The following is a 60,948-nucleotide window of genomic DNA, read 5'->3' on the forward strand; positions in this document are numbered from 1 at the left end:
TCCGACCACCTAGTATTCCCTTGCCAGGAAAGCATGCCACTGCAGGAGATGTAAAATGCAAAAAGGCCAAAACACTACCCTTCATAGGCAAGTCAAAAGCAGTCGTAGTATAAGAAAGTACGGACTCAGCAGAAGTGCAGCAAGAGAAGGCAGTATGTATAACACTTTTGAAGGGTCTTCGTTCAAAGGCACTTTCCCACAAAACCAATGCGACACTCCATTGAAAATTCCTATTGAAGACCTCTCGTTCCGTGCCCGCACCATAGAGGGTTTCAGCATGAGGGGGGAGGGACAAGCAGTGTGAGCGTTGCTACACCTTTCTAGCATCCAGACTTTTCCACCCGGTGGCACATAGCAACTTGACAAACCGCTAGGTTACGCTAGCTCTAATAATCAGTGAACTTTACCCTGCAGCGAACTGCGTATGAAAATCACCTACCCAATCGATCCTAAACCAATTTTTAATCAAGTATGGCCAGTGTACTAGAAATGCAAGAAGCACAGCTTAGCCGGTTGCGTTGTGCTTGCATCTGCACGTTAAACCTCCAGGTATGGCTGCCTTGTTTGTTTTCGCTATCTCGGTTACCTGGGTGCAGCGTACTAAAAGCAGGCTTTTTGTTCGAAACAATCAGCCGCAGCCCTATACTCAAGACAAAGACGCTGGCCATTCACACTATCTTTCCACAAATTGGCCCTGGGCTAGTCAGAAAATTTAGAGCCATTAAATTCCACATGCCCTTACCCCATCAGGCTTTCCCTTAAACCCCCCTGAGTTTGGTTGTAGCAGTTTGACTCACATAGAATCTCTCCAAAACCACGAGAAGCGATCTCTGTTAGTTTTCTTGTCAAAATGTTATCACTCACACCAGTGACTGTGACTTCTCTGCTGCTGAATATTTCGCCACTACTTCGGTTCAAGGTAACACAAAGGTTATACTTGCCAAGAATGGGTATTCTCACTCTACCGCTTCATTCAGTATAATCAAAATATCGCAATAATTTAATCAGGGAAAACCTGTGTAATTCGATCTAGCCGCAGCCAGCAACTAGGACGAACATGATAGCAACAAGGGCTACTGTGCTGCTTCATTGCTTGCTTCTTGTATATTGCTGCTCAAGCTGGAGACAAGCAAGAAGTGGAATAGGCCCCTGTAAAACTGGAGGTCCGGTTGATGGGTAATCAGATTTACATCTAGCCACCACAAACACAGCCGAAAAAGGAGGAAGACATGACTCTAATTAGCTTGTCTTACTAATTCCCAAACTTCATTAAGCGCCACCATTTTGCACCCTTCTCCTATTTATATCCATTCTGATTCATACAAGTTCCTGCACATTTTAGTGTGCCTCCCTACAGAGCACCCCGCGAGCACACATGTGTTGTGGTTCACTCGGCTTCACGGTTGATAGGTTCTTTGCGCTGCCTTTTCGATATGCAGACTCTGGAAAGGAACGCAACCAAATAGGAAGCAAAGCTGCATTATTGTCTTTTTGGAAAAGGCTTCCCTGGTGCAAATGGTAAAGCTAGTAAGACACCAATCTGTCTGGCACTGAAGAGCCAAAAAGGTCCCAGAGCATGAATAAATTCCTTGTCAACTTTCTATCGTTATATGACAGACACAGGAGGCATTTCAGCCCTTAAGTTATAAGGAATCGTTCGCTATAGCGGCAGTCGTGATGAAACTCGAAAAGTCACCATGCAGCCTGCGCTCCAAGTAAATGGAACTCTGCATTATCAACACATATTGCTACTTGAACGTTGTTTTCTGGATGCTAGCGTTTATCTGCCATTAAGTTACAAGAGCTCACAATTGTGATCAAAGTGTCTACTATTGCTGCATGTCCATAACACAGCGGATACATTCCGTCCGTTTCAGCAGATCAAATGCCTCATTAATCTGGGAAAACTTCATGCGATGGGTACAATATTTTCCCAATCTGAAAAAACGCACTTCGCATTCAACAGCATATTGAATGACCTCTACAATAGCTAAATGCTCTAATTTATGAAAAAAGGTGCCCATTTAAACAAGAGAGAGGCAGCTTGAATTACGAAGATCAAATGATATGCCTGTTTTTGTGGGTGCTTACTTCAGTTCTCCGTTGATTACTTTCTCTGCAAGCTTGGGAACATCGTCACGAGACCTCCAGCCACCGAAAACAGATCCCTTGAGCTGCCTCCCAACAATGAAGTGATAAGGGCGGGTACTAATCTCTTTGCCTGCCTCACCGATGCTGTGAACGCACAGTCCAGTCTCCCACAAATAAACGCTCACGACCCGATTTTACCCCCAAAAGCAATAGGCATTGACGCGAACAAGGCATAAGCCTCCTTGCTAGCCTAGTATCTTCATTCATTGTCCGACACAGTTCAACCCGATTAAGATTAAAAGTAAACATGCCATTTTCCCTTCCCCTGTAAAGCGTGTGACATGCACTATGAACGCGTAGAAAGGGGCGAGCGAGTTTTGGGAGCAGACAAACCCCACGATGACGGCGAGGCCCCATCCCTTGCAAGTACTCTCAACGGCATTGCGCATGACAGTTGTGTTGCCGGTGCACTCGAAGGCAAAGTCCACGCCGCCTAGAGTCAGTCGTACATCCACCCACAAAGCCAAAATACAGACAGTCCTGCCCTTGACATACACGAGCATTACATGGCATGCTTCTAGTGTGTTTCAAAGCAACGTGTGCATGCTATTCAAGTGCGGAGTTTGTGAAGCTATGTCGTACGGAGCACACTCATGCGTATGTGAACCTCACCATTGGTCATTTCAATAATAACATCTTGAATTGGCTTTTCGTAATTCTTTGGATTTATGAATTTTGTCCCTCCAAAGTCCTTTGCCATGGCCAGTTTGATATCGTTTATGTCCACACAAATGATCTCCTTAGCGCCAGCCAGGTGGGCTCCTTCCACGCAGGCCAGTCCAACACAGCCGAGGCTGTACAACCGCACAATGCATACCCCAAACGATATATTCCTATGCCTAGATCAGAAGCAACTGTGATGTAATTCTCTTGCTTCTATTTTGAGTGAGCAGAGCGCTAAGGGGTAACATAAACGGAAGTCTATGCAGTATAGAGGCGCAGTAATGCAGCGAGTGTCCTATGGAAAATAAAGCAGCCTCCAGTGTTCTCTTAAGAATTAGACACAGGCTAAGAGCATAGTATAGAGGGCACCCCCAAGAATTACATGTAAAAATCACCCGTAGACAGCCACTGTGGAGCCTTTCTCGACCTTCGCTGTATTCATAGCTGCTCCCATGCCAGTCGGCACTCCGCACCCTAACACACACATCTGTTGAGAGAGGTAAACACCAAGACCAAATACATAAATAGAGCTAGGTGTGGGCACATAGTCTTTGCGGATATTTAGGCGGGAAGTACTGAGGGGCACTCGCCCTCGCTTTAATATGCATTTTTCGGTATGCGATAATTGGATACACCTAATCGCCCCTTTAACTGTGAATAGAAGATACGGCAGCAATAATACTTGCAGTACCAGCAAACAAAAAAGAGGATAGCGAGGGGATCATTAACTGACTTGGTCCATGGGGCTATCATCCGGGATAACGGCAACGCACTCCTGAGGCACCACGGTGTATTGTGAGAAGCTGCAGATAGCCAAGAAATCAGACCAAACAAGGACATGAAGCCGTCAGACCTAATCAAAACCGAATACCACGGCAACGGTAGGGAATAGTAATCGCACATGCTGACTGTCATCTAATTTGTCAAATTTTTGTAAGATCTTGCTGGGTAATGTCATATGAGCTCAAAGCCTGTCTTGTATTCGACAGTCTAACCTCTAATAATGAGTTTGAAACATGAAAGCTTCTATGAGGTTGTTTGAAAATGGGATAGATTAGTAAGCAAAGAGAAGTACCAGCATCTTTCACAATATTCTACAGAAGCCAACATGCTTCCAGCGTTACTGAATGTAGTCTGTACCTTGATGTGCCCATAAAGTGGTATATCGATTGTCCGTCTTTGGTGGTAAAACGTGAGGTGTTGTCCAGAGGCATAACACCCTTAACAAAAGCGTCGAGAAATTTGCCGCACATGTTAGTCTTTTTGCACTCATAACCCCGGCAAGTCCTGCACTTTCCCTCCTTTCGATCATCCGGGAAACACTGGGGCTGTGCACATACGCAAAATCTTATATACTGAGTAACAATGCACCAAGCACGATATACGCAATAGCAAATCCGTAGGTAGGTTGAGCTCAGCATCAAGCTTGAGACAAACCGTTTCACACGGACCTCCCAAAGAGGGATGACTTTTTGCCCTGGTTTGCAGGTCGTTACACCTTCGCCGATAGACTCAACCTGCCCGCATGACTCGTGACCCAAAATGCATGGATATACTGCGGTAGGATCGACGCCTCTTTGGGTAATCTGCAACAAGCAACGCAGGCTAAGCAAAAATGTCCAAAGTCCCCTAACCGAGAGTTGAAAGCTGGGGCGTCATCATTCAGTGTGGAGCACAAGGCTTGCTTGCATGGCTGTAGATCGCACAAAGAAGAGGAATACAGCTTACTTCGTCCGTGTGACACGGACAGGCGTAGAGTATCCTGATGCGAACCTCTCCCCTTTTCGGTGGAGCGACATTGACCTCCATAATCTACACTCAGAGCTCAATAGAACACACAGTCAAGTCATTGAAGAGCTAGCTGGACCGTGATAGGACGAAAAAGCAGGTAAACGCGATCAGAAAGCACTTTCTGCTGTTGACGGGTTTGTGTAGCGTTTGGCAGGGGTTGTTTAGGATTACAGATGGTTTGCTTGTCGTGGCGCATAAATGAGTAAAATAACCATAGAAGGAGTTATCTGGGGAAAAGAAGTAGATAAACACACCTCGAAAGGCTGACCCGCGGCCATGACGACTGCCGCTTTGCAGACGATTGTCCTAGGCTCCCCGCTCATTTTTAGTCTGTGTGTGCGTATGTGCTGCAAATGTGACACTACGAGAAATACTGAGGCAAACCGAGCCCTTAATATTCGCCGGAAGGATCAAAGTGAGGAACACGTTGGTGGGTTCAGCGGGGGGCGCGGTAGGACACCCTCGTAGTCATTGGCTCTACCCGGGCGAGCAGAGCACTAACACAGGCTACGACATTGAAATGGAAGAATATACTCGCTGCCTATTCATACTTTGCACTTTTTCAATCGCCTGATAACCCTCAGTTCGGTGTGTCACCATACTTCCGGGGTTCAGGATAATGTAGAGAATGACGCTCAACGCGGTCAGGATATGTGCAAACAGTCCAGGAGCTACTATGTTTTTTCTCATCCAGTATACCACAAGCCATTCATTCGAGTGAGCATCCACTTTGTAATCATTGTTGATAAAGTATTGTAATCCCGGCTTGGCAAATGGCAGAAGGCAATGATGGCATTCGGTTGAACATCTCGAGTCCAGGAGAAGATGCTGAAGCGCTAGGGTCCGAATCAGCCAAGCGTGCAAACTGCGCCAATGATACCAAAATATGAAAAGACTGAAGGAACTACCCATGTTAAGGGGGAATAAGTGGGCGGAACTCAGCATTTAGAAGATAGGCACTCGAAAAAATATCAAAATTGTGGAAGGTATGCACGAGCTTTAAGGGAACCCAACGCATAGGGAATTTGTCTATCCTTTCATAAGGTGAAGAACTCTACTATTGTAGAAAACTGCGGTACAGACCAGATGAAAGAAAATCTTTTTGCCCCAATTCGAGAGCCCTCAAGTTCACGTGAGACAAGATCCCATTAGCAGTGCATTATTGAAATACAATATATAGGATCATCAGTAGTAGTCAGTGCAAGTACATCTGTCAATTGTGCAAGGAAAGGCTTCTTAGATTTTTCCGAGTCCGTAGGATATCTGCAGCGGGATGAACTGCACGTTAGCCTATTCTACTACCCCGGTTACACCTAACTAAGAGTTAATAAATAATTGACTAGCTGGTTTTTCTCTTTGTTATCTCGTTCATAGCAGGTAGCGTTAGCTCTGTGCAACAAGATAAAGTGCTCTATGAGTGTGCTTTAGATGACACTTCCTTATAGTTGTAAAAGCTTGGAACGCTTACTGAGTGGAGCTACGCGTGCATTAACTTCCGCTCTTCCCTCATTTGGGAATCCCTGAGAGGTTCAAGAAGGTCAAGAAAGGAACTCTTTTGGATTGGAGAACACTCAATACCTTTTATCAACTGTGCATTGAATCTGTTTTTAGGCGACGCCCATTGGACCTCCGATGCAGTGCTACAGTCGGTGGCATTGCGTGGTTCCTGTAGCTCTTTCCGGCTCATCCACTAGCTGTAGACACACTAGAAATTCAGCTTCCCCAACGGACCTTGTCGGGGTATTAGCGCCATTTGGAATTTTACCAATCTGATTGTGTTGGCAACAAGTTCGGGGGAAATCATTTGGCGATGAAAGTAAATGAAGGCATAAATGCCTGCATGGTGTTCTAAACGCAGTAGCTCCACAGCTGGTAATAATGCATGATTAAATATGCTGATAAACAGAAGGTTGTACAAGCATTCGAAAAGTCATCACCCGAATGGAGATGTATTTCGCTTCCTCTTCTTGAGGGGAAGCCCCATGAGGGCTCGCTTCAGTATGACGAGTGGAGGCAGGAATACTTTAATAATGGCTCTATTCATGCGGAAAACAAACATTCGCCTATCGAAATAATGCAATGCAAGCCTACATACAAGCCCTAACATGTTTATGCAGATCTCTGTATAACAGCAAGCTCCGATAAAAATAAGGAAGCTGAAGCAAAGAAAACTATTAAGAAATCGAGTGAGATAATGAACAACTGGTCAGCGAAATCCACGACGTAGACGAACACCTGTTTCACCAACGGTTTTTTTAGGTATTGTCAAAGTCCCACGTCAGATGCTCGGAGGATGGGTACGCGGCTGAGGCATTGAACAACCGATGAATGGGCTTCTCACAAATGATGGACTCCTTAAGCTGAGCATCCAGGAGCACATGGGAGCGGCCTCTGCGTCTTTAGCGGAGGAGGAGGAGTCAACTCCAAAGTTAAAACCTGTGGGTGGCGGAGCGGCGTCGACGGCCTAGGCTGCACTCTAATTCGGAGCAGAGGCAAGCACGAAGGAACTCGCTTTCCTAAGCAGTCTCGGGCACCCCTCCAAAGAATACCTGCTTCTATTGTGAAATAATGGGTCGTATTACCCGGAGTTGTAAGCGCATGCAAACAGCCAAGGACCTCTAACAACGGGGCTGGGTCCAGCAGAAGCAGGAAGCTTGGTTAGCAAACAAGGCGCATCAGGGAAACGGCAAGTCCCCCACATGCCCTGCGCCGCATTGTAAGTAGCTACAGACGATACAACCACATATGGCATTGTTGCACACCCCACTGCGCTGCATGTAGTCCCTTTCCCATTGTTCGCTTTTGGTAAAGCGACCAGATTAGCAAGCAATAATTCAGTACTTCGAAAGCCTGTTGCCTGTTAGAAAACAAGAGAACTTCACCAGCGTCTATGTCATCGGCATTGGCGGCTCTAAATTAATAGGACTTCTAATCAGACAGCAGGAATACCGCAGGAGTTGTAGGCCACCCGAAAAGCGTCATTGGTGCGGCACCAGCCCCCGTTGTTCAGGTCGTAGCCTATGCTTTCCATGCCATATCAAGTAGAGGAACAGCGATCCGACCAAAGCCAGTAGTGAAATTTCCAAAAGATGCGAGCCCATAGAACAGTGCAACGCCCTTGATGGTGGGCAAAGATCAAGGCCACACCTTGATAACTCTAGTTTTTCGGAACGCGGATTCCCAGGAACACACTGGTTTCACGAAAATCAAGCACTTTCTTGCCTTCACAGTGCACTGCTTGATCCAGAACAGCTGAAGCGCACGTCGTAGGTACTGTTCGTGCTTTCGAACGATTGAAATCCAAGGCGTCGTCCATGCAGGCAGCTATAATCCCTCCCTCATACGCTTATTCCTTCCGATAAGCTTGAGGCGCGCTACATCTGGGGAAATCGCAAGCACAAACTTCATCGAGGTTTCCTACAGTTTTTGAGTACGACTGGGGAACGCCGTTTTGTGCCTGTCATCAGGCTGAGTGGGCATTTGTAGGAACGTAATCGTCAATTTTCAAGCGGACTGCTAATTCGTGCAATCTGCCTGGCACTTTATTGGTATAAGACGCATTCAAGTTCTGCTTTACGATGGTTTTGCTAGGAGCTTGAAGGAAGCGTACTTGCGCCACCTTTCGTGCTTCGTCGACACTAACACCGACTTTTGCTCGAAAGCACTTATCGATTCCTGCACTTCCTCTTTTTTGACGAACCATCCGGCTCCCGCTCAGTCTTCACGCCATGGGCGATCCCAGCACCGCGGAACACACCTCGGGGCTGACTTGGGAATAGCTGAATACGCCATGCTCGATGACCCCTAGGACAGCCTGCCGCAGCTCGTTACTATTTGGCACATTCGGGAGCAGCTATATTTGCCTATTCTCACTGTTAGTCGGCTAAAATTCCTGTTGAACTCCCTACCAAGAAACGATTTTATCACAAAAGCCGGGATTTGTCTAAAGGCGCCCGTCGGTCCCGGTGCTTTGCCTCCTTTGAACAAACATCTGGCACCCGCTCGGTCATTTACTCATGTAGGAGGGGCCTTCGATACTGCCAACGGTGCTGACCGGAGGATTGGCTTAACAGAGTGCTCTGGACGACCAGCAGATAGCCCGCTTGCTGGCATCTCGTCATTACTGAGCATATTCGCAAACTCCGGCTTGAAATCTGCCCATTTTCGCCGTTTAGAAGCTAAACCGCCTATTAATATCTTTGAAAAAGAAACAGTCGCACAGCCCCCAAGACAAAAATCAGGCGCAGTGGTCTCCTCTTAGTGCTCTGCTGAGCCTTCGCATGGGCTCTGTCTAACCTTGTTGTGCTGTCGACCACTATCCCGCTCTCCCCAGTTATAATAAGCGTTCTTGAGATGACTAAAAGTTGCCTTATTCCTACTGCTTCTCGGCGCGTGAACATTCTTCGCTGAAATCTGTAATTGCATGCGCGCCTTCAAAGGGGCCACCCATGGCATACCTTGCATTATGTCATGGTGAACGTGTCTAATATGGAAGTAATGGACCATGCAGCTACAAGAAACTTTTGAGTTGAAGTTAAGCTCAGCCGCCGTAGCCTTGCCCATCCTTTTCTCCCGCCACCCTTCAACAAGCTTGCTCTTTAGGGGTTCGCTGATGGGTGGAGCGGCAGATTGCACTTCTGCGCCGATTCCTCAGCTAACGCATTTATTTCGCATCCTTAATTGAGTAAAGCTAGCAGTTCTTGATAGTAAATATAGACGTGAATCAACTCAGCGCATTATAAGTCGATGGGGAATCATCTATTGCGGCTCTGTCCCCTGTAGTTGCCTGCAATGCGCCGCAGCCTGCGTGGAGGACTTGCCGTATCCCTAATGCGCCTCCTTTGCTCACCAATCTTCCTGCTTCTACTGGGCCTAGTCCCGTTATCAAGGCTCACTGCTTATTTTGCACGCTCTTGCGATTCCAAATCATAAAACCCAACAATGTACCGCAATATAAGCAAATGCATTCTGTGGAAGCTGTCTTTGGATGAGTAGGAGTGCGAGTGTCTTGTCGCGTCTTCTCCATGTTCATCTTAGGATCTAAGCTAAGGCAGCTGACAAGGCCTCGATATCCATAGACATGGAGTTCAAAGTGGGCTACTCCTTGTCACATAAAGACGTAGGGTTGTGCCCATGTGATCTTAAAACCTCAAGGACTCTATCACTTTTGAAAACCCCACTAATCGCTTGTGTTATCGCCGAGTCGCGTCCTCTGAGCACCTTACGTCGCACTTTAAGTAGACCTGAAAGAAACCACTGATGAAAAAGGATTTCGTCTACGTTGTAGATTTTGCGGGTCAAACCTTTATTTTCCTTGGTATACGGATCTATGAGTAGATTCTTATGCTTCAGCTGTCTCAATTCTCTCAAAGCTGGTTGTGGAACTCATCTCAGCATAAACAGATGGATCGTGGGTTAATGAAGAATTAAATTGTACTTTTTCTATGAAATCAACAGCTTCTTCTAAGTGGTTAAAGTCATCATTGAAGTTCTATAAAAATATGCGGTAACGGGCACTCGCCTTCGCTCATCGCTGGGGTACGAATGGCAAGAGTGGGTAAAAGAAGAAGTCCAGTCGAAGCCGACAGTGGCAGTGCTCTCGCTACAGGCTGCGATACCACGCTGATGAAACTTTAGAGTGCTTGCGCAACGTTAGACCGCCACACTTTCCTGGTCGGCATAACATTACTGGCATATCCATAAATGTTATATGCCATGGCAAAATCTGCTTTCGGCCTGTTGTGAAGTTCCTGCCTTCATTTCAGCATGCAGTTAGGCCTATGATGCCCTAACATGAGCTGCACTTGATCTACCTTCATTACCAGAGGGTTTCCCCCTTGCACTCATGCCAACAAAAATCGCATGGCTGAGTGATAACGTGAATCTGGCACAAGCCCGACAGTTTTTGTAGGGAAACCTTACTTCCCAGTGCATCGGTAGCGTGTGAACGGGGGACGGCTGCATTGAGCCATGCAGTGCTGCTGATTTCAGCTCTCTACTTGAGGTTGCAGTGGGGCACTCAACTTCAGACCTAATACAAACTTGATCGCAACTGATTAAAACTTTTCCGACAGAGCTCCCGCCTTCCCTTATAACACCTCTCATTGTCCTTGGCACGACGGGGTAGTGCTAAGAGGATGCACATAGCTGTACCCTCTTGGAATTCCGAGCATTCACGACTACATGCACGTAGCAATTCGCGTATACGCATATGACATTGCGCCTTACTGGGTTTTAAAGACACTATTCTGGAATAAGGAAAAAAGCAAACAGACAAATCAATCAGTCAATGCATTGCTAGTTCTTAAAAAATATGACGAGGGTGGGAAAAGATGTTCTAGAGGTTAGCCCATTACTTTGTTACTTCACTCGTACAGCAGTAACAGCTTTTTCGTGTGTCTAGCCGTCCATGCTCAACGGCACATAAAATAGTAGAACGGCCTAAGAGTGCTTTCAATTGATTTTCCATCCACAGGAAGCTTGTTTGCTGGTACGAAGGCAAGAGTATAAAGCTTGCTTTGCCGAATGCACTGTGCTGTTCATGCATGTCATCACCGAGCCAGCAGTGCAATTCACACTACTCAATCTCACATTACAGAATCGGCCTAAAAGGCTAGCTGTATCATCGATGGTCTACAAATAATTCTTCGAAGAGCCTTGAAAGTCGATCTAAGAAACAAGAAGCGCCCCCTTCCTCCTGCAACTTTGCGCAGCGTGCGTCACGGTCGCAAAGCGCTGCGCTGCATGCTGCTGCCTCTGCCGCTTGCCTGTCTTTCCGATAATTTAGGTTTACTAGTGCCGGATCTAGTGTAAAACTAAAAATAGCGATTAGCAGAGTGTCTACACGCGGCCTTCAAGCCTTCCTTTGACTCTCGAGAGATTTTTTTCGAGCTTTTTGCGCACTGCCTTGCCTGCCGCGGAATCTGATACCCCCTTTTCCGGAAATGTGGGGCTTAATATCGGCTTCAACGGCTACTGGAGCACCAGGTTATCGCTCCTTTTTCTTACGGGCCTCCGCAGTCCTCCCTAACTTCCAGACGTTTCGGCACAGTAGCTCCAGCAGCAATACACACAGCAGCAACAGTCGCAGCACTCTGACCTTCCGCATTCATCGCTACGATCCAGAGAAGGGCGGGAGGCCTCGCATGCAGGAATACACACTCGACACATCGACTTGTGGGCCCATGGTGCTGGATGCGCTTATTGCAATCAAGGCCGAACAAGTAATCAACTGTGCATTGCCAGTGTTTACTGCCTCGCAACTGGAGTCGTGCAACACTCGTATATGCTATGGGAGCCTCTCGCTATGCATGCATGAGGGGCATTCTTCTTGACGATGGCTCGGTTGCTGCACTGCAATTGAGGAGCACTGTTGCCTCTGCATCGTACTGTCGGCAGATTCAGATTGTGTGCCATGTTTCCCGCACCCCTTCAAGAGAAAGCCATTGATATATTATGCCCCTGTTTTTGGTGCTGCGACTGCGGCTACGACTGCATCCTTAGGACCCAACTTTGTCCTTTCGTCGGAGTTGCCGCGAGGGGATTTGCGGGTCTTGCGCGATGAACATTGACGGAATTAACTGCCTCGCCTGCCTCACGCCAATTCAAAAGACACACCGCACTACTCACAGAAAGCCGACTATAAGTAAGCATTGACAGCATGCATGTATGCGTACAATTCTGTCTCTTTGTATAGCAGGGAGATTTTCTGTTGCGTTGCTCCACACAACTGCGTATAGGAGAAGTGTGAGTTGCGCATGCGCATGCGCGTGTGCGCTCAAGTTTGCATGTGTGTGTTGCTTTTTCTGGGACGTAGACACAACAGCTCAACGCGTCTGTTGTCGTGAATCGATGCACATTGTCTGCCGTTTTTGGGCACGTGCTGTGTTGATGCTGTTTTTCGGGAGTACCTCTGCGTCTCGTACAGCCTGTTCACATCGCTGTGCCTTGCTCCACTTTCACCGGATTACTTTACTCGATGCGTCTGAGCACTTGAAATGGGCATAGATTTCCATTGCTTGCCTGAGATGTTGCTGTTGCTCGTATTTGTTTGCAGAGGGCGGCACCCTGGGTGCAGTAGTTGGTGCAGTAGAGAAGAGCTTGGAAGAGTACGACAAAATGCAGGGACCTAGCACAGAGGAACACGCAGATCACTTTGTCAACGATGACGATAGCGCCCCTGTGGATATTCTTCCGCTTCCATACGCGATGGTTTTAAGGGACCTGGTGCCGGATCTTACCAACTTTTATACTCAGTACAAGTCCGTGCAGCCTTGGCTGCAGAGGAAGACACAGCCCGTGAGGGAGCCGCAAATACCACTTTGGTAGCTAGTATGATAAGCTTGCAGGGTATTCAAGGCAAACCTGAGGAAAACAAAGAGCATTCATAGATGCGGTGCATCGTAGCTTGCAACGAACGGGACACGCTGTGGTTTGCAGGAGCTTCATTTAACCGTGAAAATGCTTTCTGCATTTCCGTGCTTGAGCTTCAGACAGAGGGCACGGAAATTCTGCAGTCGATAGAGGACCGCGAAAAGTTGGATGGCCTGTACGAGTGCATCTTGTGCGCCTGCTGTTCAACTTCCTGCCCTTCTTACTGGTGGAACCCTCAGGCCTATCTCGGGCCAGCAGTTCTCCTCCAGGCCTTCCGGTGAGATAGCAATCGTATAGTTAAGAGATTGTAAGGAGGTAAAAGGGGTGAAAAGCGACACAGATTGACTGGCAGAAGGCTGTGGGAGAAGCGCCACTGTTGCGTTTTTCAGCCTTGTGTGCTCGCCTCAGCGTCAATTGAGCACGCCCTAGTGCTTGTAATCTCATGCTGGTCCTTGATGGGGTCGGTAATAGTGATATACTGTTATGTCTTTTCGTGCATGTTTGCTTGGTCAGCTGGATCAGCGACAGCCGCGACGAGTTCACTCGCGAGCGCCTCGCCCAAATAAATGACACCATGAAGCTTTACAGGTTCGTGTGCTCTCTCTAGTCTTATTTGCAAACGTTTTGCTTTGTGTTTTTATTTTGCTGGGTCAATAATCCCTACGTGTCTCTGTCTCTGGGCCGTTTGCTAGCCGGCCTATTCACATGCCTCTTTGTGTTCCAAATCCTATTAGCATATATTGTTTAACTGCTCAATTCTCTGCGATGGTGCTGTTCTTGCGTAGTTGGTAAAGTTTACACACAATGTTTAGCCGCCTGAATGCGTGGAGATTTGTGGAAGTGTTTGTCGGAGCCAGTGGTTTTCTGGTTGCATTACTTTTACATAGTGGGAGAAATCCAGTAAGGAATGGGCACATGATGTACTGCTGTCGATGGCGCACCGCGCCACCTTTAGAGTGTGCATGCACTGTGGTAGATTGTAACCTTTGTTTTTGCCCCTGGGCGTGGTACGCCTCCGCACGGGCCTTCTCACTTTCGCCGAGGCGCTTCTTGTAAAGCAGGCACTTTAAACGCACAAAGTGTGCAGTAGTGGCAGTCAAGACACCGGCAAAAGTAGAACAAGCGCTCACATACAGGGCGATACTGACCCTAATGTGGAAAGCTATTACAGCAAATCTCTTGTCTTTGTTAGAGCCAGTCTAGCCTTGTATGGGCACCTGTTCGCACTTAGATATTTTGAAACATGTTTTCTTCGCCTTTTCACTCGTCTTATTCTCAGGTGCCATGGGATCATGAATTGCTCGATTGCCTGTCCAAAAGGGCTCGACCCTGCAGGTACGTTTGCTCAATTAATCAACCTTTTTTTTGGTACACGCCTCCTTTGTGTGTACGCACGCAGTAGCGTGTCCTCTTGTTTATTCCTATGCTGCTGCGTTTTCTGCTTGTAGTTCTTCGCACCTTTGTGTCTCCTATCATGTCCGTGCACTTGTCTGAATTGTAATGTCTTCTTTGTCAATCATATCTATTCTTAGGGGCTATAAGGAAGATGAAGAAGCAGATACAAGAGGAATTTGGCACGGATTTTGTGCAGCTTGCTGCCCAGGCAGCCCGCGCCCGTTCTGCGGAGCTGGCGAAAGAGCTAAAAGCGGAGTCTTGATCAAGAAAATGGAATGGGCTGTTCCACATTTTTCAGCTGTTTGTAGCTGTGTGTAGCGATTTATAACGATTTGAACGTGCAGCCTCGGTAGGCGGTGGCGATAAGAGGACGCGGGGAGGGGGGAGACACAAGAGGACGCGCTTGAAGAAGTAGCTTCCAGCACTCTGCGTAGTTCAGGGACGAGAATCCTTACGCAAAGGAAAATGAAAGCGCCCTCTGAGCGCTGAAGCACTGCCGAAGTGTAAATGTATTTGACCCTCGCTCCCCTTTATTTCTTCCTCCCTATTATCAAAGTTTTGTTTCAGTAGACGTTCTGGGGGCTACCAAATGCATCTGCCCACCACCCTGACCATTCCTGTATGCACATGGCTGTCTCTTCAAAAGCTTCTTGTGTATTGCTGTACCGCACTTCCTGCTGTCCCCCATTCTTACTCACCAGTCTTATCAAGCGGCTTAGGGTCGCTTGCGCCAGTGGATGATGGAAGGGAAAGGGGGGTGAGACACGCATCGGGATCGCTGCAGTCGACATCCTGCACATTTCCGCCCCATCCTTTGTAGAACTTCTTCCATCAAAGTCTGATTTGAACCTCCCACGCTGAATGGGACATATCTGCATACCTTTAAGAATAGTATCCGCCTATGTGACCCTATGCAACTTGGACCTACCCCCTTCCCAACAATAATGGAGTCTACGGCGTGGAACAACTGTACCGAGGCGTAGTCGAACTGCCCCCCTTTCTTCTGCACAGCTAATGTCGCGAAGTGTACTGAACTAAGCCCACTACTTTGGCCAGTCTGTCCTATTTCTGGAAGCCTGGTTCCCCGGAGAACAAGCGAAGTTGCGTCGACTCTCAGCACAAGAGGTGCATATGAATAGTAGCACCCCCTTGCCGTTTATTGGCTTAGGGCAGAATTACTATTCGCTACGAGGCTCCAGTTTGCAGCTATTTGACTAAGGAGTACTCAAGCAGAGCAAATGGTGAAGCGAGTCCTTGGCAGCTCGTTACGGAGTAAACCCTCGCCCTTCTGGCATTAACTCCAACCCTTGCTCCCAAATCAAAACCTAGGCTTGGTACACCCCAAAACTCCCAACAGCAAGGAAGACACGGCGAAGCAGTTCACGAAATATCTTGTCCGTTCGGCCCTCGGGTGGGCAGGTAGCTGGTGGACTAAGGACGCTCGCTCTGGCATCACCGTGCTTCTTCTAGCCGGGCAGCGTGCGGTGGCTGTCGGCCAACTACACCAACTAGCTAGCCGGCTAGCTAGGCAGGCAGGCGGCAAAGTTGTTTGAGCACTTAGCGGTTGAGGACAATGCCATCGTATTTCTGCCGGAACCACCTCATGCTGTCCTCCTTAGTCACTTTATGAGAGTGGCCAATCCGTCCCCGGGCCCACTTCCGCTTCGACACGCGCAGCCCCGGGCGGCAGAGGTGCACGTAGAAATCCAATCCGTAAATCCCTGATGAGAAAAAAGCACAATACAACAGGTAGGCTGACGAAATGAAACTGACAAGGCAGACTCGGTAGGGATAAAACCAGAGTGTGCTTAATCTCCTATATGCACCCATCATCCACGTGTGGACAAGCTTGCACACGTGCACCCCCGTCCACTCTGGCAAGTTTGCACTTCCGGGGGCCTGAAGCGCGTGAACAATAAAAATTACGGTGACCCCCCTTGGAGTCTTTAAAAGGGACTACAGAGAGCCCTGGTAAAGGTCACCACCGCAAAACACTCATGGCTAACGCGAAGCATATAGGTCCCTCTTGTGAGAATACAACGTGATGGTGGATATTCTTTCTGCTCCTCTTACCGGTGGACGGATCGTACTTGATTCCAAGGTCAATGTGCTCCTGAATACCGAATCCAAAATTGCCCGTATCAGAAAAGTTTTTTTTCGTCAGCTCATACTCCTTAACCTTCAGACCCTTCTCCAATATCTCCTCCGCCTTCTTGCCACGCACCGTGACATAGCAGGCGATTTTTTCGTTCCTGCGGATGCTGAATGATCGGATGGTAAGGCGCGCGCGAGATAGCACCGGGCGCTGGCCTGTCAACTGCTCCAACACACGAGCGGCGCGCGTCAGTCTGTCACCGGACTGAGCACAGAAGCTCACAGCCAGAAGAATACAGCACAGAGATCCGTGGATCGAGTTCAGTGTGTGAAAACCGTAGATACCCAGAGGAAGCTTCCGAAACAGGAATAGAACACTAAGCCCATGGATAAGGACGGTACGCGCATCAATGTGCATAGTTTCAAAAGATAAAATTCCAACCAACCACAAGCTAATCTCTGAAAAATGGGCCCAATCACACATAATACGGCGTCGCCAACGAGCTAATCCTCGGTGCCCTGCCATATACAGTTTCATTAGAAGAATTGCCTCTCAAATAATTTAAGTAAAGCGAATGAAGCATCAGAGCAACACGAACTGAAGTCAGATAAACGGAGGGGTAGCCAAAAAGATATGACGGGCCGCAGCAGCCCAACGATGCAGAACAGCATCCAACTCAGCTTCTACAATCATGACAGAATATCAAGAGATATATATTCCAGCCCTCAAAGATTCTAATCTGAGTGATATGCGCGAAGAGGAGGTACATACACCCGAGTGCACCCGCCACCCCACAGATTTCTACCCTTGGTCTTTTCCCCTAATTCTGAACCCTTATTGAAGTATAAAACGCTGAAATTACTCTTAAATGACAAACCTCTCCAACGCAAATGTTAAGCGTGAGCTTCTCGATGCGGATTTCCCGCATCGGATTCTCCTCCAAGCACTTCACCATTGTGCCCAGGATAAACAGAAAGGGACTGCGCTCCCCACCGGTATTCTTCTCCTCTCGCCGCTTCTATACCTCCGCCGGAGAAAAATAATCAGAGAAACAACCCTATTAATCCTTGCAAACAAACGAACACGAGCAGCACCGGCACCATCGTTTTAGTAGCCAAGGGAGTTGGTACGCAGCACCCCGCCTGCATGCAGCCCACTGCATGCGATACCGTTTTGGGGCCTTGTGGGTGATTTTATACGTACCCATGTTTTCTCAAGTCAGCTCTATGGACAGTGGATCTAGTTTCTTCATTATTTGTGCTCTTATAGGTAGCTGTATATGCTGTCAGGAGAAGGCAGCTGATCTGATCAGAGTCACTCCATGCAGAGGACCCTCCATCGAAATTCACTGTGTTGGAGGCATGTAACTCCACATGTAAAACAAACGTGGTAGAAATTCAGCAAGCTGGTTCCCAGTGAGATTATTCTTTCCCTGCAGGCGATCCTCAGAGTTCCTGACTCGAGGGAAGAGGGACAGTTGGGCGCCGTACCTGCACCGTCGAAGCGCTATGAGCAGTTCCAAAGAGCTGCAAATAGCTTTAGGTACAAACGCACACAGCATTGCGTCTTCTCGTATAGAACAAGAAGGACTGTGCAATAAACAAGAGATACGAACCAGCAAACAATATAAACGAGCAGGAAGCTCCACTAATCAAATCACTACTATTCCTCATGCAAATATGACTACTGAAGCAAAAAGTGTTTCATTTTAGCTTAGACCGCCGCATCTCCCTCCAAATTCAGGTACACCATCGTTCTCCTTACCGGCACTTCGAGAACTACTGTATGCAGGACACCGGAAGATAGCCCGCCCCATCGCCACTTCCCAAGCAGGCAGCAACCAGAAAACAATGCAAATCGGTAGAGATAAAGAGAAGTGAAGAAAGACGCCCTCACTAGCGAACAATGAACGAGGGACCCACCAACACGACTGCTGCGGCGCGATGACTTGCTGTCGTCGGCGTGCTGAAATGTATGAGATTCCTGCTCCGCGAAGACAGAATCCAAGTAATGTATTGAGATGAAATCAGAGCGTGTATCAGTTCAGCAATATCCAGGCACCTCATAGAGCTAAATCTGATGCCACCATAACGAGCGCATGCAGCATACTCGATTACGAGGCCTTAAAGTGGCGAAAGGAAGAATGTTGGGACAATCCTGAGAGTGCCTCCACATATATTTGCGTGTGGGCGACACCCTAGCAATACTAAACTGCACTTTTTCAAGCTATGCAGGAATTCGAAGGTAGCTATTCGCGCAGGGCAAAGTCTTAAGAAGGACTGCTTTATTAAGGGGCGCAGGAAATACCGTCCTGGGCGACTAGATGCTACTTACCCGAGCCGCCTAGTCCCCCACAGCGCAATCAATCCTCCGTCAAATACTAAGGCAAGTATTTTCTGCCCACTTTATCAAGTGCCCGCATTTTGTCTCTCCTTGGAGCTCAACTGTCTCAGAATCCAGCACTTCTATCAGTCCCTGCGGACGTTCCGTCTCCCCATTGGTTTCCGGTCTGCGCAGCGAAGTCCTCGAATAATTCTGCAAGTCTTGAGGTTCTTCTAGAATTTCCGGATTTAGCTTTCTGTAATAGCTTTCCGTTCTAGGGGCATTCAACAGAGTCCGAAATTGCAATGCTTCATGACAGAATGACACATGGTCCTAGCCATCTGGCTGCACACTTCTTCATCTGGTTGCCTTTCGGTGCACCTCGTTGAGTCTGCCAATCCACCACGACTAAAGCTCCTTGCTAAAACCACAAAGTCGACTGCCGCTTATTATAATAGTGTGATCGTCTCATTTGGACTTTGCCCACAAAATCGCGTGCACTAATTAGCTGTATTTTAGATCCCTCCGGTGTCAAGGGTGGCAGCTGACAGCGGACCAGCAGGTTCGGGCCTGAATCGTAGAGATGCTCCTAAGTCTAGCCCAGATGTGTGGGAATTATATGGGTAGACGAGTGTATGGGTCATTACAAACCCAGAAGCACCAGGAAGCAGTGCAAGCGAAGCAAATGGACTTCTGTGAGCAGGGTCACAAATACTGCAAAGGGGTGCTTTTGTTGCGCTCTGTCTGCCCACCTGCCTCGGCATGGCTTGCGGTGGCCATATCATGGTCAATGTGTAGGCTGGTCAGAAAAGCGTGTCAGAGCGTACCACCAAGCAGTGACTGCCTATCTGTAATGATACCCTTGGGGTATCCTTGAAGCGTCCACACATGAATTAATAAGTTAGCGAGTTTCTGCTCCATGACTGAGCAAAAGCAAAGGATGGAATGAATGATTTGTTCAGATTATCAGGCACGACGTAAATGCTATCTTGACGCTTGATATTTAGCAGTCCAGATAGGTCCACAGTGAGATTGGTCTAAACCCTTGCAGGAACTGGGAGGCTGTGCAATAGGCTGTACTTAGGAAAGCTGCGCGATTCCAGCTGCTGACAATGCAGGCATTACACTGTGTACTGCTATGCCGCAGGACTCATTTCGGAGCACCACAAGGATCGTTGAGATCTTTGCCACTATAGTGAATTCACTATGGACAGAGAGTACACGGTCATGTGCTTTGCGCAAGGCGACGCTGCGAAGAGAGGACGAGACGTACAAGCAACGGATTCGTTGCTGTGTTTCAAACTCCAGCAGGCCATCCTCAACGTGATAGTGCCTCAGCATTTCACCATTCTGGACCATGGCAATAGTAGTGGACGCATGGATGTGAAAGGCCTAACACCCACACGCGCTTTATAGTAACCGTAAAACGTCTGAGACAAGAGCAGTTGCTCTGCACAATGGTGAATAGCTGAGGCATCACGACATCATGGACGACTACGATGGGCATGCTCTCCACATACCTCATGTTACAGTCGTACTGTAGGAGGCGACCAAGGCAGCGAACAACTTTAGGATTATCGAAACGTGATAACTTTTCGTCTAGTGCAGTTACAACTGGTAATTTATCTAGACAGTTAAACGATACGCATATAGTGAGTGCTGGCATTTGGCACGCCCAACCACGTTGCATAGAGCCCCTTCCGCTTTAGATACCGGTGTTCGGCTTCAGTCTGGCAATTAAAATAACAAGCTGTGATTTAGTATTTCGAAAACTCGTTGCCTGTTGAAAGGAAACTGCATCAATGGCTATGTTACCGGCATTGGTGGCTCTGAACAAATGGCGGTTTCAATCACGCAGCAGGAGTACCGAATGAGTTTTAGGGTGGCCGAAATACGTCGTTGGCGCGGCATCAGCCTTTGCAGTTCGGGTCGCAGCCTCTGGCTTCTCTAATATATCAGTCAAAGCTTCGAGCAAAGCCAGGAATAAACTACCGCAGCCGAAACTCAGTCCCATACCCACTTTTGTTTCCATGAAAATCAAACATTTTTTATGCCTTCCTATTGCATTGCTTGGCCTGGAACAGCTAAAGCGCACGCCGTAGGTGCTGTTCGTGCTCTCGAATGCTTCGGTTGAGTACCAAGGCGTCGTCCATGCAGACAATCATCCACAGTGCCCTCATACGCTAATTAAAATTCCGATTCACTTGAGGGACATTTTAGCTGGAGAAGTAACAAGCACAAACTGCATCCAGGTTTACTGGAGCATGTGAGTACGACTAAGGAATACCGTTTCGAGCCTCTCATCAAGGTGAGTGGGGATTCGTAAAAAATGCGTTTGTAAAGTCGAAATTCGCGCGGAGTGCTGATTCGTGCAGCTTCTCTGGCATCTGGCTTATTTGAGACACGTGCAGCTTCTGCTTTACGGTAGTCTGTAGCTGCCTGCAATGCTCCGTAGCATGTGAGGAGGACATGCCTTTCCCTGTCGTGCCTTCGTTTGCTCGCCAACCAGCTGTCGTAACACTTCAGTTGACTTAATGTAAGCCTTTTAGAGATGTGCCTTTTCGTCTACGCTGTAAATTACGTCGACTAAAGCTTCACATTTCTGAGTGCGCCGATCGATTGATGAGTTTTTCTGCCTTGACCTTTTCAGGTTATTGAAGGCTTTCTGTTGTGCTCGTTGGCATAACCAGATGAGCCAGAGCTCAGTAAAACCGTGCACTGGATTTACCCCTGCAGACAAACGGCTTCCTCTGCCTTCAGTCCCGCAGTCGAAGTATTCCTCCTTCGGGCTCTCATGGACCAACAAGCACTCATTGCGCTTTGCCTCACGAAACACAAAGGCAGGCTTCTTCGACGGGCTGATGCAACCTTCGAGAACTTCTGGCATTGTTAGGACCGTCATACTTTTCTGATCGACAAAACCTCATCGACTCATCTACAAACACTCTATCGAGTGATGAAACATGCCTTCCTGCCAGTTGCAAAGCTAGTGCGTTTAATTCAGCTTGCCGGCAGGCTTCTGCTGCCCCATCAGGGCTGCCATTTCGTGTACCTCCCATCGCTACAGGGGATTTCCCCTGAATGCTGCTAAAGAAAATCACGTTATTAAGATAATAAACCATTTAATCGAAGCCCGACAAATTTCGGCGAGAAATCCAGACTCCCCAATGCATCCACAGCCAGTGGATAAAAGGAGAACAGCTGCACTACCATCTATAGCAGTCCATTGAAAGCCTTCGCAGGGAAACACTACGCTTCAGGCGCAATCCAACCCTCATAGAAGCTTATTGGGTGTTTTTTACCAGAGCTCTCACCTTCCCCGGCACACGCCTCTAATAGGTTTCGGTGTAACCCAAGGGTCCTTAGAGACTGCGCGCAGCTGCACACTCTAAGCATTCCTAGTATTCACAACTCCATGCACAAGCTTTTAGCATCCACGCAAAGACCTGATAGTGCGTCTTTTTGAAACCACCAAACAGGACTCGAAATGAACAATATAGACTGGTGGAAGACCAACCAAATGATCAGCTTTTTACTAATCCTTATGACTAGTACAGTAAATCATGATCGAGCATAGCGTGGCCCTGTCCATCCTTTCCTGTCTGCCCATATCACATGCACGTCTCCACCTGCTACATTGTCTGTGTTGTGGCGATAACAAGTGAACTCTTCTACTATTTTGCATACAGCTGGTCTAGCGGTTTACGCACTGAGCACGAAGCCTTCTGTTTTGAAAAGGGCAGGAGGCTGAAGATGCAGTGGGCTAAGCTGAACGTTAACACTTTTGACTACACGCGTTATAGCATACTAAGAATTGTGGGGAATCGACGTATGGATTTGTCTATTCATATCTATTGCTTAGTGTAGATTACTGTTTGCTTGATACGAGAAGAGGCGGTGTTGTATGCATGTGCACTTGATGCTGCATGGAACATCGTACATGTAGGAAGAAACTACTCGCCCTTTCTTCGTTACTCTCCGGGCAGTTTGGACCCCTAAGAGCCGCATGCAGGGTTTTTTTTCTAGAGCCCTTTTAGAAAAAATACTTGATAATTTCCAATCGTCGTTGATAAAATTTTGTTCGCTGTTGCGTCTCTTCGTGGAGACCCTGGATGGGGCGTTGGAACAATTGTGTCAAAAGACTGTGGCTTCAGAGGTGTTTAAAGTATGAATGTTTATCGGCATTCAGGCCTTTTATTTTATTAAGCTCTGTTTGAAGCTCCGAATAAGAACAACACCCACTCGTTCATTCGAAAGTGTGCATTCGCTACTGTCCCTCTGGGCCTTTTTTGCGTAAATAAAAGGAATAAAGCACAGAACCAAGGCCTCTATTGCCTACCAGCAACATACAAGTGAATACACTTCAAGCAATTTGTAGGATTGAAAGTTGTGGCCTTCGCTCTTGTGCCTCGGCACCATGAAACCCGTCGCTCCAGGTGATGTCGGGGCACAACTACCCGTAGTTGTCTCCCCGCCCCTGAAAGGATATTCAGTTAGAAAGGATTCAGGTCGTCAAACTAAGCGTGTTCGTATTCCTGGATCATGCATCGCAGGGACTTCAGCTACAAGTGACCGTGACATCCAAATCCTTTTGGGGCAGGGATGTATGTTTTGCCTTCTGCGATATACTTCCATTTTTTCGGCTCTCAGCACCCTCTAGGAGCTCTAGGGTCATAATAGCCCTCGAGTTTGTGTTATTGGTAGACATTGCGACTAACTACTTAACTTTTAGCAGCGAACAACTAGGGCTTGAAGGTCTCGCTCTGTGTGTTGCTGCTGGTGGGGGGGGTGCCACGCCACCCCCTGCGCATATACGCTGCGTCCGCTGCAGGCATTTGCTCAAGGAGCGTGAAGAATGTTGTTTGTTGCACTCAAATCTGTGCGGGCACTGTCCTAATTGCCTTAACTCCTTTATTAGGGCTGTAAGGGGCCCCTTCCCCTTATGTAAGAGGGGGCGAAGCCTCTCTCGCCCTCCTTGCAGCTCCCTGCAGTAGACCCGTGCCACAGCACGCGCCCACTGCTGTCCTCCCCAGCACTGCCACACCCCTCTAGGCTTCTGAGGCCCCGGATTGGCCTATTGCTTCAGCATGTCTACCGCGATCTGTTGCCGTAGTCAACCAAAAGCTCAGGACCCTTCCTCCCCCGCAACGAGAAGGGCCCTCCCTTTCGTCTTCCATGTGCCCTTGGGCCCTACTTCCAGTCTGCGCCAGCATGTGTCCACAACACCTCAGGACTTCACTGCTCCCGGGGGCATCTGCCCGCCGCGACAGCAGTGGACGGCTCTCTGGGTGCCCGAAACAGCCAATTTGGCAGCCGCAGCAACCCAAGGAAGCAAAGCAGCGGCAAGACCTGCAGCAACAGCTGCGCCAGCTGAAACAGAAGACTGAGTTTGGGGGGGCGACAGTTGAGCAGACCATCCTACCCACACCAGAGGCTGAAGCTCTGGGAGACCTCGACATTGAACCCCCATTGGATATTTGCCCCAGCGAAGGAGGCTTTCCTCCTCCGCTGCTGCAACAAACGGTTGTCATGGCCGATGCTGATGCTTCACAAGCAACACCATCGACCACACCGGATTTGTACCAGCAGCTGCCTCAGCCTCACTTCTGCCTGCCGCCTCCAGCCCCTGATGGGGAACACGGCCGGAGCGCCTCCCAGAAGAGCGAAACAGGTGAAAAGGAGAGTTTGTGGCCCCCCCTCTCTAGGGTCTCCAACGATGGCAAGAAGCAAAAGGCTTCTGCTGCTGCTGCCACCTCGAAGCAGCAGCAACAACATCAGCAGCGAACAAAGCCGAAGAAGGGGGTGGCGGCTCGGCAGCAGCAGGAGACAGAAGCAAAAAATGCTTTCAGCAGCCCATCCCCCTGTAGAGCCCCTCCTTCATCTCCTGCATCAGCGGCCCCCGCGGATGGCGAAAACACCACTGGTAGCGCTATCACGCCGGCAGCTGGAGCAGCGTCTGCAGCAGCAGCAGCAGCCTCCACGGAGCCTTCGGCGGGTGTGAGAGCTCCACCTGGTCTCAGTGGCCCTGATGTGCAGAGCGCTTTGCTTAGGGCATCTTTCCTAGGGAGAACAGACATCGTTCGGCTCTGCTTGGAGCGGGGTGCGTCGCCTGCTGCAGCCGATTCAATCGGCAGGACGCCGCTTCACTACGCAGCAGCGACTGGGGTTGCCCAAGCGGTTTCTTTGCTTCTCAAGTATGCAGCGCACCCAAAGCAGCAGCAGCAGGAAGGGCAGGGTGCTGCTGCGCTCGTGGACATCTCTGATAAGAAGCGCTGGACGCCGTTGCTCATAGCGGTCACTAAGGAGCACGTCCCTTGCGTGCGGCTTCTCCTGGACGCAGGAGCGAATCCCAAACACCTTTTGTGTCACCGCTGTGCCCCCTGCAGAGGCAGCGGCGGGGCAGCTACCGTCGTTGCTGCTGCCGCTGACACGGCAGACGCTGCTGCTGCTGCTGCTGACACGGCGGGACTGGAAGGAAAGCAAGGGACACCGACTGCAAGCGCTGCGGAAGTAGTCACTATAAAAGGAGACACTTCGGGTCGTGGGAGCGAAAAGCAGACGGCGCACCTCGACAGTGGCAGCAGTAATAGCACAGGCGGCGGAGGGGTCCCTCTCCAGACATGGAGCTCTGCCATTCACTTTGCTGCAATCAAAGGCAACATCCCGATTTCCGAGCTGTTGTTGCAGCACGGGAGCACTGGTAAGGTCTTGTTGCTCTGCAGGGCGCCTTGTCTCATATGCCTTTCGGCTCGCTTAGTGGAGAACGTAGCTGGTACCTCCCCTCCGGTGTTCTATCTAGAGTCGTCATCAAAACAGCATTACAGCATGGGTGGCTTGCCTTCTTGGGGAAGCAAGGCAAATTTCCTGCACACTCAATGGTGTACGCTTGCAATGACAGTGTAAGGGCCTTCATTGCATAGTTCTGCGCGCAAAATTCCTGCGTCGTGTGCAGTTAACGACCTCGACTCGGACGCTCGGCCTCCGCTTCATTATGCGGCATGCAGAGACAAGCCCGACTACGTTCGATGGCTCCTCCAGCACGGTATCGAGGCACATCGTTTACGGCCTCTAATTGTGTCTCTTGCCAGCAAAGTTCCTTTCTCTGCTTCGCGCGGCGTCCACCGCGCTGTGCGCGTTCAATCCGCCTCCAAGCATGCGTCGAGGGCCTTGTCTCGCTTCCTCTTGCATTTCTGCTCTCTGTGTCTCGGTGCTTCCTCAGGGGCTCGGCCGGACTTGTTGGATATTAACCAGCGGGGGGCATTTCACGCAGTTGCGACGCGGGGTAATCTGCAGGTGGTGCAGCTTCTTCTCGAAGCCACTCCACCTAAGACACTTCTGCGGCTGCTTCTGCAGCAAGACGCCTGGGGGCTCACCGCCGAGGCTCTCGCGAAGTTGCATGGACACCGCTCAATGGTACATTCGATACGTCTGTTGTCTCGACGCGTTTTGCCGCTTCGACATGCAAGGCCTGCGTTTTGTTGACCCCACATCTGCTTTGCGTGCTCCTCCATGTCGCTGATGCTGCAGCACCTGCTGCTCAAGTCATACCGTGAAGCAGTGGAATCGCAGGTTGGACTCGAGGAGGCAGCAGCAGCGGCGACCTCGCGGGCTGTCGGCGCTCAGGGCCTCTCGGATGCTGCCGTCTCGGCAACCATCGCGGAAGTGCTTGCTACAGGCCTGCAGGTGCTTAACATCGACGAACTGGAGCTTTCACATATCCGTCATCCCATCTTCGTATCCTGACTGATCTTCTCATGTCGTGGCTCCCCGTGCTGTACACTTCCTCTGTGGCTGCCTCTGTAGAGCCTGTTTGTCTCCGCCGTGGTCGGTGGATGGCTACCTGGGTGTCTTCGGTGTCCTCCTTTCGCCGTGTGTTGTGCCGAGCGATACTCGTGTAAATGTCATTGCCTCCTCTTGGTACTCGCTAGGCGTCTCTCTGTGCGGCAAGCATCTCGGTGTGTGTGTGTGTGTCTCTCCGTTTGCTCTCCATCGCTGTTTAGGAGCTAAAGAAGGCAAAGCTTGTTCGCGCAGTGCAGCGCCTCGGCACTCTACCGTGCCTCAAGGCATATCAACAGACCCTGATGATCCAAGCACTTGGTGAGACCCCAGAAAGGAGCCTTCAACACGGGAAGGGGAAGGCGGGACATGGGCAGCCGAACCCCCCTCTATCGTGTCAACATGCCTGCCCACTGCGGGTGTACCACTTTATGGAGCTCTACACTTTCCATAGTGCCCATTACGTAATTTGTTCCCACAGTTCGTCCGCTTCTCGTTTCCCCCTTCCGCTGTCGCTTAGGAGGAATGCTGGTTGCGGACGGGAGCCGCCGCAAGACGGCGGGGGGAGTCTTCTTCACGGTCTTGGGTGAATTTGCGAAGGAGGGGCAAATATCCAGAGAGGATCTTGCGTTTGTTAACGCTGTGAGAGAATAGCTCATGTTTTTTTGTTGCGTCTTTGGGGGCCCGCCACAACGCTGGCAAATGCAGCTGCGGCCACGTTGCTTTGCCGCCGTCTTTCCAGGGCCTCTTATTCTGCTTTGGCATGCCTCAAGTCGTACAGCCCTCCGTTTGTTGGTCACTTACGGTCAGCTATAATGTCTTATTAGGCTGGACGGTCTACACAGCCTCGCGCGAGCTCTGCCTGTGACTCCTATTTGCCCCTTTTCAGGAAGACTGCGAGACCCGAAAAGCCGTCAAGCGCAGGACCCGCCACTCCCTGGAGACGGCCACCAGGGGCCCTGTTCCAGCTCGCGTCTCGGAAGACACCGCTGTCTTGTTACAGCAACAGCAGCGACAACCACGGCAACAGCGTCCGTCGCCACAGCAGCAGCAGCGACAGAATCACCAGCGACCGCAGCAGCGCCAACCACAACATCTGCAGCGACAGCCGCAACAACAGCTGCGTCAGCTGGAGGAACCGGCTTCAGCTGCATCGTCCACCTCTGCCTCGTCATACACCTCTCTTGTTGCGGCGATTGCAAACGAAGCCGTGCACTCCACACCCCAGTCTACCCCCAGCAGCAGCAACAGCAACTCTGCGGATACGAGTGTGATTGCTGCACAGCAGCAGCCATTTCAATTTCCGCTGTACCCCATCAGTCCTTATTGGCCTATGGGATTCCCGGGGCCTCTCTCTCCTCCCCCCAATATGTGTAGACCCAACAGCAACGGTTGGAATGCCGTTGTCGCGATGCAGCAGCAGCAGCAGCTAGCGGCAGCAATGGCTGCCTCCTCCGCTCTTAATTTTTCGGCGCCGTCCATGTCACTGCATCAGGCGGTCGCTGCTGCGCAGCAACAGCAGCATCTGCAGCAAGCTGCCCTGGCTGCTGCAGGGTTTCCGCCTGCGCTGAAGCCGCAGAATAACCAGCAGCAGCAGCGACGTTCTGCTGCGGCATTCTCCACAAAATCCAAGCGGCAGCAAGCGCTAAACTGTGCAGCAGCCGAAGGGGCAGCCGTGGATATCCCAATGGAAAGCGTAGGAGAGCAGACTACCAAGGCAAATAGGAGTGGCAAGAATGAGCAGCAACAAAGAAAGCAGCAGACTCCGACGCAAACAGAGACGCAAATATTGCTGGAACGCATTCACCAGCAGCAACTCCAATTGCGGCAACAGCAACTGCAGCTGGAGCAGCTACAGCAGCAGCAAGAGCAGCAGCAGCGGCAGGCAGTCCCACAGAGAGGTGCCCCGCAGCAGCGCGACCGGCCGGGGGCCCACAAGGGTGGGAGGCCTCAGCGAGGGCAGCGCAGCTGAAGAGCAGTGGTTTGTTCAAGGGCATAGAGTTTGGAATTTGCAAAGTGCTACTACTGGAATGCGTATAAGATACACTGGGTTGTCTGGACATGTGTGACACCAGACTTCCCTAGCTTTTTACGCCTCAAAGGGGGCGAACCCGTGCGCGCTCTTACACAGCTGCACCTTCGATGCTCCAGAAATGATAACCAAAGCCAATGCCTACCGTCTTCTGGGAACTGGAGCTGCAGGTGGTGCGCAGTGGAGGAAAGGGGGCTGCGCTGGAAAAGCGAATATCTTTTTGAATAGCTGGTTGCAGCCGCACAGAAGGTTCATCGCCGTCGTGAGGTGCTACTCTTAAGTTGTTGTCCATGGATTATTTAGTTTGGGTGCAAGCTGCTGCTGTTTCTTCCTGTAGAGTACTGGGAGTGGATAGTAGACGGATACACTGTTTTCGTTGCAAGTCCGCTATAGAGGCGCCCTTTTCTTCCCATCTTGTCTGCTCCCGAAGTCCCGTAGGAAAAGGCTCCTTAAATGGCGCCCTGAAAGGCTCCAAAGAGGAGCCATCGGTGCTCAGGGCTAAGGAGTAGCAGCAGCAGATGTCCTCAAAAAGCGTATCCCAGGGGCTCGGCTCCCCGGAGCAGTACCTCAAAGACCACCGTCAGTTCTCCTGAACCTTGTACTCTCACCACTGCGGACGCGATACCGCGAAGGCGCAAAAACGTGGCTAGATTGGCACGTAGGGATAAAGGGCTCTCGGTAGTTGCACAGACGTTTTGCGAAGGGGCATGAATGGACAGGGGAGTGCGCAGGGGGAGTTTAAAGCAAACAGCGGTGCACTCGGGGGCCTGGAAAGCCAAAGTAGTAAATGCACTGCACCGTCTACACATGGTTGGGAACCTCGTTCCAAATCTCATGTCAACCAGAAAAGTGGCACGTTTCCTGGGCGCTTGTGACTGGGCTTCACGCGTGTACATCGATACAGCAGCAAGCAAGCAGCGACAGCAACATCTACAGGAAGACACCGGGGCTAACCTTCCTTGCCTTGGGTCTTTGCGGCTGTCTGGAGATCAATGTATTCGGCTCTTTCGGCCTTCAGCCACGCGAGGAACCGCTGGAAAATCGAAGACTCAACAATAGAGTAAACAGGTAAGCGCATCTGGTGCCTGCGCATTGCAACACGGACGTGGCTCACAACTGGCTTCTTCCGGGGTAATATCCACGCACTCAACGAACTTGCGCTTTGGGTCAACGCCGCGTTCCGATTGCCTAACGGCCCCCTGCTCCCGTAAGACGTTGCTGTATGGAGGGGCTTTATGAGCCAGCCTACCTTCCAGGCTGAAGGGGGATTGCTGTTTGGGCGTATCCAGCCACAATTTGCCGTCCCAGCCTGTAGCAGCCGAACCTCTAAAGACATACGCTTGTGTAGCGCCTACAGACGAAGTCAGAGTAACACCTCTTCCCCGCGTGTGCCCCTGCAACGCCCGTTCAGCAGCTGCTTTGCGTACTTTTAGAGGCTGGGTGCACGGAGGGACCTACCAGTCATGCGCATAGATGCAAAAAGCCATGCGCGGCCAGCCATAGAGACTGGTCCCCTGTAAAAAGTCAATCGGCATATCATCGCAAGAATCCGAGGGAAGGAACCGCCATTTGGATCAAGTCCTGCTACTTTTGCCCATCTTTTGCTTTGCAACTAAACGTTTTCACAAAGGTAAACGTTCTCTGCCCCCAACCTTTTACTGCAGCGAAACGATGGTGTTTTCCTTAGTTGGGTGTGTGCAGTGGCTTTTGCCCCAAGGGTACTCCTGGAAGATCCTAGAGGGGAGACAAAACACCTGGAAGGCAGCTTGGAAGGGGAAGTTCAGCGTTACTTCCAAGGTACAGTCTCCACAGTGGCCTTCCTGAGAAAGTCCCCCCGCCAGTCCCTAAGATCATAGGGCGCAAGTTTGAAATCTAAGGATTGGGGCTTCTAAATTGAGTACTGTACCCGCCAATTTTTCAGGCAAGGACTAGCGTCTTGCTATATTACTGGTTATAGCAATGTGGATGAGAACTGTTCAGTACCCATATCTGTTTCCAGTCTCTACCCACAACAGTCGTGTATCGGCAAACTGTGCCTCCCCGCCGCCCGCCGATATTAACGGATTCCACACAACCGTTCACGACGAGCAGCAAATGGCTTTCTGTCAAGAGAAACCAAATCCAACGCAGAGCAAGACCTAATCAACTGCGTGCTTTGTTCTATTTCCCCAGCTTGCTAATCGAGAGAAGACAGAGGGTCAATAAAGTGAGAAACACAAAATGACTGGGTGGGTTAGTAGCACTGAACTAGATCCGCCATGCCGTCAACCACAGCAGCAATACACCATGATCAGGAATCTAGAGGCAGACTAATTGACTGGTTTCGGCGTTTGGTGTATTCATAAGCAGAACGCACCAGTTAACGCTGAAGGTGGCTCCGAGCGTCTGTGCTGGTCAATAGGCGGCTGCTGCTCTTTCTGCTTGAATGTCTGACTTAGTGCCTCGTCGTGGTGCTGTCCATGGTATTGGGGAGGCTGTTCTTGCAACAGTCGTGGCTGCTCCTGTTGTGCCATTGCGGGGGTGTGCTGTTTGTGAATTTGCTCGTATCCTTGCAGTATGGCCCTCGAAACGGCCTGAGATATGAAGGCTAGCCTGGAAGCCTCGCCGCTTCTCATAAAATATGTTTCTTTTTAGAGCCCGTGCTAGCACGTGCAGCGGCAAAACGCCGTTGCTCCTCGGAGGATGAATACCAAGAACGACTGGCTAAAATATATTCCCCTGTGACATTAATAAATTTGAAATTTACTTCCTAGCTGCTTGTATTACGAAAAGAAGCGAGTTTTGCCCCCAACGTAAGTTTTGTCTCGAGAATTTTTGAACTTTGTGGAAACGGGGATTTCGCCAACGTTTCACGTTTCGTCTCACCCACTCCATTCATTCGTCGGGCTTTCCCAAAAGTTTTAATGGAAATTATAAAAAGATGGTATTAAAGTTTTAAAGGATCTGAAGCTGAGTAGAGGACTTTGCGAAACAGCTAGAGAGTAGGATCCGCGAGGCAACGGGCAAGGAGTGACCATCAACCGGTGTGCGCTGGTGCGTTTCCCCATCGTTTGGTTTACGAAGCTTGGTCGATTTATCTTTTAAAAGCATCAGTTTGATCAGTTACTCTGAGATATACGATATGCGAGTGGCCCTTTCTCTTGCTTGGCACCTTCAGAAGTCACTTGTTAGAAAATGGCCTCTCCCAGAATGCGGGATCATTGCAACAAAACGGCGCTAGCGCCTGAAAACAGAAAAGTTTGGTCCGAAAGGTAGTAACATTTGACAAGGGGCGAGTAATACGGATTTTTCGACGGTGCAGTCCGTGTGCAGCAAGTTGCCAACATGTTCAAAGCAAATGTGAAGGCTAATCGCAACCCAGGTCAAATGTAAAAGCTACAGGAAAGTTGTACTTTTAAATTCACTTTTCGTTTTCATGTTAAATTCTGGTAAGTGAATCGCCGGTCGACGCCCTTAGAGTTTCAGCTATTCCTCACCAAAGACGGTGAGTAAGCGAGTCAAAAAAACGAGTTCTGCATTAATTTGCGCTAGCTTCCACCTTCACGAAAAACAACACTGTTATTTACCTGCAGAACAACCCGCTCCACGTAACAGGATGCGGATATTGTTCAAATTCCGTGCGGCCCAACCAGAGGGCAGTTGTAATGCAAGGGGACCTCTGGAGCAATCTTATGACGATACCCTATTTGGCGTATAGTTGCTTGCGAGATGTGCCCTCTGTTGCACTATAACGTCTTTGTGAAGACAGTGCCTGTCCCTTTTCAGGATTTTCCACCTTGAGCTCCCTGGCGTAATGCCTCCTTGATGTCGGCCTTTATGCGTTGCATTCTCGGGATGTTCGTAAAAAGCAGCTGACCACCTGTGCGGGTAGCAATCCCACATTATATACTCATCATCATGCCCAATCTGTCATTATTTTCTCATTCCTTCACTATCGCATGTTCTTCCTCTAAGATATACCAATAAAAGCTTGTGGGGCTCTGATCCAAACTCGAGGCAGCCAAATAAAAGGAGGGCAAATAATCGTATGGCAACAAGACATCCTTTTTTTCCAGTGATGGTCTGGAATGCAGATAGCATTTACGCTTATTCCCTCCAATGATTGTGTGCGGGTTTCAGTCCACTTCCAGCAGAAGACAATCCCCCTAGGTACCCCTGTACCGTCTGATTGTGCTTACCCTCGCTAGACTTCACTAACTCCCATACCGATTCTCTACAGCAGCTGGCCTACCTGGGAGCAAATAGTGCAGAGTCACCAGTAAGGCATCTGGCCTCTTTTGGTACTGCAGAAGACAATCGACGACAAAACACACAGCGGCGGCGAACTGCTCGCAATGGTGAGCCCAACGATGTTATTTACTATGTAATAAGCAGATCTACATGCAGCGAAGCAGATTTACAATTGGATGGAGGGGCAAGGGCTTAATCCGCAGTGGTTCGGTTTCAAACTGATACTTCGGGTACTGCTACGTCGTTGCATTCACAACCAGTCAACTCGCACCATCCTCTTGATTGGGCGCAGCCGAAAAAGACTTGACCGAATGAGTACTGTGCTCGAAAAACATCAAAAGGTACCCATACGTACAAGGTTTGTCAACGGAGGAGAGTCAGCCGTAACGCCGAAGATGTCTGCCAGGATGTGAATGAAGAGCGTTAAGAAGTTTGAAACAAGGAGGCAATTTTCTGTTACCTCGAAAACCACCATGTACAACATCCTGCAAACAATTAGCACAGCATAGACTTGCATGTATCAGTTATGCAGCATCAAAAGAAGGCAGGGACTAGTACACAATAAATGTCCCAATGCGCTTGCAATTAGTTTTTCAGCTCTCTTACAGCCTAATAACCCTACCGCATTTAGTGAAGATGTTTATCACAACTTCGTTGCAGGCTTACTCATCGACGCGCTTCCAGAGAACGAGTTTTGGGCTACTAAAGAGTGTAGAAACTTGCAGCATCAGAAGACCCTCCAGCACGCCGTCCTCTGGTGCAGTCCCTGAAATCCCTCCTTGAGTGCCGCTGGTCCACTGCCTTCAGACGTCAAGCAAAAGCCAGCTGTCTAACTATCAATCCTCTAAGCTACGAAGATGTAAACATGAAGTATGCTTTTTCAGAGAGACACAATAGAGAGGCCATATACAAACCCTATCTAAACTCAATAGGTATGCCAAGCTAAAAGGCAAATTCGGTTAAAGCCATACTTAGTTTGAGCAACTATCGAGCACCTATTGCCGTTCCAGCATCCATATTCCCTTCAGCATGGTTTTCTACTGTATACTGACATTACCCCTCTCTCAAAGAGAAGTCTTAGGACTATAGTCTAGCAGCTTACCGCTTGCTACCCTTTACATCTGCTTCTCGGAGAACATTAACTGTGGACGTCCCAGAAGCAGCACTAGATGTACTACTGCTGACATCAACTTGCCCTGAAACAACGGACCCCCCTGAAGGGCCCCCTGGGGCTATCCCCGTAATGGTGTGACTTTGGAGCCCTGATGGGCTAGCCGTGTGTTGCCCCTCTCTGATACACTGAAGCTGAAAGGAGTGGTCATCAGCGACGCGTCGAATGATGGCCTGAAGAGAAAGAAAATCCAGGACAAAACAGCCACCTGTAGTCTCTCTACATGGTGTCACGCAGAAAATAAAGCAGCACAACGTCATACAGTAACCAATTGCGCCCCCCCAATAATACGGGGAAAATCGATTGAGGAGAACTACTCTGCTTTAACCCAGATTATGTAGGAACGCAGGCACACAAACAGACGATAACAGCCAGAGGGGGGCCGAACCTGTTGCCGAATACTGCGCTGCGAGTCATTTCCTTCTGGAGTGAAAAATATTGAGAAGGTCGGCTGAGGCTGTCCCACAGCCGCAATGACTACCCCAAAAACCATCAAATGGTGCCAGAGGAAAATACCATTTGAAGTGGGGTTACCTCCTCCGTGAGACTGGAGGATTTGCTTGCTGTGTTGCTCTGGAAGAGCAGTCTTCAAAGAATGACACCAGGAGGAAATATGTGTAAAGAATCCTTTAGACACAACACAAAAGACAGGATTTAGAGGGATACGTGCACTGGCCTCGGCATACTGGGAAAGTGGCTGTTCCGTCCATTTCAAAGTCAACAGGGACTCGGCCTCTACGAAAAGAGCGAGCTCAAGTCTTACAATGTTAAAATATCAGCGCAAAGCCACACAAAAGGTTACATATCATGTTCGCTTCCTCCCATCGAAGCAACAGACTTTGGATGCCCCATGAATCAGAGCTTTGGAGAAAGGCATGCAAGGTGAACCGAAGAACTTTGGGTAAAAATATTGAAGTGTTGCTGAGGAGCTTTATTTATACTGTTCAAAGTCACAATTTCTTGGTAAATGAGGTGAAAGAAAAGCGTTTCACTCCAAACAGCAGGTCACCCAAGCCGAAATACAGTTTTGCACATTGCGGCTCTGATCTGATCGCCCAGAGGTAGCAGAATTTCCTCTAGGATAATTTTTCTTAAGCAAGAAGGATGTAATGACTCCCCTAATATCTCTAGTATCAGACTTCCTAAAAGTCCAAGGACTGAATACAAGGTATGCCATGGCCCAAGAGTATGTAAGACCCAGAGCACAGGCAACTGGCCACGAATACAAGGCCTCCCCAGTTTCCAGATGAAGAGCCACAAAGATGTTTCTTTCTATGCTTGTGCTAGCTACAAGGGAATTTACACGAAAAACCGGCGCTGACGGTCTACTCAATATTTTGTCATTCATCTGAAGGGGCTGCTGACCAGCTTGCTGAAGCACTGTGGTCGGAACAAATACCTATAGGGTCTACTCAATATTTTGTCATTCATCTGAAGGGGCTGCTGACCAGCTTGCTGAAGCACTGTGGTCGGAACAAATACCTATAGGCTGTACCTGACTTCTGGCAACGCGTCATTTGGACTAAAAGATAGAAGGCAGCACAAAAAAAGACCACGAAAAGGTGTAGGCAAGAAGAAATGGACTGGACGAAAAAAGGCACCGTACGGCTTAAAACTCCCTCTCTGGCTATGCGTATTTGGGAAAGAGCAATTACACGCGGGAGCTTCGCGTGAGATATACTCCTTAAGCAAATATTTGTGTGCTGCAGACATCAGAAGCAGGGGCTTCTCTGCTCCTCGGTGCAGACCTGTGTCTACTTTGTACAAGATCTCACCCGTAGAGCAATATGTGCTTACCAAGATCTCAGAGGAGTGAGATCCTGTCAGGAAAGTAAAGCCAGACTTTGATGCTGTCTACGACTTTAGTATCTCACATCAAGAACTGCTGAAGAACTTACCATTTGTTTTGACTGTGCATGTGTTTCACTGCTTGTAAAGCACCATTGGTGCAACCCTGATAGAAGAGATTTTGTGTGCCTGTGGGTTAGTCGCTAAACGAAGCTAACTCTAAATGCTCGGAGTGCTTGTAAGGTGCATCGGCGCCCACCCCAATTGCATGTCATTCCCCCATTTTTGAATCAAGCTTGTGGGCAAGAACGAGGGCGGAGCATTTTGGAATGACATATAATAGTATTTTCTCAAGTTTAGTATTGAGTATGGGGCTAAGCATAGCGGGATCAGCTACACCCAAGCATTGTCATACTATGATAGTTATGCTGAAGTAAGAAGTACTCAAGACTTGACTATTTGGCTGTCTGTTTATATATTTTGTTTATTGTAGAGTCCACTTTGCCGGATACAACAAGGTGAAGCTGTGTATCTGCGTGCTACATGCTCTGTGCAGTCAGGTGTAAGTCCTCAAGGTGCCTAGAAACTGCAGCTGCGCACATCCGGGTTGTTGCTCTACCAACATGTCAGGTACTGTGAGAGACGCATGGAAAATAGTAGGCTTTTTAAGTGCAGCTCAGTAAATGTACATTGCTTGTGCATTGCGGCTGAAGTTAAGTGTCTCCATGAGGAGACCTTCATGAAAAGCTACAGTTTCTACCATTGTATGGTTCCTATAGCCATTCCCCGCCCATCTACCGAATCCGGATACAGTGGGATGTCAGTATTTCCTTCAAAACCTGTCTCGGTTTTGTGATGTCAGCTCTTTTTGAATACTTTGCCTTTGTTGGCAACAATCGGGGGCAAAACACCCTTTGATGTTGGAAGTAGGTGGTATCACAAAGCCTCGTTGGGCGGCAAAGGCCATCCCGCACGCTTATGTGAACGCAGTAGCTCCACAGCTGGGATAAGCCATAATTTGTCAGCCAAGAAAATGCTTATGGATGTATTGATGAAGCTGAGGCGACCGGAATACTACGATGGTCGTAAGGATAAACAAGTACTCGAAAGTTTCAGCGGCCGGTTAGAGACGTACCTCGCTTTGTGGCCCGAGACGAAGAGCAACGATTGCTCCCTGGGGCATCTTTATTGGAGAAATAGGCATGCAAAGTGACCTCGATTTTGCAGAGGAAGCCTTCTGTGTGCAACAACTACTACAGTTCAAGCCCTCTTAGGAGCCCTCTTTCATCTGGCTACGGCAAGTGCAGCTCACCAGCAAGCTTTTGAGGTAACTGAGAGAGATAAAGCAGGGGTTTCTATTAAGAGGTAGGGCTACCGGTGAAATTTAATCTTTGCCTTTTAAAAGCCTCAATGTCGACGAACAGCTAGCATTTGATTGCCTTATCTAAAGTCCAACCGAAGTGCCCTGTCAGGTGGCTGTAGAATGGGCCACGACTTGGCAATTAAACATAGGACCAATAAAGCGTCCACAAAGATGCACTTTGTGGTCTCAGAAGCAAAGTAGGGCAATCCCTGCGTCTCTGGTTAAATAGGAAGAGCTCACTCTCGATTTGAAACCCATGGATAGCGAGGCTATGTCAGGTGGCCCTAGCCTAGAGTCTAGGGTGGGCCAGAGTGTGTTGCCAGCAGAAACTCACGCTCCTTAGCATCCCCAGCCGGTCCCTCAGCAGTGCCCCCAATTAGATTGTCAGAAACGGGGGATATTACTCGGAAATACAAGCGCATGCAAAACACCAAGGAACTTGGGCAACGGATCAGGCCCATCTGAGGCAAGCTGTATGGTGATCGAAAATGGCATAGGGAGACAAGAAGATTCGCAAGCATTCTTCTGCGCATTGAAGGAAGCTACAGAGGCTAGAGCTGCAGCTGCGGATTTACAGGTAGAGATCCCCATTGATAGTGAAGGAATGCTAGCATTTCTTTGTACGGGAAATGAAATGCATCTGTTTTCTGGTGAGATGGTGCAGAAGTGCAATATGTATATGCACTTGATGTGCGGTCCCAAAGAGCAGGCTTGCCTAAGGGTGGAAGAACTCAAGAATTGGATCGAATACTGCGCATAAATGCCATTTTAAGTCGGAATTGGATACTACCGGTGCAGTGCATGACTTCCATGTTGGACTCGTGCCATGAAATAATCCTAGGCATGCCGTGGGGGCTTCAATGGAAGGCACCAAGGCGGCCACAGCTACATGCCGTAAAATTTGGTGTAATGAGAAGCACTAGGACGAAGGATGTTCCAATCTCCTCGACAAGTATATTTCATCAATGGTGAACGGAGCAAAGTGGGTGCCTTATCAAGACGAGGCAAAGTCTTCATGCTAGCGGCTCAGCAACGCAGTAAAAGAAGGTTCTGAGCATGCATTGGTCTTATTGGATTGCGAGAATGAGGAGACGTCAACTGGGATTTTTGAGGATGCGCTAAATGGTGGTGCGCTAGCTACCAGCAGGCTGGTCACCTGCTGAGAGTTCAGTGCACTTTGTTGAGTAAATCCCCAGGTGGACTCCAAGGCGTTTTAGCGTCTTGGATGCCCCCACAGCAGGCATAGGAGGTCGCTTTGCATATATTTGATTTGATTGAAAGACAGTGCAGGAATCGACAAACCACCATGACCACAGCCCGGTGCCGGTGCCGAATAGGACGAAACGTGGCCTGTGTACATCAGTGAACAAGATCACTGTGAACGACAAGTTTCCGATGCCTGTAACGAATTAGCTGACAATTTTTACGGGTCTATAGCATACTTGAGACCCGAATTCACAGAAGCTTTCCTGGAAATCCCCATTCACTCATATGACATGCGAAAAACGGCGTTCCACATTTGCACTTTGAAGCCCGAGTACACGCGTATGCTGCTGGGACCTGTTATTCCGTCATCTGATCTGATATGCTAAGTTAGTGTATAATTCAATAAACTATCAAGAAAAGTGGATAGTTGTTTATGTGGGTGACACATAGATATTCAGTCGAAGCGTTCAAGAGCACCTAGGCAACGCCTACGACGTCGGCAACCGATGTTGTGAGACAAGCAGTGGTGTGTCAATGCTCGCAAATATTTTTGGTTTTGATAAAAATAGGGCCTTCCTGAATTCCTTGCTTTACATGCAACCATTGAGTCAGATGTCGCTAAAAAAATGAAGCAATAAAGGGGTAGCCTCTGCCGTTACACATCAGGAAAGACGTTGTTAGTTTGTATGAACTTGCGTCTGATTACCGATATTTCCTTCTATCTTTGCGCAAATACTTGCTAACAGGTTGCGTATAATAGCACGATCTGTAAGCTGAACAGCGGAGGCTTGTATCGCCGCATGGACCCTCATCTGCCGCCTTCAAACACCCCCGGTAATTGCGATGCCCGACCAAGGCCTCACCTTCCTTCTAACCAGTGCTAGGGACTAGGAAGCTGGCTTACTCTCTTTTAAAAGCATAGTAGTGCTCACCCAAACAAAATCGAGCAGCGGCATCCGGTGCAAGAAAAGGAACTAAGCAGCATGCTACCGCGCGTGCAAAAATGCCGTCAGTACTTAAGTAGGTGCCGTTTTGCTATTCAAACTGGACCTTCAGCCGTTGAAACTTCTTAGGAGGAGCTTTCAAAAGCTTTAAACTCTGGCTGTTGTCTGCTGGCTTGGACGCCTTCTGCAGTTGGACGTACAGTGAAGTATATCACCAACGTGGTTGCTTAGGGGCCATCGCGATGCTCCAGCGATTCAATACCGTGTAATGCATTTGCTCTTCCTATTCAATTTCAAGGCTTTTACTTCGTGCTCCTTACAGTTTGTTTCGTCACCCTTGTGTCAGTTACTACTGTCAAAATCCAGAATGGCGAACTGGTGAAGGACTCAGGAGTTATGGATTGCCAGCTCAGGCTCGATACCAAACAGGGACTTGGTTTATTGTAAGTTCGGATATCACTCTGCAGTGTTAGCGCACAGCACATGATTACGAGACTTTGAGCCACGGTAGGGTCGCACTGCAGCGGAAAAGCTCTCACGGTCCTTTTGCTAGCCTGGAATGCGTCCTGTTCCAGAGGCGCATGCATTTTTGTCCGAATTGTCTGTAGCTGAAGTAGTGCAGTTATCCCGAAATAGGTATTTTGCAAAGCCTTCTGGTTCTTGAAACAATTTGGACAAAGCTGACCATGGACTGTATTGTTGGATTGCCAGAGGTCATGGGTCACGACAGCTTAACCGTCGTTGTAGACAGGCTCAACAAGTATGCTCCTCCCCTCCCTTATCTAACGTGTGTTACTCCTCAAGAAGTCTAACAAGTATTCTTAACTGAGACTTGGGAGCTTTGAAGACTGCCTAAGAGAATAATTACGGATATCAACAGCAACTTCGTTAGTGCGTTTAGGCATGCCTTTACGGCGCGCCCATACAGTACTTTTACGATGACCACTACACAGCTCTTCGACGAAGATGGATAGACAGAGAGCACCACCTGCGTTCTTTTGCCGTAATCGCGACTCGGTGCCCACAAATATCGAATTGCGTGGCCTGAGCTTCTTCCTTGTGCTGAGTGAATCTACAATGCACCAGTACACTCGCCTACCCCTTGCCGCATCCCTAGTGTACACTGAGGAGCCCTTCTCCAATCCAAGCTTGGACATGATCGCGGTTTTGAAAAATGCCGATGTTTGTACAGGCGCAATTTCAGTGCTCGGGCCGATTATCAGTCTTTGATGCACCTCATGAAGAGATTTATGGCAGTAGATACTCTTAGAGTGGCTGGCTGGCTTGGGTGGCTCCTTCGTACGACTCTGAGTTAAAGCACATTGGGCGCATTACCAACGGGGTCGCCGACGCGCTCTCGAGATTGGCTTTCAGCTCACCGCTATGCAGTGACGTCGTTTCGCCGTGCCGCTTGCGCAAATCGCATGAGCACGTACGTCCTGGCCACATTGTAATTAACATCGCAGGGGGGAAGCTCCGGCCGTGCGTCCTGCCGAAGAGGAGTACGCACTCTCATGCCCGCATTGTCAGGTGCTGAAGCAGGGTAATTCTTTTGAATCATTGCATAGATTGCCTGTTCCTGCGCTGCTTTAGACTGATTTCGTCATAGACCTGATTGTTGGACCTGCCGGAGGGCAGAGCCATGACAGCATGTACGTCGTTGTTGACAGGCTATCTAAATGCCCACTCCAGTTCCATTCGGGCTCATAACTCGCTCGATTATTCTTACTTGACCCTAGAATACTGTAAGGATTCTCTAGGAGCATTATTACAGAGAGGGATCGTAAATCGTTTAATCTTCTCTGGTGCGCTTCTATTATCCGCTTCACATAGACCATAATAATATGATCACTGCGAAACATGCTGAAGCAGGTGGTAGAAAAAGCTAAATACTGCATTCTCCTGCATTGTTCGCTGACATCTGCTCACACGTATCCCTTTGCTTGGTCCGAGTTTCTTCCTTGTGCTGAGTGGGTTTGCTTGACAACCGCATTGCTAGCTGTTTGCTCTACTAAATCCCAAGTGCACACCGATGAGCCCATCCCCGATGCGAACCTGGACTTTGTGATCCAAAACGAGCAGCCCCCCTCTGCAGCCCAGGGACTCAGATTACAGCTGACTAGTGCGCGCAAACGTAGTCGCAAACATCAAGAGAGACAAGCACGGAGGTATGAGAAGCAACAGTGGGCAGTTAGTTTTGATGCAGGAGACTTGGACCTGTTGGATGGCCAGGATCCGCATGGTGCACGACAGGGTGACCAGACCAAGTGGTTTGCGGCCATGTGACAAAGATCGATTGCTATTCTTGCACATGTTAGTGCTCTGTCTTGCTCGAGCGATTCCCTAAATTGGAAACGCCACAGAGTTACTAATATTGACTCCTTGAAAGCGCTTTAAAGCGCGCAAAACATTTTTGCGTCCTAGGCGCGCGGGAAGGTGACTTGTTTGTAGGCAGAGGAACCACAAGAAGTCGTAGAAGTGCTGGATTCGGGATAGGTGAGCGCTCATGATTCAGTAGACGGGAGATTCTGTTGAGTGGCCTAGGAAATGCCAACCGCATTCGTTGAAAGGAAAGCAGTTGCGAAGTTCATCGCCTGCAAGAAACTATGCAGGCCTCTTTAGTTCGAAGCGCTAGTTGCCCTGGACGCGTTCCGTGGTAACTGTTCTTCTCCAGCGCATATTCTGCTCGAAATGGCTAGCTCTATGTAGAGTCAGTGTTTGTACAGTTCCTGGTTTTCCTTGTTAGCGTATTCTCTGGAGACTTATATATGGAACTCAGGTATTTTTTATCCTTAAGCCTTCCTCCTACGTCTTCAGAGCCATTGAAGTCGACTGTGGTGCACGCACCGGCTGTAATCGCATGCGGACGTTGCTCTGTGGGGCACAGGGGCATTGCCGAGGACTTCATATTTTGCTTGTCTCTACCCATCTTATTGCCGTTGCAGGAGGTTTACACACTTTAGCGCTCCAACGGCAGCGGGCCATAACGTTGCTGCGGGCATGTGGGTTTAAGCCACGTTTGTTATTGGGTAGTGTGTGTGGCTTCCATTTATTGATTATCTCTACCAGTTAATGCCTACTTTGCTTTTCGCACTTGAGCTGCTTTACTGTCTCTGCATGCCTGGAGAGTGGCGATGAAGCAGGAACTCTTCCACTGTCTTGCTTGAGGTTGGTCCGTACGTACGGGTACAAACTACTGGGAAATTTGCTATCAAATTAAAGATGTGAAGCGGACTAAGCTACACTTTTGCACCTTCTACTACACGCTAGTCATATTTAACTAAGGGGTAGTCAAGAATTAAACAATTGGTCGGTCTGCGCATGTCTTGTTCGGCGCACAGTCGTGTTTGTTCGATACAAGGTGACATAATGTTGTTTGGGGGTGCGTTAAAGGTAATGCAAAACCTCATGGGTGTACTCAGCGCGCTCGTAGGGTGCAGATGTGCACATCCTGGCTCCAGCTCTCCCCTCATGTCGCGAACTGTGAGGGTCACGGGGAAGGAGAGGCAAAAACTCTTTCGTGAAACCGTAAGTTGTTATGTGGTTTTTTTTAAAATTTGAAGTGTAGGGCTTTTTGCGGAGACCTTACATGAAGTGTTACACAAAGCCTCAATACGGAGATTCTAGACGGACAGTTACACATGCACGCACATATATACATATATATGCACGCACACATACACACACACACACATGCATGGAAGGCATCACTTCGTGTAAATCTACAATTCAGTGCAGTTGAATACTTTGGCGTGCACCTAGCGCCTGAACACTTTCAGACATGCTAAGACGAAATCTCCATGGTACAGCACAACACCGAGCCCTATGTGGCCTTCCCCCGTTCAGTGATCTGGGGTAGTTCTGTCAGCAGCATTCTACTTCTAATAGAGTACTAGAGCTGGAGACAGATATAAACGGACCAACGTCGTGAGTTCATTGAACTCATTACTGCTTCTTTAAGGAGACAGCCCAAAACACCGTATACAAACTTGACAGGGAGCTGTCTAGTGTCATTCCAAAAACCCTGCTTCCCTCGTACCTGTCCTCACTCTACAGGGCTCCAGCATGAAGAGAGAAGGATGCTAGTTTGCACTTTGCTGCATGCATCTTGGTCCTTCACACCGGTTGCACGTTGCGGCTTATCGCATACAGGCGCACAATGGTACCCCCTATGCTTTAGGGAAAACTCAATTCTAGAGCAAGTTGGACGTATGACCGGCCAAACCGAGCAGTTGGCTTCTAACTGCTTAATCAGAACATAACAAGCGCGTAAGAAACTGCCAAGGCGGAGCTTGGCCTGGAACACCCCGAGTCCCAAGGAGTCTATGAGCCAAGGCCTTGCTCGCTAGCGGCTGTTCAGCGTTCTTTGACCTTGCCATCATCCAGTAGTCACAATGATTTTACTATCTAGGGCCAACTAGAGAATCCCAATGGCCATCTGTCTGTAAATTTGTTGTTTAGGGAAGAGGGCACTTTTCGTTGATCTTCAGTCTTCCTTTTGGGGGGCTTCAATGTGGAAATTTATAGCGTGCCTTAACCTTTTGAAATGCAGATACAATTTACTCCTGGCCTCACTGTCAAGAACGCGTCTGCCCATGTTCCGAGGCAGAACCAGCGGGGCAAAAGCGAGTATTCGGACCTTACTTGAGGAAATACATCAAGGCATAGTTGAACTTAAATTAAGGAGCTTTCCTGCATAGACAGAATAAAGCATTTACCCTCTCTCCCCGCAAAGTACATGTCAATCTCCAGGTAGACAATCACCTGGCTTTCCACAAGGCCCGAAACGAAGACTACCCCTACTGTAATATACGCTGCCTTCCGTATCTTCCAGTCCCTAATTGCCGTGCCTGCTAGCTGTACGGTGGGGCTTCCTACGCTTGCTGCATAGACACAACTGGTACCTGGTTTGGACCCTTCAGCGATACAGCTAGCCTGCACCACCTGCAGCAAGGGCTGGCTTCTAAGAAAGCAACGAGCAGTGCAACACTTTCAGGATTCAATGCCCTAGAGGCTGCACCTACATTCCAACTACATGAATACGAAATTGAGAGAAGTACACATGGTGAGCTCTAACTACAAATTGGTAAGCATCCTCTACGCCTTTCTCGTACTCGCTACTTTCAACGCAGGAAACCAGCACCCAGCCTACAACGCAACAAATTATAATCTCCACCAAAAGGAACCACAGGGACAACCACTAAACCCAACAGGGGCCATTTTCAAGGCGCTTCCACAAGCCCTTTTAAACGATTGAGGAGTCATGGAGGGGTTCCCATAGGAAGACCTAACACTCTTATCGAGGACTTTAAAGGTACCCTCTAATGCCCATCTCTACACAGGATTGTATGGTCCCCCATGAGCCGCTTTGGGATCCTCACTGGGTCACTTCGGTGTTCATTAGTTGTGGCAATTGCTCGACAAAGACATTTACACTAGAGAGAGATGGCAGAGAGAAAAATAATAGCAGAGTCTTGAAGGAATGAGGCTGTGGGGTGTCACGCATCAGAGAAACGGGAAAGGCACGGAAAATGAACACCAGGGGAAAACGACATAAGGCTGTTTCACGGCGAGAAGGGGCACAAGCAAAGTAGATGATGGATATCCAAGAAACACATCGCGTGTACAGGCAGTCCATGTTGACTGCTGGCTCAGGAGGGCTGGGGAGACAAGTGACTCAATGGTACATGTGACTGTCTACTCGCAGAAATGGGTAGCTCTAGGCGTCGGAAACCTGAACAATTACCTTTCGCTTCTTTAGGGACAGACTGAAATGCTACTCAAACGTCGGTTGCCTCTGCCCCCTGCTGCGTCCAAATGACAGGCATTCCACGTATTTTGCACACTTGGGGGCGCATATCACTACATGCACCACATAAAAATATTGCAACACACGTGGAGTAGCAGAGAAACACTAGAGCATGCCTTCCAGTGAGTCAAGGAGTAGACAGGCACTCGAACACGTGGTCTCTTGGTGCTGCGAAATGCTCCGGAGAAAGGAGGCTCCTCAAGGACCCTAACAGGTCCCTTTTAGCTGAGGAGAAGGGTATAGAATAGTCCAAGGGAAGGGCTATGGTCTTGGAGACTAGGCGAATTGTTGCGCTGGCTGAAGCCGGTCCCTCTGTTGGAGAACCGGCGCCAGGCGCTGCTTGAGATATAGAAGCTGGTCGTCCTGAAAGAAAATCAACGAAGAAAAAGCCAGTCGTTCCACGTGGAACTGACGACAAACCAATAAACTTGAGGACATGGTGGAGTGAAATGTCACAGTATCTTGGAAAGCGAGCCAATGACGGGTTTTCCACTGAGGGGAAGACGCAAATCGAGGGAAGGAGAATAACAGTGGAGGTCGAAGATGGTGATGAGGAAGAATGAAGAAAGGAAACTTACTTCTAATCTGCAGCGACGCCATTGCCAATACTCAATGTTCACAGGAAGAAACCCCTGAAGAGCGAGGTGCCTGTACAAGACACCATAAAGAGGATGGCCCCAAGATACCAGTGTGGCTCATTACATGAATTACTCAGCACGCGCTACTTTAGGTGGGCCTTCGCTCTAGGTCCTGGTGGCAGCTCTCCCTTGGGTGCTCGCTGGTTGTGCCATTGTTGTGTGGCTTCCTCAATGTCACTAGCCTGATCGTTCGGGCATTTATTTATTGATATATCTGCCAGTCTCCCTCCTTCCCCCATATCCTTGCCCCTCTTTGGGAATCATTGCCTTGCCTGTGCTTCACAGTGCATGGAGAGTGTTTGTACACCGTGTCTACATCAATGCAGATGCGCGTGTCCTGGTCAAAAAAGTCCACTCTGTAGCCCCCGCAGGCAACATTTCTCTGCAACTGCAGCCTGTGAGGCCCCCGCAGCAAATCGAGGGCCAGTGACACTTCTGCATGCAGCCCGCTTGTCTCCTGCCTATCCTGCATTTGCCTCGCTGAAGAAGACAAAAGAGACACGCCAACAAGGTTGGCAGTGAACACGAGGAAAAGGACATAGCGGAGAGCCAGCAAGCAAGAGACTTCTGGACAGACACCCCAGGAAATGAAATGTAGTATTACACGCACGGAGAACCCTGAAGCACCCTCGGGAAAATGTATGCCCTTTTGGTTGTTTCAAAGATGGAACCCATGCTGTCAGGTGCTTCATATTTGTAAATTTCCTTGCTGTTTTGCAGTAGTCCTAGACTCTAACTTGGCCCTCAAGTCCTGCATGTGCGTGGTGCTAGCCTATTAAATTATCAACGGTCATCATGTTCTACGGCACCCTGTTGCCACAAAGGTGCAAAATATCCTATGAGACTGCAAGTATGCCCTAGAAACTCCATCAAAGAAGCCATCAATACGCCTCTGCACCGGGATCCTCGTTCAACTGTCTCTTCGCTAAGTGACATTTCTGCTTGCTCTCCTCAAGACCGCCCACTATTTATTTCTTTCTATTGCCCTCTTCGTCGTGCGAATTCTCGCGCTTACTTGCTTCATCAAAAGCCGTACGCCAGGCCAATGGCGGTTGCGCCTTGCAACTCTTCAGTTCCAACTCGGCAGCCCTCTGAATTTCATGGACGCGCATCAGGATCAACCTGAGCTCAAGTAACAAGGAGACAGCAGGAATACTTCAGTGCACCTCGACTGAGGAGACGGAGGCTCAAGCGACCAGTAGAGTCCCGAAGAAGAAACAAGATGCAATACGCAAATTTGGGGGGCAGGATCAGCATAAGCAACAGCGAAATCTGGCGCATTTCACAACAAGCACCTGTCTTTCGACACTGGCTTGGCATACAATGCCTCCAGTATCCGCTGCAGCAAGTCCACCTTCTCTGAAGGCAGCACGCAGCAAGCGCAACTAGAGCGCACACAGGCTGGCCCTCGCCCCAACACTTTCAAGGTTACCACGAGTCGCTCCTCTCAAGTGCCTCCACCAGCCTCCGTGGCTCCTATGTGTGTTCAAAGGCGGCGCGATGGCGCCTTTGGCAGAAGACCGATTGATTCACGCTGTACTCTACTCGAAACAGCTCGTCCCCTCTCTCTAGCTGCTCGTTTGCTTGCCTTGAAGCTGGAAGCAGCAAATTGCATATGCAGCGTCGACCAGAGCGGCCGTGCCCAGGCGATGGAGCACCACCCCACGGAGGCCCGCAGAAGCAGTTTCTGGTGTGGAGGGGCCTCCAAAAGTTTTCTCAATGTGCTGCAACAACTGCAAAAGCATCGATTCAAGCCCGCTTTGCAAAGGCCCTACATCGCAAAGGGCGAGGGCCCCCAGTAACTGTGCGCTCTTATGGGGGGTCCATCCTAAGTCCCCTGCGGCGCCTCTGTCGCTGCCTGGCGAGTGCTGCTGTTGCTCCTCAGCGCTGCTGCAGTCTATTCTAAAATGCTGCAACAGGGTCTCGCAATTAGCAGGCGTCAGGAAACGTAGGCGGCCCAAGCCCTTCATGAGCACCAGGAGCTGTTGCTGCGAAAACTGGTGCAAGTTCTCGAAAGCCAAAGAGCTTAGCTGCCGCAGCAGAAATCCCCGAGCCAATCTGCAGCAAGAACGGCGTGCAGCCAAGCCGAATGACGTTTCAGCAGTAGGTTTGCATGCAGCAAGGAGCCACAGGCTCACACGTCTGACGCTATATCCTGAGTGGCCAGAAAGCACTCGCCTATCGGGAGGCCTTACCCCATGCTCGCAATCGCATCTATTGAAGCCGCAACATCCGCAGCTGTGAAGGAGTCGATTTCTTCGCTCATCCTTTGCAAAAGTAGGTCGCAATTACTGCGGCTGTAGGCCCCCCAGCGCCTCATGGCTTCCAACAGCAAACATAGATCGGGTGGCTGCAGTTGCTGCAGCTGTTGTTGGACCTCCCGCCAGACGAACTGCTGCACCTCGATGTCTCGCACCTGAAGAGCAGCAAGCGAAGCAGCTAGGATGCACAGGGAACGCGGAGAGAGGCAGTCAGCACGGGAAGCCATCTCGCGGCCTAGCTGCATTGCAAGCTGCAGCACAACACCAGAGGGAAGCGGCAGAAGCAGCAGCATGAGACGCAGCAACAGCGGCAGCAACAGATGAAGGAACTGGAGCTGTAGAACCCCTCGGCAGCAGTCACAAGAATCAGTCGCCTCTCCAAAGGCATCCTCCTCGAAATCGTAGCCTTCACAGCGAAGGGCCGACTAAAAGGAAGACGACCGATCCGGCACTTCCCGCTAAGAGAGGTAGGAGGAAACGGGAACCATGCCATACTTGCTGCGTTGCGAGGTTAGAAACTCTGAGCACTGCTAGGGAGCTTGAAATTTGCGCCAGCATCCGCCCATCTGCCTGCTGTAAGAGAATTCCTATTTGGTTCAGCAGCTGATGCAGCCGCTCATCCTTCTGCAATACTGACGCAACCCCGGGGTCCTTGCTGGCCCTCGCTAGCCGCCGAAGGACTTGCTGCAATGTGGGTAGGTCTCGGCTTGAAGAGTCAGAAACAAACTGCAGCAATTCCTCTGGATGTTCCAGCAGCTGAGCTGTGACTACCCGATCGCTGGGGGCAGTGGGAAGTGTATGCAAAAGCCGCACTTTCTTGTTGTTGTCACGGCTAACAATGGATGTGCCTCTGGAGCACCACTGACTGTGGTACTGCCATGTTGACACTGAAGTGGTAGCATGAGCAGCTGTTGGTGCAGCAATCGGCGGGCTATGTGACGAGGCAGCCTGGGAGGCAAGGTATCGCCTGATGAAGTGCGTCCCTCGCAAGCCGCAGCTCCGCACCACTGCTGGTCCTACGGCCGGCAGCATGGTGTCAGATTTGCAAAAGCTGCGAAGGCGTATATATGTATATATATATATTGAGGGGTTGGAGCTTCAAGGCTTATGGTTCACGAAGACGCATGCGTGAGGTTGGTCGGCGTTGAAGACAAAACGCCACGAGGCATGCGGTTTCAGCTTCGCCCTGGAAGTTACACCTTGAGGTTTTTCAGGATATGCTTGGTGAACAGCAACAACAACGCCAAGGAACTGGAAACGATGCTGCCTGCTGGCAGGGGGAAGGCGCGAGGAAATCGGCTCACGGGAACATGCGACCGGCTGGGGGTGGAAAGGGTAGGGAACGCTGGTTGTTTTGACCTTGGGAAAATCCCGTTGCGGTCTTCTATTGATTACAAGGGCTCTGAATCCGAAGGCTGGTATGCCCGGGGCTGGCAGCCCATTTGCTAGAAATCTCCCAACGAGCGAGGCGAGTGCAAGAGCCTGTATCTGGCACGTTATTAAGCCTTTCATTGGTTAAGAAGTTGAAAGAAACATTTAACCATTTTCACTAATGGTAGGCTAGCTATTATGTGCAACCGAGACATACAATGCCCTATTTTTTCCCCTCTGGATTCCGAGTGCCTGCTGCTTGTGCGTCATCAAGTCAGGCACACTAAAGAGTAGTCGTGAGTTTGCTTTGAAAACAGTGTGAATAGAGTATAGAGATGCTGGATAAATTAGGAGGCTCGAGCATAAGGAATTTCATTGGCGTTTTTTTACCTAACAATACTAGCATGTTGACACGATTCCTTCACAGCCTCCATCGTGCCTGCAGACTGGCAAATCAATTGCCACAAGAAATTTACCGCTGTTTGCACAAGCCCAAAAATGAAGAATACATGACAAATGAGTTGATCTTCCATGCAATGGTGTTTGCATTTCAGTTATGCTGACGAGTAAGTTCAGATGCATCTATTTTTTCTCTTCCGATAAGGACAAACATCGAAGTGCCAGCCTGGTGCCCCCGAATTGCAGATATGTCATACACCATGTCTCGGATACCCATGCACGATATGCCGGAAGTCACCCAATACCTGTAATCAGTCTGGGACTCACATAAGAGATAACAAGAGGCAACCACACGCAGTAAACGAAGAGGGACTTCTACCCCATTGCGGCAATTTTCGCTAAAGATTAAAAGACATCCTGCTCATGCACCGCTTGGCACTGGCGGCTCAATATACATAAGTCGATGACGCTCTCAGTTTGGTGGAATATTGGAAACGAAAGTGCGCGCCTGGGATACAGCGTGCTTGCGTTCCATGTTTACATGATACGAAGTTTATTAATGGTGAATCACTCCTCCCACATAAAGTGCTTGCTCTTCTCTCAAGATGTAAAAAAATCTGCACTGGAAATAAACACGTAGCTGCATTGAAAAAGACGGACCCTCTCTCACTACCCTGCTACCTCCGCCTTTCGTCTCTGTGTCTTCGCTGTGCGTTTGTTGGGGCGCGTGGTCAATTCAAAAAACTAGGTTCACACACAACGATCTGTAGCCAGAGTATCCGAGTCTCGGAAATTTATGCAGCTTAAAAAAAAACATGGATTGTCAGACGATGGACAGTTTGGCTGTATGCGAGGCGAGCGCTTCCTCGGCCTCGTGCCGATCCCTATCCTTCTCTTCTTTAGCTTCTTGCCTCCTTTTGAGAGCTCTCAGTCTGCTCCTTCTTTCATCTTCTAGTGCCTGCGCCTTCTCCCAATGTTCCAGCTTGACCAAGACAGCAGAGGGCCTCTCTCCTGCTGCTGTGACTGTTTGTTCGTTTGCGCATCGCTTTGTGTGCGTCCCTGCCGCGTTTTCTCCTTTGGCTTCCTCTTCTTCATTCGTCATGAAGCTGCCGTGCGACGCGGCGACGGCTGCGGCCACTAAAACCCAATGCTCGAAATCGCTTGCTGCACATTGAGAGCAAGCACAGCCGACGGCAATCGACGGCATTAGTAGTAACGAGAAGAACCGGTCAAGGATAATGGAGCAAAGAGGAACCTTGGGAAGCCACATGGTAAAAAGAAGACAAGAAAAACTGCTTGTTCTTCTGTCTTATGTATATCCAACTAGCCGAAAGCAGTGCAGGCAAGCAGGTGGAAGCGGTCGAGCAGAGACAAGGAAGAGAAAAGCAAACACGGGTTTCAGCAAACTCGAGTAAAACGAAGTCACACAGCTCAAAAGACACGACCTCACCCCTATTGTCTACCCTCCCCTCCTTTCGCAGTAAAGGACACTTTTCTATACGGAGTAACCGTCACAACCCCTTTCGCCAAGCGCACAACGGTAGTTTGCGGCGGAGGCAGCGAAGGGGAATTGTTACCCTGACAATGCAGCACGCATCCAGGAGCATCAGGACTTACACGAAACGTCATCATATAGCTGCCGCTTTTTTACAAAATCAGAAATTGCCCTCTCCCTCAGCTCCTCGTGTAGCTGGACGACTCTAGATCCTCCTCTTGCAGCAGCAACATACTGCCGAAGTTCCTCCAACCGGCTCCTCTCCTGCCGCTGCCTCATTTCGTCGCTTGACTTCCAGCCTTCCGTGGGATGTATCGGCACGTCTACTAAGCCTTCAAAATGCGAGACGCTCTCCTCATGCGTCACCAACAAGACACAGCAGTCTGTCTCAATGGAGCGGACGCCGGTCAGAAAGTCATATGGCACCGCGCCGTCTGCTATCTGCACCAACACCAAACATCAACCGAAAGCCCTATTCACCAAGCCTTAAATCAACGCATACTGTCTAGCTGGGAAATTCAAGGCCACGCCTGCTGGAGGTTCAAAAGGGGGAGAGACGGACCAGCATCTGCAATGCGGCAAGGTTGGCGCCAATTTTTTGTTGCTGTTGCTGCTGTTCTTTCTGTTGTTGCTGCTGTTGTTGCTCCCATTCCTTCTTGGTCGTAGCTGCTGCTACTGCACAACGTTGCCTCACGAAGGCATTAAGGCGCCTTCTCTCGAGAGAGTGAGGCTGATCGATTATCAACGCGCAGCCAGGAGGCAGCTGAAGAGGCGCCGCAGCTGCACGAACAGTACATCAGCCCCTGGAGCATTGCATATGCCATGCCGGTCTTTAAATGAAGGTATGTGCACACAAAGGGCCATACAAGTACATCGACGTATACATATCTCCATATTCACAGACGTTTTAAGGCTGAGACAGAGAAAGATGAATCGCCCAAGTGGATGTGCGTGTCTGCGCGCACGCTTGTGTGTGTGTATGTAAATGCGTATGTATGGCTGTCCACGTGTATGTGTGTTTGCGGGTGTAGAGTAATACGGAGCAAGGTTTCAGCTAGAGGTGGTGAGTTTCTTAGGGAGCGGAGTGAGGGGTACCATTAGCGTAGCTTGAAAGAGACAAAGAGTACGTAGCTACAGAGGAAGAAATTTACATAGTAAGTCTTCGCTGAGGTCATCATCTGCGAGCTGCAGGTGAGGTCCAAGCGCATGCATCACTAGGGCCTCTTCATGTGCAGACACCAGAGCCGCGAACGGCACCTGAAGCAGAAGCACCCAAAGTCACATATCTGTGCGATCTCTGAAGGAACGGAGCCAGCCGCAGCAGCAGCCAGGAGCTCGGTGAGTGCTGGGGTCACAACAGCAGAATTTAGTCGCAAGCCAAAGGAAAGAAGGCGACTGTCGCTTCAAGCACTCCCAGACACACGAAACCAAACAGGGCGGCAGTAAGAGCACAGGCAGACACACATGCACACACACGGGCACACACATACACATACATATACACACAGGCACACACACACGCACATACACATACACATACACATGCACACACGGGCACACACATACACATACATATACGCACATACACATACACATACACGCTTACCCATGCATACACAGACACATACACTTCAAAAACTGAGGCGAAAATGTTCAATGGAGGGCAGAAGCGAGAACTGTATCTACTTAACCTACTAGCTCGCGGCACGCATTGAGGAGCCGCCGAGTAGCTGCCGTGTGGAGGGAGCATACGCAGGCCTCTGTCGTGGCAACAGGAGGCCCAGCAACAGGGCAGTCCTCGGCAGACCCTGATGCTTCGGCTCGCCCTTCGCAGCTCTTTAGTGTGGCACAGCAGGGGTCTTGTTGCCGCTGCTGCTGATCACTGGATATACTTGAACTGGGCTTCCCAGATCTGATGAAAGCAACTCGGAGGCGGTGGTAGGCCGTGCCTCCCTCCTGTTGCTGCTGCAACGACGGCCGCGAGCACAGGGTCAAAAGGGCATACTCTGCTGCAACGGCGTCGCCTTCGAAACAGCTGAGCAAACACCGCAGAGTCATAAGCCCGTGTGTAAAGCAACTAAGACGGCCGACGCCCCAGCAAAAAAGGCCTGACTAAGGTAGCAAGGCATCCACAAGGGCCTTGGCGGACTCGAGAAGAAACCGTATGGCCCTCTGCCTTTGGTCCTCGAAGCATGATAACGCGACAGGCTCCTTGGGCTGCTCAGCACATACACAAGAAGAGCGCAACTCCAATAAGTGGAAGTAGCAAAGGCGCTTTTTGGGTTGGCCTTTGGAGCCTCATGCAGTCCCGTGGCACCGGCGTAGGGTGCTGCAGCGAGAGCTAAGGCATCGCAAAGCTCACAAGTAAAGGTGAATCTTTCCCATGGAGGTCTCGCCTCAGACGCCACTGAAGAAGGAATGCATGGATCCGCAACTGGGAGGCCCCTTGGCCACTCGTTCTGGGGGCCTTGCAGTCGCAGTTCTCCCGAGGATCAACGAACATATCCGCTGTTGCGTGTGGGCCTCCCCAACAGAACCCTGAAACGCAAAACCACACGAAGGAAGGCACACGCCAATATACACGAGAGGTCAATGCAACAGGGGGAGTGGCGAAAAGAAATGGTGCAGAGGCAGGAGGCGACCTACAGACAGTAGCCGTACATACCGACAATCTCAATGACGTCATTCAAATTGGGGAGGGGTTCTCCCTCCTTAGGATACAAAAGGAGAATGCACTCCCGCAACGCCAGTTGCTTCTGATGCTGGCGTCGCGGCTGGTGCCACCAGGGTGCAGCCCCTGGCGAGAGGCAGCAGCGGAAGGCATGGCGAGTCCAGAGGAGAGAATTGCTGCCAGCCGGAGCAGGCTCGGGCAGGGCCTCTCTGAGACACGAAGAGAATCAAGAGACCAGCGGATCGCAATGCAGAGGCGTTGTAACACGAACAACGAAATAAAGAGGAGGGCCCGTTATGGAAATGAATGGGCAAGTGGCTACCCGCCACATCCCAGCGGCGGCCGCAGCAGCAGCAGCAGGAACAGCAGCAAGAACAGCCGCCATCGGAGCAGCTAAGGACCTGAACTTCGATGACTCCCAGACACCATTTCGGCAGACAGCGCCAATAAAGCATTCGACATTTAGAGGCTGCAGGAACGCACGACAACAAAGCGGAGCCGGTGTGCTGGAAGATGTGGGGTGGATATCAATAGGGAGCAGAGGCGCTAAAAGCACTTGGGGGAGCCAGAAACGCAGCTGAAGAAAGGGTGGTAGTAACTGTGGTGGAAACTCCGCAGTGCACCTGCTGGACGAAGCAGAGGTAGCGGCAGACGGCCCCGTCTGGGAGAGGGAGCTGCTGCTGTGAAACCATAGCAGCAGCAGCAACCGACACAAGAAAACATTGGCAGTATGACACGTGGCTTGTAGTTCAGCACCAGCTACTCTTTAGGGGATGGAAGGATACTGCTGTTGACGCTACACTCTGCCACATGTAAAGAGGCGGGTGACTTCTGGAGTTCGGGCCTGAGGAGTTGCTATACATGTGAGATGGCATTGAGATCCTGGACGTCAGGGCTGTCTGCAGGAAACTGCCGACAGAGCTCTTCGGTATCGCCCCTGCAGCAGCAATCGCAACACCAACGCCACGAACGCACGAAGGTCCTGTACTGTCTTGTGGTCCGTTGTCCCTTCCATGTCTCAATTCTCTCTGCGAAGAGTTCCTTCCTCCTGTTGCCGCTCACCAATGCGTCGGCGGCACTCTGCCTTCGGCGACGGCGGTCGCCGCTGCCACAGCGAAAGATTTGTCAAGTCTCCTCTGGGCCTTCGCCGCTGCTGGAGGGGCAGCGCTGCTCATTTTCCCTGAGGATTCGCTGATGAGGAGGTGAGGAGTGGGAATTTCGTGCGACGGAGGGTAGACTGGCGTCCTGGGGTCGAGCCTTCTTGGGACATACGATCGGAGGATTCTGACCTTCCCGTGCAGGCTTTGGATTGCATCACGAAGCCTACAAGGCGATGGCCACTATGCATGCTGTACATCAATGCGAGAATGAGGAAGATGGGGAGGGAAGAGCGGGCTGCACATGTTCAGGTCTAGAAGGTTCCTGGTGGCGTTCAGGTTAGAGGTGGTAGGGGGGTCGGGGTGGAGGGACTACGGCTGGGGCTGCGTCCACAATCTACTGCGTTTAGGGCTCGTTTTGTGGGGTTTTCAGGCAATAGTAACACCATTAGAGGTTTCTAACTATTGAAGAGAGGCAGTGAAGAGAGAAAGGGTGCGTTCTTCGTACAATAGGTGCAGGTTGTGCGGGTCATGCCCCAGCTGAAACCCCTACCGCCCACAGTGTGCAGAGGACGCCCATTGACTTTTTTAAAATGCCACAGGAACGCACTATTTCATTAGATTTTCCAAGTATATGTGCGACCCATTTGTTCACCATATGCTGGTCAGCGCCTCTTCCTCAGGCCATTTGCTTCACAGCAAAGGAAAACAACGCACCATCACAAGCAACAAGGCCCTGAATAAGCCACCACTACACCTACCAAGTACGGCAGCCTTTTGTGTCTCTGGTGTCACACGCATTTACCAGTATCGTAACAGCGGCGGCGACATAACACCGCCACCAGTTGAGGGAGGAGTGGCAGTCGTAGCAATCACATTAGTCTGGGGACACGAATAGCAGACTGTAGTACTACAGCTGCGTATGAGTCATCCTGGACATGGCTGTGTATCGTGCTTCTACCGTTCCGCTTTCCTTTGATCCCTTAGAACTCCTAGAATTAGTGTTTCTAAGGACTGGAAGGCAAAACATACCAAAGTCATTGTTGATGAGCATAGACTGTCGCAATCCCGTCTGCAATGTGTCTCCTCAGGGCGTGACGATGCTGCAGCTGAATCCCCATTTTGACTCTATCGGCCCGCAGTTCGTCCAGGTCTACTATGAGACCTTCCGCAGCAACAGGTACTTGTGTAATCACACCTGTACACACTTTTGCAGACAATTTTTTGGAGGTACTTTCATAGGGGCCCTTCTGCTCTTTAAAATCCTACTGAGACTTCTGGTATCACCTTCGCACAGAGTGTATCCCGATTCGTGAAATCAAGCGGCGGCTTCACTTTGCCCTTGCGAGCCCTTTACCGTGCACTGTTGAGAGGATATTAAGAGTTCAGCGTGTGTCGTGTTCTGCCAGGGCGGGCCTGGCCGAGTTGTACACAGAAAACTCCTTATTGACCTATGAAGGAACGCAGTTCCGGGGGGCTGCAGCAATTGTGCAGAAGCTACAGGAACTGCCAGCAGTCGTGAAGCACCAGCTCGTGACCTGCGACTGCCAACCTACGCCGAACGGAGGAGTCCTTATCATCGTTTGCGGTAAGTGAGGGGCCGACCCGCAGCGACCTGTTGCACCATGTGAGGTGTGAAAAGCAGGCGCCACAACTGCTGCAGCTGCGACTATAGTAGTGCCCAAAGCTATCTCTATTCGCGGACGAATGCAATGCATGCATTGCAAGTTACGGATCTCACCTGCGCATGAGCTCTGCTTCTCCACTCCCTGTTACCCAGTGCCCAAGCGCACTGAGTAGTGTCGTCCCTTGGGTCCTGCTGAATGTGCTTTGTAACCTCTTGTGTTGAATGCCGCGGCCAGGGGACTTGGCGATCGAGGATAATCCTCCCATGAAGTTTACACAGTCCTTCAACTTGGTGCCTAACGGCAGTGGCACGTATGCTGGTGAGCTTAAAGTGTAGGGGCATAAGGGAGGGAGCAATTACCCGTAGGGCGGGTGACAGTTGGAAAGCAATAGCTTGTTTACCCTTGCGAGGTCATAGGGGCAGCAAAGATGCCTTGGCCTTTTCCTTCTGAGGTCACTTTCCTTTGCAGTTTTTAACGACTGCTTCCGCCTTTGCATCGGCTGAACAGTTGCACCACCTTGACCGTGAGCGGCGAGCTTCCGAAGTAGCCACGGGAACGACAACGGCTTCATAGAACAACGCCTGGCCTGTGCGCCGAGCCCCCTACACTGAAGCTTAACGCTTCGAAGCCTTCGGGACTTTCGATGCACGCGGAACGAGCAAGCGGGCTTTAACCTCGTAAACTCTGTCTGATCCTCTTGAAGGCTAAAGTGAGTGACATAGTTCTTCATACCGTCTGTACGGTTTACACCGTGCATGCATGCATTTGAATGCCTGGTGATACGAACATGACAAGTAGCAGGAACTACTGAGGCAGTAACCTAATACCCTAGATAGTAGCTGGCCCGCCTACGGGTAGATCAGTAGACAGGTATGCAGGCTAATTGGTAAAGAGCCGGGAACTAGGGATAGGAGGAGACGGCATGCTGCTACTGCAGCGCGCAGCTTTGAATGATGATACGACTGGGACAAATTCATGAAGAGGAGCGAACGCATGGCTTCGCATAGTGAGAGAGCGAGCGGGAAATGAAAAGGAGAGGCCATAGCGAGCTAGCTTGGATGCACTACCAAAAGCCACTTCAGATCTGCAGGCTTTTATTGCTTTTAAGTATACATCGACATCTAAAGGTGCAACTAGCGCTCTTTGCACTGGATGGTAAAGTTGCAGAGACCAATTGAACATGATGACGTTTGCGGTGAGTAGTTCCTCTCCACTGCATCAATAAAACAATTCAAGTTATTTGTTGGACACCTGGGCTGAGCCGCTGCAGCCTCGGAGGGTTGTTGCGGCTAGCTGTTCAACGGTGGTGATCCCGTATCTAGCTGGTGTGGTGGTGAGGTGTATTGTCTCTGGGTTTAGCTTTCCGTCCTTGAGAAACTCGATGTTCATCCATTTCTGGTGCCACTTGATCATCAGGTCTATGGTAGGGGTGGGCACGTCCACCATCTCGGCGATACAACGTAGTACGCACAGGCCGCTCGGCACGTCTTCTTGGAATAGGCGGCCCTGGACGCACGGGTGAAACCCGCCTGGCAGAATAGAGGAACACCAGCAGGCACGGACGATGAGTAGCAAAATGTGTTTACACATGCGTTAGATCGGGAGGCGATGAATGCCCCTCAAAGCTAGCAGGATGATACCAGGACAGATAGGCGACGAGACTGAATAGAAGCATAACTATTTTTGAGGTTTATGAAACGTGTGGACTTGTCGTTTAAACTTTAAGGTGGGCTTCATACCTGGCACTGCAATGGTTGGCGTGCGGCACGATGCATAGCCCTTATTGGACGACATCACTGTCTGCAAACTGCTGCGGTCCTTCACATCATCACCTGAAGAATCACCGAAAAGCGAGCAAGCTATAAAGCAGTATATGGATAAATTTGAGCCACTATCCTTGCGGAACAGATCAGTGATGTAGTAGATGATCCTAGGGAAGGGGTACTGATAAATGCGCCGCTTACCGTATTGTTCAACAATTCGCTCTTGAACTGGGCGAACAGTGCTTAGGTCCAAATCAGGGCATTTTTGAATGAGTGCCCGTTTAATGCTCTGCAATTCTTCGTCCATTAAAGCCAAATACTTTGCGGCCTCTGCATCAAATTCAGTGTATAACCCCCATGAAATTTCATCTTGGCGGTAAGCGCGAACGCCGTCCCAGTGCTTGAAGATAGAATAGTACCTGCGTGCAAGCGTTCTTTCTGACTTGGCTGTAGTGCACGCAGTTCTGCCCCCTTTTGCTGCCATCAAGAGTGGTTTCACAAAAATAAACGGCCTAAAAACGCTAGCGAAAAGGATAGCTCCGAGATAGCTCCCGCTAACGGAAAACATAGGAACGGGATGAACTGGCTGCAGTTGGACTACCTTGCCGGATGGATGATTTGGTTGCTTGGGGTGAGGGTCAAGCTAAGGAAATTGGGAAGCAGCTTGCAAGGTTGGTCGAAGCAGAACTGCATTATCATCTGCACCATTGATCTTGCACACGGGGGAGAAACTGCCATACACAAAAACTCCTTCGGACCAATAATCTCGACAGACTTGCCGTACTCCTGCATGCAAACGGCATAGACGGCAAACTATGAAACCTCAAAAGGAAACCGGTGCACGTGTCCTGCTGTGGGTCGCGGCAGTTAAAAATAATGACCATTGTACTGCGAGCACCTATGATTAGCTCAAACCCTCGGATGTATGTGCTTATGGCGCAGGTGAGCGGGTGCTCCAATGCCCCATAAAGATGTAGAAGGCTCAAGAATCTTCCGGCTGTATTTGTGGCACGCCACCCACGTCTAACCATGCCCCCCGAAAAAACTACATTCCCTTGCTCTTCAAGCCCCAGTCGGCGAAGCACACTTCACATGCTGGCTATATCCTGTAGCCTTTCTTGCTTAAAAAGCTCACCTCCCAGCGAGCTAGCCACGGGACGTGCTGCAGACCAAAGACCGCACTGAGTTGGCACTGAGTAGTACCCAGGGCACTTTCTACAGCCCAATCAAAGCCTCCTGCAGCATCACACCCCGTGAACCAGCTTGTTTGGGCGTCTTGAAGATTTAATCACCAGAGGGAGCATGCAAGTCATGCCGCACAACGATACCCATCACCGAAGCCCAAACCCCGCAAAATACGTGCATGTGGCCGGCAGAAACCACACCTTCCTACATAGCATGGGGAAGCCCATGGGGGAAAGGAGGCGCACAATGGCGGTACATATGGCGATAATTCGGGCAATTAAAACAAGGGCGACAACACACTACAGCTGCATTTGTTGTAGGGATATGAGAAATGCTCAAAGAATCCTCTAGAAACTTCGCAGTGTCCATTTCGCACCTTGCGCAAAGAGAGTCCCGAGGATGCATCCAGGTTTGAGATAGGGCTTAACCTTTTTCAGCAGGTCCAAGTGCACATGTGCTGGGGCGGCAAGCATAACAAGACTTGCGCTACTTACTGCCACCGCCGGGTCGTCAGTTATCCTGAAGGCAACAGAAGCATTGGACTTAAATTGCGAGAAGAAAGAGCCGGTACAAGCGGCTCTTGGTGTGGGTGTGATTGCTACGACAATACTTCACGGGGAGACAGAATCAGTACAAGACATCCATCAAGTACACTCTGTTGGATCGCTGCAGAACATGAGGAGTATTCGTCTTTGTAACCTACACCTTAATGTTCGCTTCATATGGTTCCATGGAAGCCCATCTGCACAGAGGGTTCGCCCTGACTTTAACGTTCCGGGTCCACCTTCCTGGCTGCCTTGTGAGGACGTGCACACAAAGGTTCTTGTGCTGCCTTGCCAACCAAGCGGCGGCGGCGCCTGCTATGTTCCCGCCCCCAACAATGCAAATGCACATAGCATAAGGGATCTGAACGCCTTGGGAAACCCAGGTATCGTTCTTATTGCAGATGCCTTGGGTAGAGCAACAGTTGCTATTGCTTGGATTGGCCCCGGCAGAGCAGTAACTAGGGCTACTGCTTCCTTTCTCTTGGGCAGAGCATGTAGCGGATGGAAGCGCCATTTTGCTTTCTAACGACTAGGTAGGAGAAAGTAAGGGGAGGGTGGACGAGAAAAGGTGTGGATGGGGGCTCAAGCAGTATTCCAACAGCCAGCTGCGAGTGCGAAAGACAGAGACCAAGACTACATGGAATTGCATAAACCACCGACAATCAAAATAATATGCAAAAAAAGAGGTTTGAACGAATAAACATCCAAATACTGCATCGGGAAGCATGTGTGGACAGCCCTAGTGTGCTTTGCTCTGCAGTCAAGGAACGCCCGGGTGGTCTCTGG

The 60,948-nt window shown here is 49.9% G+C and overlaps 11 protein-coding genes across 11 annotated transcripts; 4 read left to right on the forward strand and 7 right to left on the reverse strand.

Moving 5' to 3' along the window:
- Window positions 1-1,829: 1,829 nt before the first annotated feature.
- Window positions 1,830-4,928, reverse strand: LOC34618664 (alcohol dehydrogenase class-3). Its single transcript, XM_026333924.1, has 10 exons — window positions 4,860-4,928; window positions 4,543-4,626; window positions 4,266-4,400; window positions 3,955-4,034; window positions 3,548-3,617; window positions 3,210-3,301; window positions 2,764-2,945; window positions 2,485-2,584; window positions 2,092-2,235; window positions 1,830-1,938 (listed from the first exon to the last, which is right to left on the reverse strand). The coding sequence occupies exons 1-10, from the start codon at window positions 4,926-4,928 to the stop codon at window positions 1,830-1,832; spliced, it is 1,065 nt and encodes a 354-aa protein (XP_026189709.1).
- A 6,621-nt stretch (window positions 4,929-11,549) lies between these two features.
- LOC34618662 (succinate dehydrogenase [ubiquinone] iron-sulfur subunit) lies at window positions 11,550-14,635 on the forward strand. The gene is made up of 7 exons (XM_026333893.1): window positions 11,550-11,828; window positions 12,109-12,250; window positions 12,662-12,903; window positions 13,098-13,255; window positions 13,492-13,566; window positions 14,258-14,313; window positions 14,511-14,635. The coding sequence occupies exons 1-7, from the start codon at window positions 11,550-11,552 to the stop codon at window positions 14,633-14,635; spliced, it is 1,077 nt and encodes a 358-aa protein (XP_026189678.1).
- Window positions 14,636-15,930: 1,295 nt separating this feature from the next.
- LOC34618661 (60S ribosomal protein L11-A) lies at window positions 15,931-17,423 on the reverse strand. The gene is made up of 3 exons (XM_022731979.1): window positions 17,346-17,423; window positions 16,447-16,732; window positions 15,931-16,094 (listed from the first exon to the last, which is right to left on the reverse strand). The coding sequence occupies exons 1-3, from the start codon at window positions 17,421-17,423 to the stop codon at window positions 15,931-15,933; spliced, it is 528 nt and encodes a 175-aa protein (XP_022586771.1).
- Window positions 17,424-23,207: 5,784 nt separating this feature from the next.
- Window positions 23,208-29,473, forward strand: LOC34618660. The gene is made up of 9 exons (XM_026333894.1): window positions 23,208-23,394; window positions 23,991-24,523; window positions 24,554-25,490; window positions 25,743-25,832; window positions 26,010-26,203; window positions 26,791-26,887; window positions 27,087-27,208; window positions 27,456-28,474; window positions 29,302-29,473. The coding sequence occupies exons 1-9, from the start codon at window positions 23,208-23,210 to the stop codon at window positions 29,471-29,473; spliced, it is 3,351 nt and encodes a 1,116-aa protein (XP_026189679.1).
- Window positions 29,474-29,843: 370 nt separating this feature from the next.
- On the reverse strand, window positions 29,844-31,472 carry LOC34618659. Its single transcript, XM_026333895.1, has 6 exons — window positions 31,345-31,472; window positions 30,955-31,190; window positions 30,582-30,700; window positions 30,353-30,442; window positions 30,057-30,112; window positions 29,844-29,907 (listed from the first exon to the last, which is right to left on the reverse strand). The coding sequence occupies exons 1-6, from the start codon at window positions 31,470-31,472 to the stop codon at window positions 29,844-29,846; spliced, it is 693 nt and encodes a 230-aa protein (XP_026189680.1).
- An 887-nt stretch (window positions 31,473-32,359) lies between these two features.
- Window positions 32,360-34,492, reverse strand: LOC34618658. The gene is made up of 6 exons (XM_026333897.1): window positions 34,388-34,492; window positions 33,931-34,172; window positions 33,495-33,629; window positions 33,184-33,313; window positions 32,830-32,881; window positions 32,360-32,457 (listed from the first exon to the last, which is right to left on the reverse strand). The coding sequence occupies exons 1-6, from the start codon at window positions 34,490-34,492 to the stop codon at window positions 32,360-32,362; spliced, it is 762 nt and encodes a 253-aa protein (XP_026189682.1).
- A 3,518-nt stretch (window positions 34,493-38,010) lies between these two features.
- Window positions 38,011-41,586, forward strand: LOC34618657. Its single transcript, XM_022731975.2, is given in 4 exon segments — window positions 38,011-38,044; window positions 38,748-38,963; window positions 40,117-40,187; window positions 41,173-41,586. Coding segments are annotated over 4 exon segments (735 nt in total).
- A 4,363-nt stretch (window positions 41,587-45,949) lies between these two features.
- Window positions 45,950-48,235, reverse strand: LOC34618656. The gene is made up of 3 exons (XM_026333898.1): window positions 47,943-48,235; window positions 47,336-47,805; window positions 45,950-46,227 (listed from the first exon to the last, which is right to left on the reverse strand). Exons 1-3 carry the CDS (start codon window positions 48,233-48,235, stop codon window positions 45,950-45,952), a joined length of 1,041 nt encoding a protein of 346 aa, XP_026189683.1.
- A 2,366-nt stretch (window positions 48,236-50,601) lies between these two features.
- On the reverse strand, window positions 50,602-55,119 carry LOC34618655. The gene is made up of 12 exons (XM_026333899.1): window positions 55,007-55,119; window positions 54,806-54,881; window positions 54,568-54,624; window positions 54,346-54,413; window positions 53,939-54,153; window positions 53,506-53,755; window positions 53,223-53,308; window positions 52,969-53,081; window positions 52,425-52,530; window positions 51,836-52,053; window positions 51,396-51,714; window positions 50,602-50,942 (listed from the first exon to the last, which is right to left on the reverse strand). Exons 1-12 carry the CDS (start codon window positions 55,117-55,119, stop codon window positions 50,602-50,604), a joined length of 1,962 nt encoding a protein of 653 aa, XP_026189684.1.
- Window positions 55,120-56,141: 1,022 nt separating this feature from the next.
- Window positions 56,142-57,172, forward strand: LOC34618654 (nuclear transport factor 2). The gene is made up of 4 exons (XM_022731973.2): window positions 56,142-56,221; window positions 56,451-56,629; window positions 56,904-56,987; window positions 57,138-57,172. The coding sequence occupies exons 1-4, from the start codon at window positions 56,142-56,144 to the stop codon at window positions 57,170-57,172; spliced, it is 378 nt and encodes a 125-aa protein (XP_022586765.2).
- Window positions 57,173-57,905: 733 nt separating this feature from the next.
- Window positions 57,906-60,676, reverse strand: LOC34618653 (tauropine dehydrogenase). Its single transcript, XM_022731972.1, has 7 exons — window positions 60,321-60,676; window positions 59,994-60,136; window positions 59,568-59,668; window positions 59,034-59,218; window positions 58,634-58,851; window positions 58,409-58,501; window positions 57,906-58,198 (listed from the first exon to the last, which is right to left on the reverse strand). The coding sequence occupies exons 1-7, from the start codon at window positions 60,674-60,676 to the stop codon at window positions 57,906-57,908; spliced, it is 1,389 nt and encodes a 462-aa protein (XP_022586764.1).
- Window positions 60,677-60,948: the final 272 nt, after the last annotated feature.

This window comes from Cyclospora cayetanensis, unplaced genomic scaffold (genome assembly GCF_002999335.1).
Source record: "Cyclospora cayetanensis isolate NF1_C8 unplaced genomic scaffold, CcayRef3 CcayRef3_contig_32, whole genome shotgun sequence".
NCBI classification, from domain to species: Eukaryota; Apicomplexa; class Conoidasida; order Eucoccidiorida; family Eimeriidae; genus Cyclospora; species Cyclospora cayetanensis.

Excerpts from the sequence above, each read along its gene's own strand:
- LOC34618664 (XM_026333924.1), bottom strand. The coding sequence starts at position 4,928 with ATGAGCGGGGAGCCTAGGACAATCGTCTGCAAAGCGGCAGTCGTCATG. Across the intron at positions 4,627-4,859 it reads CCGCGGGTCAGCCTTTCGAG|ATTATGGAGGTCAATGTCGC; the intron begins GTGTGTTTATCT and ends CTCTGAGTGTAG. Across the intron at positions 2,236-2,484 it reads GGCCTCGCCGTCATCGTGGG|CATCGGTGAGGCAGGCAAAG; the intron begins GTTTGTCTGCTC and ends GTGCGTTCACAG.
- LOC34618655 (XM_026333899.1), bottom strand. The coding sequence starts at position 55,119 with ATGAGCAGCGCTGCCCCTCCAGCAGCGGCGAAGGCCCAGAGGAGACTT. Across the intron at positions 54,154-54,345 it reads TGGGAGTCATCGAAGTTCAG|AGAGGCCCTGCCCGAGCCTG; the intron begins GTCCTTAGCTGC and ends TTCGTGTCTCAG. Across the intron at positions 50,943-51,395 it reads GCTATATGATGACGTTTCGT|CAAGCGATTTCGAGCATTGG; the intron begins GTAAGTCCTGAT and ends CTCAATGTGCAG.
- LOC34618654 (XM_022731973.2), top strand. The coding sequence starts at position 56,142 with ATGCTGCAGCTGAATCCCCATTTTGACTCTATCGGCCCGCAGTTCGTC. Across the intron at positions 56,630-56,903 it reads AGTCCTTATCATCGTTTGCG|GGGACTTGGCGATCGAGGAT; the intron begins GTAAGTGAGGGG and ends TGCCGCGGCCAG. Across the intron at positions 56,988-57,137 it reads CGGCAGTGGCACGTATGCTG|TTTTTAACGACTGCTTCCGC; the intron begins GTGAGCTTAAAG and ends TTTCCTTTGCAG.
- LOC34618660 (XM_026333894.1), top strand. The coding sequence starts at position 23,208 with ATGAAACCCGTCGCTCCAGGTGATGTCGGGGCACAACTACCCGTAGTT. Across the intron at positions 23,395-23,990 it reads AATCCTTTTGGGGCAGGGAT|TCTGCGCCAGCATGTGTCCA; the intron begins GTATGTTTTGCC and ends CCCTACTTCCAG. Across the intron at positions 25,833-26,009 it reads TCGATGGCTCCTCCAGCACG|GGGCTCGGCCGGACTTGTTG; the intron begins GTATCGAGGCAC and ends GTGCTTCCTCAG.
- LOC34618656 (XM_026333898.1), bottom strand. The coding sequence starts at position 48,235 with ATGGCTTCCCGTGCTGACTGCCTCTCTCCGCGTTCCCTGTGCATCCTA. Across the intron at positions 47,806-47,942 it reads GATGCGATTGCGAGCATGGG|ATTGGCTCGGGGATTTCTGC; the intron begins GTAAGGCCTCCC and ends TTCTTGCTGCAG. Across the intron at positions 46,228-47,335 it reads TTGCTGCTTCCAGCTTCAAG|CGAGGCAAATGCAGGATAGG; the intron begins GCAAGCAAACGA and ends TGTCTTCTTCAG.
- LOC34618659 (XM_026333895.1), bottom strand. The coding sequence starts at position 31,472 with ATGGAGTGGGTGAGACGAAACGTGAAACGTTGGCGAAATCCCCGTTTC. Across the intron at positions 30,443-30,581 it reads GAGACTGGAAACAGATATGG|GGACTGGCGGGGGGACTTTC; the intron begins GTACTGAACAGT and ends CTATGATCTTAG. Across the intron at positions 29,908-30,056 it reads TGCATCTATGCGCATGACTG|GCTGGGACGGCAAATTGTGG; the intron begins GTAGGTCCCTCC and ends CGGCTGCTACAG.
- LOC34618661 (XM_022731979.1), bottom strand. The coding sequence starts at position 17,423 with ATGGTGAAGTGCTTGGAGGAGAATCCGATGCGGGAAATCCGCATCGAG. Across the intron at positions 16,733-17,345 it reads TTAACATTTGCGTTGGAGAG|TCCGGTGACAGACTGACGCG; the intron begins GTTTGTCATTTA and ends TTCTGTGCTCAG. Across the intron at positions 16,095-16,446 it reads CAAGTACGATCCGTCCACCG|GGATTTACGGATTGGATTTC; the intron begins GTAAGAGGAGCA and ends TTTTCTCATCAG.
- LOC34618658 (XM_026333897.1), bottom strand. The coding sequence starts at position 34,492 with ATGGTTTTTGGGGTAGTCATTGCGGCTGTGGGACAGCCTCAGCCGACC. Across the intron at positions 33,314-33,494 it reads CTCTGGAAGCGCGTCGATGA|GATGTTGTACATGGTGGTTT; the intron begins GTAAGCCTGCAA and ends AATTGTTTGCAG. Across the intron at positions 32,458-32,829 it reads TCTGCACTATTTGCTCCCAG|GTGGTCAGCTGCTTTTTACG; the intron begins GTAGGCCAGCTG and ends CTACCCGCACAG.
- LOC34618662 (XM_026333893.1), top strand. The coding sequence starts at position 11,550 with ATGTGGGGCTTAATATCGGCTTCAACGGCTACTGGAGCACCAGGTTAT. Across the intron at positions 13,256-13,491 it reads GTTCTCCTCCAGGCCTTCCG|CTGGATCAGCGACAGCCGCG; the intron begins GTGAGATAGCAA and ends TTGCTTGGTCAG. Across the intron at positions 14,314-14,510 it reads AAAAGGGCTCGACCCTGCAG|GGGCTATAAGGAAGATGAAG; the intron begins GTACGTTTGCTC and ends ATCTATTCTTAG.
- LOC34618653 (XM_022731972.1), bottom strand. The coding sequence starts at position 60,676 with ATGGCGCTTCCATCCGCTACATGCTCTGCCCAAGAGAAAGGAAGCAGT. Across the intron at positions 60,137-60,320 it reads TATGAAGCGAACATTAAGGT|GATAACTGACGACCCGGCGG; the intron begins GTAGGTTACAAA and ends TGTTGCCTTCAG. Across the intron at positions 58,502-58,633 it reads GCGAATTGTTGAACAATACG|GTGATGATGTGAAGGACCGC; the intron begins GTAAGCGGCGCA and ends GTGATTCTTCAG.